At 31.3% G+C, this 62,910-nt stretch overlaps 1 pseudogene; it reads left to right on the plus strand.

Moving 5' to 3' along the window:
* The first annotated feature begins 29,828 nt into the window (after nt 1-29,828).
* Nucleotides 29,829-59,720, plus strand: LOC148579460 (xyloglucan 6-xylosyltransferase 2 pseudogene; annotated as a pseudogene).
* Nucleotides 59,721-62,910: the final 3,190 nt, after the last annotated feature.

A 62,910-nucleotide genomic window follows, 5' to 3' on the forward strand; every position in this document is an offset into this window, starting at 1 on the left:
TTTAATCGCAATCAGAAAAGGCTAGTCCGGTCTCGTGCTTTCAACTTTTTGAGTGCCTTAGGAATCGGATCTTTAGGAAATTCCGAACGAGAATCCCATTGGTGTGTAAATTAAACTTTTGTGTTATAAAAATAATTTCGGAAAATGAGAGCAAACTTTATCTTTTATATCCACGGAGATGGTGATGTTACACTTTCCCATGTGCTCTTCTAGCTCTCTTTAGTTTTAAGACTTGCTGCATGCTTCAAAGGCAAGTTATAATAGGAAATTTATTGTTCTATTTTTGTTATACCTGATTCTTATGCAGTAACACTTAGTAAAGAACTAACGGAGGAGGGATTTAAAATAAAACTATAAAGGAACTGGTTTGGGTGCCCAAAAGGATCACTTTCAGGTACTCAGAAATTAAGAAGAAAGATAAGAAAATCAATGGGGGCACGGTTTGTTGTCGGCTTGTACAAAACGCGTGATGACAATTGACAATTTGACACAGCTAATTGAAAGCTGGGGGGGTAAGGAGTCACGACTAAGGGTCTAAGGTCCACCTACTATCTACTCAGTCTTACTCTTTCGCGAATACACCAAACCTATCTTCTTCACTTCCATTCTGCCATTATTAGTACCTACAAATTGATAAGTACCTATGGAGATTTGCATTCCTTTTACGCCAAATATATTTAATTTGAAAACAAATAATTCTAAACAACCATTTATTTCTAATATTTTTTTAAAAATAGCATTTAATTTGCAAATATTTTTAAAAAGTATTTATTTTTAATGATTGTGATAGATAAATTCAGTGATGTTCCTAAAAATAATGCATCTCTTTATGTAGTAAGGATATCGAAACAATGACCTATATTAAATTATATTACATATATGGAAGGCCAAAAATCATTGAAAAAAAATATTATTATCCAAATACCATTTTTAAAATGCGTTAAAATGAAGACAAGGCCAATGCAATTTGAGATAGGTGTCCCAGTTTTGGACATATTCTAATATTAGCGTGTTAGTACTTAAATTTACTCAACTTCTTTAGTTAAAACTAAATCATTTTAACTTTTAATACTTAACAAAAAAGTTAAGAATACAAGAGAAATAAAATTTTAGTAGAAAGAATATTTTATTAATCAAGTATTTGTTATAAATGATTCAATCATTCACAATTCAAACTTTCATTTCTATTTATAGTCATTAATCTCCTCAATTGACGATTATAATTAAATCTAATTAATGATCTAGATCGAGTGTCCAGAACCTTCATTACAAATATCTAATTTACTGCATTTTTTTAAATACTTTTAGATTATTCTACACTACTCTTCATACTTCTACATATATCTACACTCTTCTAGCTTATTCTATAATCTTCTAGGATATTTCAAGATCTTTTAGAATCTTCTGAGACATTCTAGAATATTTTAGAACCATCTAAAATATTTTCAAACATTTTAGAATATTATATAGTTAAATATAATATCTTAAACTTTTCAGCGGTAACATAGAGATATTCAAATTTAAAACAATATAAATTAAACTACTCACCCAATTCAATACAAACCGATAACTGTAACATCTTATCACACAGAACTTTATATTTAAGTCGTAAATACAAAACTCAATCCTTACATCGGGTCAAAAATTGTAACATCACCTAGGAAAAAGGTAATAGTTAAGGTTGTCCCCTTTATTCTGTTACGCGGATAAGATATAAACATTGCAGTTTTAATTTTACTTTTGCTCTGTATTGTAGTGTTATAAGTTATATTTGAGCCAACTTAATTAAATTTAGTCGCTAAAAAAATTTAAATATATAGCAAGATTGTATTTTTTTTTTTTTACCAAAGATAGAAAACACGAACTCACAACCTCTTAAGTGAGTATGAAGAGACTATGCTATTTGAATTATAACTCATTGGCTAACAGGATCGTATTTTTTAATGGGTGAGATATCTTTTTTATACAACTCGAATTAAGTTATTTAGGTGTTCTAATTACAAGGATTTTGGGAATAAAAGTATCTTAAAAAAATTGCATGCATGAGACATGAATTACTCATTGCTTTATTTAAATTCGGGTAGAACAGCACGATCCCTACTGTTTCCGTTGGAATAATGCAGGTTCTGTTTGTCTGCTTCTCTTGTGTATTCAGTGGATTCCACAGTCCACACCACAAACTCCGAATAATAGAGATAAGAAAATACTTAATATATATGACAATAGTGGAAAATAATTGGTGACCGCAAATTCAACAACCAATGTACATGATTAAAAGATAAATGGAGAGGTTAGGAATAATCACATGGTGTTTGAAAACCCTTGAAATTCAATTTACACAGGAATTAAATTAAATTTTGGTGTTTAAAATAAAATAAATTAAATTAGTTTAAATATAATTCAATTCAATTTTATTATTTTTTTTTAAAATTAATTTTGACTAAAATAGATATGATTTAAAATTTCATTTCACTTAAATTTTACTAAAAATATAAAATATCTAAACTATTCTTATAATCTAATACTTTTTCTTAAAAAATTTCATCCTCTGACTCATCTTTATCTTCAGTTTTTTCATAGCTCTTTTTTAAAGTTGACAATTATTTCGATATATTTTTAAAATTAGAAGATAATTACTATCTTTCATGTATTATATATAGTATAACAAGTCCGTGTTGCACATTATTATTTCAGTACATAAATTAATTATATATTTAATCAATTAACATATAATTAAAGTTTAGAGATAACTAGAAACTTTTTGAAGGAAGATTAAATATACTCTAAAATTACACAACTATTGCTCAAGTTTTGTAGTTTTATAGGGAAAAAAATGATGTAATAAATTAATTATATAGACTTTAATTTAAGGGTAAAGTATACTTTTTGTCCCTAAAGTTTGACAAAAATTTTAAAAATATCCCTAAATTTTATTTTGTTTCAATTTTGTCCTAAAATTTTTTTATTTGCATCAAATATACCCATGACGGCTAACTTTTTAAAAAATTTAAGACCAATTCAATAACAATTTCATAAGAACAACCCTCAATACAAGTAAATCAAGCATAATTTTCATGCATTATTGTTAAATTAGTCTTAAATTTTTTTAAAATTTACCCGTTGAGGTTATATTTGATGCAAATCGAAACCTTTTGAAACAAAATTGAAACAAAATAAAATTTAGGAATATTTTTAAAATTTTTACAAATTAAAACTTCACGAACAAAAAATATGCTTTACCCTTAATTTAAATATAATGTTCTGTATTCAAATAAAGTATATGAAAATATTTGTATGTATTTTGAGAAAAAAAATTGTGTGTATGTATAATTCGACTTATTATGTAGTAGTATACAAAATATAATAATTTACTTTTTTGTTAATTCTTAAAGTGGATACCGGAGTAACTACAATTAAAGTTTATATTGAAGAAAGGAAAAGTCTAGAGGATCAGCAACTTTTGTATTTTCTGTCCAACATTTAACCATCAAAACAAAAGTGAGTGATCTCTCACCATTAGATGTAATCTCACACCATTAAAAATACTATTGATGGCCAATTGATGGTTACAAAACACCAAAATTGCTAGCCCCCTAACATTCCTCTTGAAGAAAAATGTTACAATTGACGGTTTCAATATCTTCAAATTTGTTGTGAAATAAATAAATAAAGAAGATAAAATAATAAATAGAAGACTCTAGTATTAATATTAGCCAATATAATTAACTCAATATAATAAAGATAATTTATATATATCTACTAATATAAGTAGTATGGTATGTAAAGAGAGAAGAGTATAAAAGAGAGAGAATATTGTTATTGATTGTTATTGCTGTATATCAATTCTCTCAAATCTCACTATTTGTAGAGGTAAAGTATTGACTATTCCAAACTTCATTTAATTTCAGTTTGGCTTGGGAGCTTCATTTTTTCATAGGAAAAATCAGCCGTTCATGTAATGAATGGGCATCCACATCCTTTGAACTTATCACAACACTCCCTCTTGGATGACCATTTAGGATTATTGCCTCGTTAAAACCTTACTAAAGAAAAACTCAGTGGAAAAAAATCTTAGTGAAGGAAAAAGAGTACAATATCCTTTGGTGATGGTACTGCCTCTTTAAAAACCTTGTCAAGAAAAATCCAATGGAAAAAAAATCTGACCAAGGAAAAAAGAGTACAGTCTCCCCCTCTTGTCGACATTATTTGATGTCTCGAAATCGGCGCATCCCAATCTCATGTACCAATCTTTCAAAGGAGGATTTTGTAAGTGACTTTGTAAATAAATCTGCCAGATTGTCCCTTGATTTTGAAGATCATGAGTGAAGAAGAATTTAGGAGAAATATGCTTTGTTCTATCACCTTTGATATATTCGCCTTTATGTTGAGCAATACATGCTGTATTATCTTCAAACAGAACAGTTGGAGCTATCTTATGATCAATCAGTCCACATAATGACAGAATATATTGGATCAAACTCCTGAGCTAAAAACACTCGCGACTAGCTTCATGTATCGCGAGTATTTCAACATGATTAGAGGAGTTTGCTGCTATCGTCTGTTTTGTGGACCTCGATGATATAGCTGTACCACCATATGTGAACAGATATCCTGTTTGAGATCTCCCTTTATGTGGATCAGACAAGTATCCAACATCTGCATAGCCAACTAATTTTGACTTGGATCTATAGGGATAAAACAATCTCATATCAACCGTTCCATGAAGATATCAAAAGATTTGTTTGACTCCACTCCAATGTCTTCTAGTTGGAGAGGAACTATATCTTGCTAGTAAATTCACAGCAAATGATATATCGGGTCGTGTATTATTAGCAAGATACATTAGCGCTCCAATGGCACTAAGATATGGTACTTCAGGACCAAGGATATCTTCATTCTCTTCTTTAGGACGGAATTGATCCTTCTCCACATCCAAAGATCTTACGATCATTGGGGTACTCAAGGGATGTGACTTATCCATATAAAATCTTTTCAAGATCTTCTCTGTGTATGTTGTTTGATGAATAAAGATCCTATTTTTTATATGCTCGATCTACAGGCCGAGACAAAATTTAGTCCTTCCAAGATCTTTCATCTCAAACTCTTCTTTTAGAGTTTTTATAATTATTGGAATCTCTTCAGGAGTCCCAATGATATTTAAATCATCAACGTACACAGCAATTATAATGAATCCAGATGCAATTTTCTTTATGATTATACCACATTCGTCTAGATTGCTTTAGACCATATAAAGAACTTTGCAATTTAACTGAGTATAACCCCTGTGAATATTCATTAGATGGTTTAGATTCAGTCCTTCAGGAACTTTCATATAGATATCACGATCTAATGAGCCGTATAAATAGGCTGTTACCACATCCATTAAATGCATATGCAGTTTATAATATGCAGATAAACTAACCAAATAACGCAATATTATCACATCCATTACAGGAGAATACATTTCTTCATAATCTATACCGGGCCTTTGTGAAAAACCTTGTGCTACAAGTCGAGCTTTGTAGCGTACAACTTCATTTTTCTCATTTCGTTTTCTCACAAATACCCATCGGTATCTAACAGGTTTTAAATCTTCTGGTGTACGGACTACAGGTCCAAAAACTTCACGTTTTGCAAGTGAGTCTAACTCAGCCTTCATGGCTTCTTTCCATTTTGGCCAATCATTCCTTTGTCAACATTCTTCGACTGATCTTGGCTCAAGATCCTTACTTTCATGCATGATATTTAATGCCACATTATATGAAAATATTTCATTGACAATTGTCTTATTTCGCTCCCATTTCTCTCCTGTAAAGACATAATTTATCGAGATCTCGTCATTTTCACAATTTTCAGGTACCTGAACATCTTCTGGCGTTAAAACTATATCAAAATTTTGGACAACTGCAGGTGTCTTTACAATGTCTTTTTCAACAGGAATAGTATTTACCTCTTTTCTCTTTCGAAAATTTTTGTCTTTGGAACCGACAGGCTTGCCATGCTTCTAGCGTGTATTTTCTTCGGTGGCAATTTGTCCAACTGGGACATCAATTCGAATTGGGGCATTTTCCACTGGTATATAAGACTTGATAATCCTCTTTGTATTGAAAAATGCATCAGGCAATTCATTTGCTATTCTTTGCAAATGTATAATCTTTTGAACTTCTAGTTCACATTGCCCTGATCGAGGATCTAAATGTATCAAGGATGATGCATTCTAATTAAGTTCCTTTTCAGGAAGCTTATTCTCTCCCCCTAATGTTGGAAATTTTGATTCATCAAAATGACAATCCACAAACCGGGATTTAAATACATCTCCAGTTTGTATCTCAAGATACCTCACTATAGAGGGAGAATCATATCCAACATATATCCCCAATTTTCTTTGGGGTCCATTTTGGTGCGATTAGGTGGTGCAATGGGAACATATATCGCACACCCAAATATTCTTAAATGGGAAACATTTGGCTGCTGGCTAAAGGCTAATTGCATATGAGAAAACTGATGGTAACTCGTTGGCCTCAAACGAATAAGTGCTGCGGCATGTAAAATAGCATGCCCCAAAACGAAGTTGGGAGATTTGTTTTCGTAAGTAAGGGTCTAGCAATTGATTGGAGGCATTTAATAAGTGATTCTGCTAACTCATTTTGTGTGTGAACATGAGCTACTGGGTGTTCAACACTTATTCCATTAGCCATACAATAAGCATCAAAGGCTTGGGAAGTAAATTCACCAGCATTATCAAGACGAATTGCTTTGATTGGATTTTCTGGAAATTGTGCTTTTAATCGAATAATTTGAGCCAGTAATCTCGCAAACGCCAGGTTGCGAGAAGACAATAAGCACACATGTGACCATCTCGAAGATGCGTCTATCAGGACCATCAAATATCTAAAAGATCCACATGGTGGATGAATAGGTTCACATATATCACTTTGAATCCTTTCTAGGAATTCAGGGGACTCAAATCCAATCTTTACTGGTGATGGCCTTAAAATTAACTTCCCTTGAGAACATGCAGCACAACAAAATTCACTAGATTTAAGAATCTTCTGGTTCTTTAGTGAATGTCCATGGGAGTTTTCAATAATTCTCCGCATCATGGTTACTCCCGGATGACTCAATCGGTTGTGCCAAGTTATGAATTCATTTGGATTAGTAAACTTCTGGTTTACAATGGCATGTGATTTAATTGCACTAATCTTGGTGTAATATAACCCAAATGAAAGTGAGGGTAACTTTTCTAATATAATATTTTTATTTAAATCATAAGTTGTGATACATAAATACTCATGATTTCTCTCATTCATTGTTTCAATATGATATCCATTTCGGCGAATATCTTTGAAACTCAACAAGTTTCTCAGAGACTTGGTAGATAATAGTGCATTATTTATTATAAATTTTGTTCCTCCAGGAAACAAAATTATAGCTCTTCCGGAGCCTTCTATCACATTGCCTGAGCCAATAATAGTATTAACACATTCTTCTTTTGGCACCAGATGGGTAAAATATATATCACTTTTGAGAATAGTGTTCGAACTTGCACTATCCGCAAGGCATACATCTTTATTATATATCCTTGCCATTTTCTTCAAAGACAAATAATCATAAAATGAGTAGTATGCATAGTTAAATTGAACACTTGATCGGAATTATTTTTTTAAGAAATACTGTACATAAAAATAATGTCATATACTAAAATTTTATTTTAAAACATGACACATTTAATGATTTCAAAATTCATAAACATTAATAATATACATCATATTTGAAACTTAAATACATAGAAAATAAAACTTAACAATAAGTTCTTTACATTATTTATTCACATGAACACTTAACAATCTCACACATTAAACTATTCCATCATTGATCAAATGACCAATATTTCCTTCAGGATCCTCAAAGAAACCAGATACATCATAATGAGTGGTGAAATTTTCAGCATCATTTAAAACAAAATTTGTTCCCTTTCTGTTGTCGTCCTTTTTCAAAGATGCTTGTTAAAGATCGACTAGGTGCCTTGGGGTATGACAGGTACGTGACCAATGGCCCTTTCCACCACAACAGAAACACTTATCCTCTGTTGATTTATTTTACCCAGAGTTTCTTTCTTTATCCCACTTCTGGTGAGATCTTCTCTTTTGAACATAATTCCTTTTCTTTCCATAATTTTTATTATTGCCAAAACCTTGCCATTTACCTCTTCTGAGGTAATTTGCCGCATTTACTTCAGAAAATGGGGCGGCGCTAAATGGGCATGCTTCATGATTTTTCAAGAGCAACTCATTGTTGCATTCAACAACAAGAAGGCAAGAAATTAACTCAGAATATTTTTTAAACCCTTTTTCTCGATACTGCTGCTCCAGGAGCACATTCGAGGCATGGAAGGTTGAGAAAATTTTCTCCAACATATCATTATCAGATATCTTTTTCTCACATAATTTTATTCATGAGGTGATTCGAAACATTGCAGAATTATATTCATTTATGGATTTAAAATCCTGTAGACGCAAGTGAGTCCATTCATATCGGGCTTGAGGAAGTATCACCGTCTTTTGATGATTATACCTTTCTTCGAGGTCTTTCCAAAGATCTGTAGGATCTTTTAATGTGAGATATTCATTTTTCAATCCTTCGTCAAGATGACAACGAAGAAAAATCATGGCTTTGGCTTTATCCTTCTGGGATGCATTATTTTCAGCCTTAATGGTATCTCCAGGATCCATTGAATCAAGATGGATTTTAGCATCTAATATCCATGATAAATAATTATTTCCAGATATATCAAGAGCATTGAATTCAAGATGAGAGAGCTTCGACATAATGAAAATTTGTTACCTGAGTCTTCCTAAAAATTTGATCAAAGTCTCGTGCTGATAACGTGTTGTGAAATAAACAAATAAAGAAGATAAAATAATAAATAGAAGACTCTAGTATTAATATTAGCCAATATAATTAACTCAATATAATAAAAATAATTTATATATATCTACTAATATAAGTAGTATCATATGTAAAGAGAGAAGAGTATAAAAGAGAGAGAATATTGTTATTGATTGTTATTGCTGTACATCAATTCTCTCAGACCTCACTATTTATAGAGGTAAAGTATTGACTATTCCAAACTTCATTTAATTTCAGTTTGGCTTGGGAGCTTCATTTTTTCATAGGGAAAATCAGCCGCCCATATAATAAATGGGCATCCACATCCTTTGAACTTATCACAACAAAATTGAATTAGTCATACATTAAAAGGTATTAGACTAGAATAATTAGACAACACTTGGAAGAAGAAAGGGTAGGCCAGGAGATACAACAGTCATTTTTTGTTTTTCTCTATTTTAATGTGACATCAAGTTTTTAAATAAAAGAGTATAATTTTTATGATTTGAATTGATTCTAAATAGGAGTGACACGAGTCGACCCACTAAATTCGTAAAAAAATTAAGACTCAAATTTAGATTTTGAGTTTGCTAAATTTAAAAAATTCGCTAAATTTTCATTGTCAAATTCATGAATTTTGGCGGTATGGGATAAGCAGTTGATCGGCTCTTTAGAAAAAAAATGAAAAAAAAGATGAAAATTATATATATTATTTTTTACTTTTTATTCTTTTTCTGTTAGCTAATCTTTATTTATTTTATTTTTCTATTTATTTATTTATTTTATTTTATTCGAGATTCTACGGAAGATTGGATCTCGCTACTCTGGAAGCATTTTCCCTGATCTATATCAGATGTAAATTATTTGCTGCTTGGAGGGGGTTGGTTTTAGCTTGGAATTGCAGTTTGAGAGATATTATATGTGAAATAGATTATTTTGACATTCTGCCCATCATGCATGGGCTTACAAGTGGGTATTCATCTGAAGTAACAGATTTGGTTCACAAGATTCAAGAGCTTTTATCTCGTCCTTGGCTTGTTCACGTTGAGTGGGTGTCCCGAGAAGCAAATAGAGCTGCGACTTGGATGGCTAGATATAGTACCAAGAGTAACTCTAATCATGTTATTTGGTCTGAGCCTTGTGTTGATCTAGCAAATCATCCGCTCGGATATAAGATAGTGTTTGATTTGTTTCTTTCCATGTTTAGACACCAAAAAAATATATATGTACAGGCAGTATAATTTAGCTTGTTTATTCAAAAAAAGATTTTTTTAATCACTAAATTTTGTTTCTATTTTTGTGCAATAGATTTTGTTTTGTTCTTAAATTGTTTGTTAATTAAAAAATAGGTAATTTAGGTTGATAAAATAAATAAAGTTTAAAATTATGCAGATATCTTAAATCAAAACTGATTATACGTCTTATGCTAAATGCTTTTATATAAATCGAATCAAATTGATTCGATTTATACTATTTACATATAAATCGAATCTATTTTATTTAATTTACTATGTATATTCTGAACAAGTAGTATATATTATACTAGTTCAGATTATTGATATATCGTCCTTTCTAGCAAAACATCATGCTTAAGTCATAGTATTTCTACTAGAAAAAATATTACATTAACTTTTCTATTATTACCATTTAATATACGCGCCTTTATGAAGTTAGCGTATTGATGATTATAAGAAAAACCAATATTTATTATTTATAGTACAAATATGTTCAAATTGTAAACCTCGTTAAAATCGGTAAATAATTAGTCAATAAATTAAATTTTAATTAGGAAAGCTAAAAATTCAAAACTAATATCAAAATAGGATAGAGCTCGTCGAAACGAGAATTTTGGCATCAATTTCCAAAATTTGGCCCAAAACCTGACCGGAAGGGCCGAACCGGGGCCCAAACCGAACCTGTGGGTCCAACCGGACCATGACTTAAAAGAGGGGCAGAAGCTCTTCTTCCCTATTTCAGCATCAACAGCGTTGAAAACAGATTGGGGTGAGGAGGAAAATTCCTAACCCTCATCCAAGATTCAAACCACCGTATCTTCCTCGTTTGAGCTCTGATCGCCGCACCGTTTGCGGCCACGCGTCCAGCGCGTCGAGCTCTACCTTTCTATTTGAGAAATTTCTCTGGTAAGCCTCTTATTAGGTTCAGAATCTCTATCCTCCTTTCTTTGGTAAACTTGAAAACCTATGGTGAATCTTGTCCAATTTTTGTGTTCTAGGTTCAAGTTAGCTTCCGGGACTTGTGGGCTCAAGCTATTGAGCATATGGGTATGGTAAGAGCACCCTAACCCTAGCTCAATCTTGTATTTGTAATAGAAAACTGAATTGGAACATATATATATGTATTAGGTGTAGGTTAAGTGGGTGTTTATACATTGGAATTAAATTGGGATTACTTGGAAGTTTGGTAGTGACCAAGACTTGTGTTGGGGCTGTTTGATTGCGCTTGGAGGGGCTGTAATTTTGCGTTGTGAGGCTGCCTTGGGTGAATTAAGTGATCGGCCAAGGTATGGTTTAAGTTTCGCACGTTTAATATTTACGGTGTTGCGAAAACTTATGTTAGAAGAACCATAGGATAAGTTGAATTTGTTAATGGCATTTAATGAGTAGATTTGTGTTGTTGTTGGTATAAATGTTGATGAACATAAATTAGGATGATGAGGTTATTAATTTCATGTTGTTGGACTTGTGTATAATGGGTTGTGTTGATGTTGATATTGATGAATTATGGTTGGTAATTGTTAATAAATAGTTATTATGTTAAGTTGATGAATTAATGTGTATGAAGGGTTGATTTATGTTAATGGTATTTTAATTGGTATATGTTGATGGGAGGTTGATAAATACATGATGAAAGTTGATATAGGTGAAGAATTGATATGAATAAGTGAAGGGTTAATGATGTATGAGGTAAATTATTGATGATCAAGGTTGGTTAAGTTGATTATAGGTTATATTGGCAATGGTTGTTGATGAATTGAGTTGATATGGCATTGTAAGGCATGTTTTAATAGTAAGAAACTTAAATTGATGAAAGTGTGATTTTGTTGGATATTTGTTAAAACCAAATTTTGATGAGATTTGGACGTCCATAATATTTTCCTCAAATTTTGGATTGAATTGTGGTTTGATGGAAATGAAAGATGGTTTTAAGAGCTTTTGATTGATATCAACTTTGTAGAAAACGGAATTTTGTAGAGAAAGTTATGGACGTTACAAGTTTGGTGTATAAAGCTGTTTTGCAGGGTGGCAAAATGCTTCGGGCATTCTGCCCATTTTTTTCAAAAAAAGTGCCATCCACGCGTACGCTTGGTGCACGCATATGCGTGGTGTGAAATTCTGGCGACGCATGCGCGAGGGGCATGCGTACGTGTGAAAGCATTTTCACGCCTACGCATGGCTCACGCGTACGCGTGACTTGATGTATACTCCACGCGTGCGCGTGGCTTACGCGTACGCGTAGATGCTGCCTACTGCAAAAACTGGGTTTGACTGTTTTAAACCAATTTTTCACTTATAAACCTCCATTTTCTTCCAATTTAGACGTAAGGTATAGTGTTAGGTCCAGTAGATAAAGAAGCTAGGAAAATAGGGTAACTTGGAGGTGAAGTAAAGTAAAAAAAATGTGATAATTTAGGTGTGAGAAGGTAGGTGGTACATATATATATATATAAGTGTCACAAAACTGGCTAATGAAAGGAAAAAATATCGTATCTGAGCACTCTTTCTTGAAAGTACGACCCCAGGAGTTGGTGGAAGGTGAGGATCCCCTTCTCTGTTCCTCCTGGTATTGTAAAATCGCCCCCAGCGAGATGGTGGGAGGTTAGGATCCCCTCTTTTGTTCCTCCTAGGCATATGAGAACGTACCTCCTGGGTAAACGCAAGAGCTGTGGTTTCGCCCCACTTGCTCCAGGCTGGTTAGTATAGAGGCTCCCCGGGTAGACGCAAGAATTGTGGTTTCGCCCCACTTGCTCCGGGATATGATGAGTTATGTATTAAGGTGCAATGACATGATGAGTAAGTAATGAATGATTATGAAATGTTAATGATGGTATTTGAGATACGAGTTTCTCTGGGTAAGAACCGTGGCTTCCCACCACGTGTTCCAGGTTGAATCTCGACACTCTGTTGACCCTACGTCGTAAGGGTGACCGGGCACGTACAAATTCCCGAGTATGGACAGCCCCATTGAATGATTATATGATGAATGAATATGAACTCTATGCATAGACTCTTGGGGATGCACGACGGGGAACAGTCTACGGTTTTTGGACTTGTCGGGTTGGCTGGATAACCGACAGATGGGCCCCATCAGCCATAGGACAGGCATGCATCATATGCATTTATTTGAATTGGTTTCTATGAATTTCTTGGGTATGCCTAACTGATATATATCACCTGCTATCTGTTATACTTGCTATTTGTATTATCTGCTCATTACTTGTGCATGAACTTGTTTGATTGCTTGTTTCTGTTATACTATGAGTAATGGAGGGATGGAGGAAACGGAGAAATGGTTTGGTGTTAGGTTAGGATTGAACTTGAGTAAGTTAGGTAGATTTAGAATACCTACCCCTGTTTATGGTTTCTGTTTAGTACTTAAGTTGGATAACTGAATAACGGAGCTCTAGGATTGCCTATGGCATTCTCAGGACCTTATTTATTATACGCGTGGCACTTTTACCATGTTGAGAACCTCCGGTTCTCATTCTATATTGTATTGTTGTTTTTTAGATGCAGGTCGAGAGGCTTCTCGCTAGACGTCTGGATCTTGGAAAGTGAAGTAGTCCTTGGGTGTATTTTGGTTTCTATTTGTATATATGTATATATATGTGTAGCTTACTCTCCAAGTAACTTATGTACGCTGCTTCTCTTAGAGGTTGAGGGAGAGATAGGAGTTTACTTGGGTATTTTGTTGTATTTTGGGAATACTCAAGTATGATTATATGTATATGTATATCCTCCGGCCAGCCTTCGCTTTGCAGGCTGTGTCGGGGGCTAGTTATACTGTTTCCTTGGCTTTTCTTTACATCTCGGTTTACCTTTATCTTTTCTGATGAGGTTTCTTAGTACGCAAGTAATCTTATTCCTCGAGCGTTGCGCTTTTCATTTTTGTGATTTTTGTTTACCCGTTTGTTTTTAAGGCTCCTAGTATACTATTTCTTTCATAAATATATGTATATTTTTACTGTTTAGAGGTTTGTAATACATTACTATCTCAGTCTTATGACTTAAGCATAAGATTTAGTATAGTAGGGTGTTACATTATGGTATCAGAGCAGTTCGTTCCTATAGAGCCTGAGAACGAACTGAATATGCTACTTTGCATTCTCTGTGTATGTGTCTATGTGTTAATAGGATATCTAACTGATATGTGTAGCATACATGTTTGCGAGCATGTGTTTGGGACTCTTAAGCACTAAACTTGAGATATTGAGACTGATCACCTTAATATCAATTGTTGGGTGTGAACAGGAACCAAATGGCGTCTCGTGGGTGCGGTCGTCGGCATAATCGAGGTCGAGGATGGAGAGGTAACGAGACAACTATACCGGCGAAAAATTTGACCAATTTTGTGACCGCAATGACGAGTGCTGCTGCTGCCATTGTTGCTGTTGCTGCTGCGACCAGTCGAGCGATGGAGAGGACGAGACCACAAGCTAGAATTGACAATGATGGTGGAAATGAACGTGAAGGCAAGAATAATACCCCAAGTGCAGTGGTACCAGTGGGGATAACGGGTTATCCAGAGTTAACTAACATAAGTGAAGCAATGGGAGAAAACTCAAGATGAACTGTGGTAGCAAGAAATAATCGCCGGGAGTATTTTACAGAGAAAAAGGAAAAGAAGACAAAGATTACACCTAGGAGCCAAAATTTCAAGAGGGATCGTTCTGTTACTTCACGCTCTCAACGCCGAAACAATGACTGAAAGAATAACAACCATTCGAATCCAAATTCAGAAGGGCAAACTAGTGCTCAACCGGATGACTTAAGGTGCCCAAGGTGCAAGAAGTACCATCCAAACAGACCATGCAGGGCCGGATTAGGCGAATGTTACAAGTGCGGGAAGCCGGGGCATATAGCTCGAGACTGTCAACACAAGGAACGCTGGGATGCAGTCGAATCCGATCTTCAGACCCGAGGTAACCATAAGCTAGTAATTAAGTTCTTAGCTACCTTGTGTATCCTTAATATATGTATGATCCAGTTGTGAAGCACGACAAGTTTTGATGATCGTGGAATCCGGGCCAATGATTAGTCGAAGCCTACTAGTTGTTGAGATGGAGCGATACTTAGCTAACTTAGGTGAGTGGTTAGGTTCTTGGAAGATAAGAATCAGAATGACGAAGTGGAAGTCGGGTGAATTATACATAAGGAATTGGAACCGTTGAGAGCTATGCGGAGTTACCGTTTGAAATCCAGTAACGTTAAGATTTCAAGGGAAAGAAATAGAGCAAGTACAACCTTTAGTTGTTAATTGACCGAGAGACAAGTAGAGGCGAGACCGAATTACTATACGAGAGAGTTTCCAAGACCGTTCTTGAAGATGTACCAGAATTTCCACCTTAGAGAGAGCGTGAGTTAGTCATAGATGTAGTGTCAAATATCGGATCAATGTTGATTGTACCACAAGTGACGACATTATTAGAATCAGTAGAGTTCAAGACCAAGTTAAAGAGAGTACTGGAAGAGAAGATCGTCTAACTAAGTGTTTCTTTGCGAGAGTGTGCCAACTAATCTTCATGACTTAATCTAACCTTTCTCTTATAGCTTACATTGAAAGTTCTATCTTGAATCTTCTCCTGTAAAAGCCCAACTTATTGTTCTTCCGATCTTGTTCCTTACTCGTACAAAGCTTGTCTCTTTTGAATTCAGCCTGAACTCATCCTAATATAATCATATAACTTTTGAATCATGGTGATTTGTGGTGCATGAAATTGCTCCCTTTTGGAAACTTGCATTTCTTTAAAGCCAACTAGAACCTATTCAATTCGACAACTCTTATTCTTTCCATTCAAGCTTGATCCAAACTTCTTCCCTGAGATGCAACTAGGTTTCTCTTCTTGTGCATCCCATTAGTTCTGTACAACTCCGGTTACCTGTATGTAAGACTTTCTTTGGAAATCGTGTGAACACCGTTCATGCTACTCATTCGTTCCTTTGAACATAACTTTTCTTTGAATAATAAACTCGTATTGGATTTTGAGTCACGCATGACTCTTAGATGAAATTATTAGAGTGTCAATCCTTTAGAGCAAGACTTTAGAACATGACAGTAAACCAGCGACATTACAAGAAAATTCAAAACCTTAATCCTAACCGATCGTAACGCTCATGACTAAATAGATGCAATGAGGTGCACCGTGTTAATGAAATACCCGGATACGCTGGAAGCCTTTGATCCATGGAAAGAAGATTGATCCTTATGCCAATGCTTGTATCACTTAAGCCTAATGGACCATTTAAGAAATTACTACCATGCATTATTGGGAGATTTAAGAAGCGTGCTGATGCGACATCATGAAGTTGTAGTAGACGCCCTAAGCAAGAAGTTTATTAGAGATTCTTGGATGTTAATTTCAAAGGAGGAAATGTTAGATGATTTGAAATTCTAAGTTGGAGAATGAGAGTATAGAGTGAAAATGACGAACTAAGTCCATTACCAGTTTACAACATGGTATCGACGAGATGCGGGACGCATAGCGAGACGATAAGGAGCCACTAGATATATCAAAGTTCGGTAAACAAAGGAGAATTAAAAAGAGATTTATATGCCTAACGCAAATGCCGAAACAGAGATCGTAGGGTTAAGGGCTTAGGGAGCGCAATAATAGTGATAAGGAACTGTTGTCCAAAACTTACAAGTGAGGGTTATCGAAATTACCTTGAGATTTCTAAACATACCACAAATCCAAGAAGATATTTTGAGCAGTTAGAAATGAAGAACGAAGTGGAAATCTAAGTGATTACAAGTTTGACGTATGAGAAAGAATGAAAGATCACCAGAAGCCGTTCAAAATGCCACCACCGTCGAAGGTTCTACATTAAAGGTAAAAGGGAATAGCTATCGATCTGGTAATAGATTGCCAAGGTCTAGGACAAAAAGTGACACTGTTAGGAACTCGTAGATCAAATGATCAAATCCGTTTGCCCATCGGAACAAACTACCTATTAGGAATATCAACGAGACTATACATCAGGGAGAAGGTGAAGCTCTACAGTATGCTAAACACCCTTGAATTAATTGGAAACTGGAACATCGAACGTCTTGATTCCTGAATTTTATAGCCGAGACAACAAAGGAAAACTTACGCAAATCTGAGTAAAGATTCTCATTGTGGAAGTCGACAAAAGAGATAGACAGATCTAAGAAGAAGACTTCTCAAGTTAGAAAGAAGAAGATACCTATCTCTGAATATTACTTCAACGAACTAGAAGCGGACGAGCATTAAAAAACAAAGAAGTTAAATCCCGCCAAGTTAGTCCATTTCAAATTTTAGAGAGTATTGATGGTCAGTGGCATGCCAAATAGTTTTGTCGTACCTTTCGGATCTATTTCAACATACTCCATATGTCGTAACTTCTGAAGCACGTCTCTAAAACAAATTCATGTCTTACAACCTAAGCCAGCTTAAATGAAAGGAGGTGAACGTTTCAAGTGATGAGGTCAGTTTCAAGAAACTCTGTATATGTCGAAGGACTACCCACACCTTTTTTCAGATAACTGAATCTGAATTTTGAGGAAAAAATTCCTAATTTGGTGGGTAGGATGTAAACCCCGCTAAAATCGGTAAATAATTAGCCAATAAATTGAATTTTAATTAGGAAAGCTAAAAATGCAAAACTAATATCAAAATAGGATAGAGCTCGTCGAAACGAGAATTTTGGTATCAATTTCAAAAATTTGGCCCAAAATCGGACCGGAAGGACCGAACCGGTTGAATCGGGCCCAAATTGGGCCCGTGGGTCCAACCGGACCATGACTTAAAAGAGGGGTAGAAGCTCTTCCCCATTTCAGCATCAACAGTGCTGAAAACAGATTGGGGAGAAGAGGAAAATCCCTAACCCTCATCCAAGCTTCAAACCACCGTATCTTTCTCGTTTGAGCTCCGATCGCCGCACCGTTTACAGCCATGCATCGAGCTCTACCTTTCTATCCGAGCAATTTCTTTAGTAAGTCTCCTATTAGGTTCATAATCTCTATCCCCCTTTCTTTGGTAAACTTGAAAACCTATGGTGAATCTTGTCCAATTTTTGTATTCTAGGTTCAAGTTAGCTTCCGAAACTTGTGGGCTCAAGCTATTGAGCATATGGGTATGGTAAGAGTACCCTAACCCTAGCTCAATCTTGTATTTGTAATAAAAAACTGAATTGGAACATATATATATATATATGTATTAGGTGTAGGTTAAGTGGGTGTTTATGCATTGGAATTAAATTGGGATTACTTGGAAGTTTGGTGGTGACCAAGGCTTGTGTTGGGGCTGTTTGATTGAGCTTGGAGGGGCTGTAATTTTGCATTGTGAGGCTACCTTGGGTGAATTAAGTGATCGGCCAAGGTATGGTTTAAGTTTCGCACGTTTAATATTTACGGTGTTGCGAAAACTTAGGTTAGAAGAACCATAGGATAAGTTGAATTTGTTAATGGCATTTAATGAGTAGCTTTGTGTTGTTGTTGGTATAAATGTTGATGAACATAAATTGGGATGATGAGGTTATTAATTTCATGTTGTTGGACTTGTGTATAATGGGTTGTGTTGATGTTGATATTGATGAATTATGGTTGATAATTGTTAATAAATAGTTATTATGTTAAGTTGATAGATTAATGTGTATGAAGGTTTGATTTATGTTAATGGTATTTTAATTGGTATATGTTGATGGGAGGTTGATAAATATATGATGAAAGTTGATATAGGTGAAGAATTGATATGAATAAGTGAAGGGTTAATGATATATGAGGTAAATGTGGACAATTATTGATGATCAAGATTGGTTAAGTTGATCATAGGTTATATTGGCAATGGTTGTTGATGAATTTAGTTGATATGGCATTGTAAGACAATTATTAATGGTAAGAAACTTAAATTGATGAAAGTGTGGTTTTGTTGGAAATTGGTTAAAACCAAATTTTGATGAACTTTGGACGTCCATAATATTCTCCTCAAATTTTGGATTGAATTGTGGTTTGTTGCAAATGAAAGATGGTTTTAAGAGCTTTTGATTGATATCAACTTTGTAGAAAACGAAATTTCGTAGAGAAAGTTATGGACGTTACAAGTTTGGTGTATAAAGTTGTGTTGCAGGGTAGCAAAGTTGGTTGCAGAATGCTTCTGGGCATTCTGTCCATTTTTTCAAAAAAAAAAACGCGCCATCCACGCGTAGGCGTGGTGCACACGTACGCGTGGTGTGAAATTCTGGCGACGCATGCGCGAGAGGCATGCGTACGCGTGAGAGCATTTTCACGCATACGCGTGACTTGATGTATACTCCACGCGTGTGGGTGGCTTACGCGTACGCATGGATGCTGCCTGCTGCAAAAACTGGGTTTGACTGTTTTAAACCAATTTTTCACTTCTAAACCTCCATTTTCTTCCAATTTAGACTTAAGGTATAGTGTTAAGTCCAGTAGATAAAAGAAGCTAGGAAAATAGGGTAACTTAGAGGTGAAGTAAAGTCGAAAAGGTGGTAATTTAGGTGTGAGAAGGCAGGTGGTACAAATATATATATATATATATATATATATATATATATATATGTAAGTGTCACAAAACTGGCTAATGAAAGGAATAAATATCGCATCTGAGCACTCTTTCTTGAAAGTGCGACCCCAGGAGTTGGTGGAAGGTGAGGATCCCCTTCTCTGTGCCTCCTAGTATTGTAAAATCGCACCCAGTGAGATAGTGGGAGGTTAGGATCCCCTCCTTTGTTCCTCCTGGGCATATGAGAACGTACCTCCTGGGTAAACGCAAGAGCTGTGGTTTCGCCCCACTTGCTCCAGGCTAGTTAGTATAGAGGCTCCCTGGATAGATGCAAGAATTGTGGTTTCGCCCCACTTGCTCCGGGATATGATGAGTTATGTATTAAGGTGCAATGACATTATGAGTAAGTAATGAATGATTATGAAATATTAATGATGGTATCTGAGATACGAGTTTTCCTGGGTAAGAACCGTGGCTTGCCACCACGTGTTCCAGGTTGAATCTCGACACTCTGTTGACCCTACATCGTAAGGGTGACCGAGCATGTATAAATTCCCGGGTATGGACAGCCCCCATTGAGTGATTATATGATGAATGAATATGAACTCTATGCATAGACTCTTGGGGATGCGCGACGGGGGACAGTCTAAGGTTTTCAGACTTGTCGGGTTGGCTGAATAACCGACAGATGGGCCGCATCAGCCATAGGACAGGCATGTTTCATATGCATTTATTTGAATTAGTTGCTATCATTTCTTGGATATGCCTAACTGATATATATCACCTGCTATCTGTTATACTTGCTATTTGTATTATCTGCTCATTACTTGTGCATGAACTTGTTTGGTTGCTTGTTTCTGTTGCACTATGAGTAATGGAGGGATGGAGGAAATGGAGAAATGGTTTGGTGTTAGGTTAGGATTGAACTTGAGTAAGTTAGGTAGATTTAGAATACCTACCCCTGTTTATGGTTTCTGTTTAGTACTTAAGTTGGATAACTGAATAACGGAGTTCTAGGATTGCCTATGGCATTCTCAGGACCTTATTTATTATACGCGTGGCACTTTTACCATGCTGAGAACCTCCGGTTCTCATTTCATATTGTATTGTTGTTTTTCAGATGCAGGTCGAGAGGCTCCTCGCTAGACGTCTGGATCCTGGAAAGCGAAGTAGTCCTTGGGTGTATTTTGGTTTCTATTTGTATATATGTATATATATGTGTAGCTTACTCTCCAAGTAACTTATGTACGCTGCTCCTCTTAGAGGTTGAGGGAGACATAGGAGTTTACTTGGGTATTTTGTTGTATTTTGGGAATACTTAAGTATGATTATATGTATATGTATATCCTCTGGCCAGCCTTCGCTTTGCAGGCTGTGTCGGGGGCTAATTATACTGTTTCCTTGGCTTTCCTTTACATCTCGGTTTACCTTTATCTTTTTCTGATGAGGTTTCTTAGTACGCAAGTAATCTTATTCCTCGAGCGTTGCGCTTTTCATTTTTGTGATTTTTGTTTACCCGTTTGTTTTCAAGGCTCCTAGTATACTATTTTTTTCATAAATATATGTATATTTTTACTGTTTAGAGGTTCGTAATACATTACTATCTCAGTCTTATGACTTAAGCATAAGATTTAGTAGAGTAGGGTGTTACACAAATAAATATATTCACATAACTGTTAATAATACATTATAGTTATTCAATTAAACTTAAATACAATTTAAACCCAAAATATCAATTATTCAAATTAAATTGCATATTTTTCATCATTTTTTAATTACCCAAATTTTAATTTCAATTAAGAAAAATATCCAATAATAATAAAAATAACATAAGAATCCTAATTAATTTAAACTCAACTTATCATAAAATCAATTTAATTATCTTTAATAAAATAATTTTTAAAAATAAGCCGCTCAAACTAACAAATAATTCTTAAATAATTCATAATAGAGTTTTTAAAAATACGGGATATTACACTCTACTCACTTTACAAAAATTTTTGTTCTAGATAATTGATATAAGATAAAAAATGATTTACATTTACTTTACTTTCGAACATATCAAGAAAAAAGGTAAAAAGGTTTGGCATGTTTAGTTTCAAACATATGAGAAATCATATCACATGAACATGAAAGAAAAAAGGTGTAATAAGATGCATAAGTGATATGAGATAGGTTTGATGCAAAATAAATCTTAGAACCGAGAAATTCAGAACTTAACAAATAAGCTCAGTGTCCGTTTAAAATCTTCATCGAAGCATGATCACCTTACCTCATTCTTACAACCAAGTTAGGATTCCCTGATATATTAACTTCACCAATATCGTTTTCTAGTCGATCACTGAGTTCATTAGTTCAGGGCGCGTCACCTTACTACATGCATGATGTAATTCCCAAACCTATCACCTTTTTAACCCACAATCATCTCACAAATCTATTAACAGCAACCATGCATAAACGTGACATTAACTAAACTTTTCTGCCTAATTGAAAGCTTCATAGCTTCTTATGATGCCGCATACTTACGGGTTTCACCTTTTATGTCCACAAATTATGTCCTAAAAAATTAATGTATTGCTTGCTATATCTAAAAATTTCACGTGTCACCAAATGAGCTCAAGCTTGATCAAAGCGATACAAAATTTAGACAGGAACCGAGAAACATACGGACGGTGCTTACAAGAATTTGAAAAGATGCTTAAAATCATAATTAAATAAAGATGTACATAAAAAATGAAGTGTGCCAGGGAAAAAAAAGTCAAAACGCATCATTTTAAGAAAAAAAATCTAAATTAAAGAAATTTGATAGGAACATTATAAGAAAAGATAGTATATTAGATCAAATAATTAAAGCAAGTTCCACTGGAATCAAAGAAGTGCAAACTTCATAAATGAAGGCCGTAAATGAAAATGTTTCCAAAGGCTTAAGGATTGTTTATTGTGCTAAAACAAGTTCAAGATCAAATCAAATAGTACCAGATTTACGAAAAAAATACAAGCAATTTCAAAGATGAATATTTTAAAAGATTTAAGCAAACATTTCAAGAACTAATCCCTGAAACGTAACTTCTAACATTTTCAAACCTCGTGATTCACATTACTAACCAATTTTACTTTATCTATGATAACCTATTAGTGTTTCTGTAAATATAAATGATCAGTATCAAGTTAGTCACAATTAATACCAAGAAATATGTAACGGTAGACTAACAAAGTTAATCTATAAATAATCATGCATATAAAATTCAAATTCTTGTCATTATTAGGACAAATTTTACTGCATAATAGATATCCAGAATATGTAGTGAAGCATAGTTAGTCCACTCCTAAGACTCTAATTAGAAAGGACCGCTCTGATACCATAATGTAACGTCCTTTCTAGCAAAATACCATACTTAAGTCATAGTATTTCTATTAGAAAGAACATTACATAGACTTTTCTATTATTATCTATTCAATATACGAGCCTTTTACGACGTTAACTGATAGATAATTTCCAAAACTCGGCAAGTGTACCGAATCGTATCAAGTAATACCACGGTGAGTGTATTATGTTCCCATGAGGATTAATGAATTAAGCAACAATGATTAATTGACTACTCTAATCAGACAAATTGAAACTTTAGTTTGAAAGGTATTTAGTATCAAAAATAGTGAATTAAATGAAAGCAGCTTGTAGATGATTGAGAAAGTAGTATGAATAAAAGCATTAAGGCTTCGGAGTTGTTTAGAATTAAGGGAAAATGCTTTTCACTATCTACTTTGATCATGCAAAGATGTATCTATGGCAAACTATAATTAATCAAACCTCAATCCCTTGGTAGTTCAATTTCTCTTAACCTAACAAACTGTCAATTCCTTGATTAATTAATTATGATAAGAGATGAGTCACGTTTACTGATTCAAAACCACCCAATTCTCAAGAACTAAACCTAGTTGATTTTATGTCACTTATCGAAACTAGTTTTAAAACTTTAAGAATTATGAGAAGAAGTTTTCAAGCTCAATTCCAATAACCAACTTTTCCAAGGTGATAACAGAATTCAATTTAGATTAGAATTATTTTTCAATACATTCCAATCCTTGTGATGAAGAACAAAAATTTGCTTCTTAAAAAAACATCAATGCATTAATCAAGAGTAGAAAAGCAATAACATTAGTCCATCGAAATCAATAGAGTTAACCTTAATAGAGGAGGTTAGTGACTCATGATATGCTTAAAAACAAAAACAATGAATTGAGACGACTGCCAGAAGAGCCAGCACGTGTGTGTCTCTCACTCCTTTTAAATGCTAACCCTAAACTTAGAATTCAAAATTCAAAACTCAATTAAAGAAAATAGAATCAAATCTAATCTAATCAAATTTTTTCATATATTTCTCCCTCTCAAGTTAAGCTATAGGTGATCTTCTTCATAATTGGTAATCAAAGCTTGATATCATGGACTTGTGCTTAATCTTAGATGATTAAAGTAAGTATTTAAAGTTTGGAGAGATTAGTGAAGGATTGGGAGGCCCTAAGAAATGGCCCATGAGGTGCGTTAGATGCAAGGTAGGTGCGTTGAACGCAGGGCCCAAATTTGGGATCCTTGAAGCCTATGTCCGCGTTGCGTTGGACGCATGGTGGGCTGCGTTGAACGCATCTAGAGTGGACAGCTACTAGAGGTGCTTATGGAGGTTGCGTTGGATGCATGGTTGGCTGCGTTGAACACATGGGATGGTGCATTGAACGCAGGGGCTTGGTGGGTTGAACACACGGCTAAGCTTGGAGGATGCGTTAGACGCATAGTGATGGTGCATTGAATGCATGTGACGGTGTGTTGAACGTAGTTGTTGCTTGGTCATCCAGGTGCTCTCTGTTTGGCTGCGTTGAACGCAAGACAATAGCGTTGGACCTTGGACGCAGGGCTGGTTGTGTTGTCCAGGAGCTCTCCAACTTAGATATGTTGAACACAAGATGGGCTGTGCTGGATGCAGCTTTTACTTAGAATGTCCAAGAGTCCTCTGACTTGCCTTTCTTCAGCTTTGTTATTGCTAAATTTCTTTCACAATCTCCTGCAATTAAAGAATTCAAAGCAACTCAAAGTAGTATTCACTAAACTATGAAACAATTTGTTATTAAAAAAGAATCACTAACTTATTGAATGAAATTCTAAGAAAAAAAACTAAAGATGCAGACGCATTATTAACATATTAATGATTATAAAAAAAAACCAATATTTTTTTTATTCATAGTACAAGCATGTTCAAACAAATATATTCACATAACTATTAATAATACATTATAGTTATTCAATTAAACTCAAATTCAATTTAAACCCAAAATATCAATTATCACTCAAATTAAATTGCATATTTTTCATCATTTTGAAGTTACTCAAATTTTAGTTTCAATTACGCAAAATATTCAATAATAATAAAAATTTTATAAAAAATTTTAATTAATTTAAACTCAAATTATCATAATAAAATTAATTTAATTATCTTTAATAAAATAGTTTCTAAAAATAAGCAGTTGAAACTAATAAAATAAATCCTAAATAATTCATAATAGAGCTTTCAACTAGTCAATCGAATCAAGTTTATTCGATTTATTATAGGTACAATATAGACATGGAAAATCGAATCAAATTTATTCGATTTAATACTCAGTACAAAATATACATAGTAAATCAAATCAAACTAATTCGATTTACATGTAAATAACATAATTAAAGTCAATTTGGTTCGATTTATATAGAGGTGTAAAACAAGATATGTAATCAGTTTTAATTTAAAATATTTGCATAATTTTAAATTCTATTTATTTTGTTAATGTAAATTATCTTAAAAAGATAAATTAAAAATGTTATTTTTTATTCTTTACAATCATTTGAAAATAGATATTGTGATGAACAACTCTTGATGTTGAAAGCTTAGAAGAAAAATTTTAAGAAAAAATTGTGTTGTATTTTGATTTTCTTCTGTTTGTATTGAATTACTATTAGATTTTTAGTTTTTTTTTTTATTAATTTTAATTAATTTTAGTTGAAGAAAAATGCTAAATGAGTTCATTTGCTGGCCCGCCAATTTTCTATAAAACAAACTAGTATTTTAGATTCATGTTATTTTAACGGATCGATTTTAAATAATTCTATTTTAAATAGAACAGATAATAACTCGCTTTATCATTCCTAATTTGAAAGCATGAATAAATTTCAGCCATACTACTATGATAGTCTAAAAATTTATAAGTAATTTTTTTTAATTTATAAAAATATATAACATTAATGTTTAATATCATTTTTAAAATTAAATTATAATATTTTAAAAAATTATTTAAATATTTATGAAAAAGTTAAAAAATAATTTTTTTTATAATAAAATTTTTTTTATTATTCTTCTTTTAAAATAAATATTTTAAGACTAAAAAATTAAATACAAAATAATTTATTTTTAAACCACTTTTAATATAAATATTTATTATTTAAATTTTTAAAAAAAAATTAATTAAATTATTTATTCAAACTAAACCAATATTTATAATTTTATATATGTAATATTTATAGTTACATACTTACATACATATCACATATAATCTCAATATTTATTCTAATAATAATTAATAAATATAAATATAAGTAAAAAGATAAATTATGGCTAATTATGACTCCCAAATTTTGGCCACAAACATTTTTGTAACTAGTTTTACTATGGAGGTGGTCAATTTTTCTCATTAAATATTAATTCACTTTTAGTTTTCCAAAATAGATAGATCAATCACGTCTAATATAATTAACATCAGAAAGTTTGCGTGTCAACCTGGTGGTACTTAATTAGTTTTTCATTTTTTTGTCGCTTAAAATGTTTGAACTTGATTATAAATGTTCAATTTTATGTTTTCAAGTTATGTAGAATTTGAATCTTCTCTCAATTTCTAGTGGTGAATATTATAGTGTTTATGATATTTAGTTTAACTTACTAAAAAAAATAAATAATAAGATTTAATAAATTTTAAATATTTTATTTTTATTTTATATATTTTATTTTTTATTTATAAAAATAAATTAGATAATTTAGACACCATAATAAAAAGACACTATAAAAGTGACCATTTCTAGTTATATGAAAAAATGTTGGTCAATGTGAATTCCCTAAGGCCTAAGCTAAGTAATACGGCCTTTAAGGTAATTATTGGTTAAGCTAGTTTCTGTTCATTTGATTTTGTGTCTAAAGTTAGAATATCATTCTAAAATCTAACATAACCTAAACATTTCGATTAATAAGATAGTTGGTTGAAATATAACGTTTTATTAAAATTATTTTAATTTTATATTTAGATTTAAGTTGATAAAATTTTTTGAAAGAGTATTTGTACTTTTAAAAATATAAGTATTTTATTTTATATTTAGTAAATTAAAAAATTTATGTGCTTATATTTATAATTTTTAAAAGTTAAGAATGCTTTTAAAAATATTTAAAAGAGTATTTTTTTAAAATTTACTTATACTTATCAAAATTAAAAAATTTAATATAATTTTGTATATTAATTAATAATATTTATTATAATAATTTAAATTTTAAAATTATTATACCAAATATACTTGTGTTGCTTATACTTATTAAAAATTATTTTTATTTTAGTTTACTAAATACAGATATTATAACTTTTAAAAAACTAATTTTTAAAAGTTAATTTTTATAAAATATTTTTAAAAAATAAAAATTTTATCAAACTAAGTCTTAAAGCGGTAATAAATCTTCAATACTTATTGAATAATTAAAGAAAAATAAAATTAATCATTTGCACTCAACCACGCTTCTATATATTTTTTATTTCCATTTCCATGAGGCCATGAGACTAAATTTTTAAAGTGATATTTTTTAGAGTAAAGTACTATTTTAGTCTTTAATGTTTGGGATAGATTTTATTTTAGTTAACTCTAATGTTTTAATCGTCATATTTTTTTCGCAAAACGTTTAAGTAGCATCAATATTATTCCACTGTCAAATCTCTCACTAATACTTATAAAATTGATGTACTATTAATAATGCTTTTATTAAAGTTACGTTTGTTTATCAATTCTCCTCTTTCACCTTTATCCTCTTAATAAGTCCAAATTTTATTTTCTTACTTCTTTTTATACTATTAGTTCTCTAAGAAGAATTTGAAGAAGAAACAAAAAAAATAGAAGAATGGAATTTACACTTGTTAAGAGATTGAACAATCATAACTTTAACAAAAGCATTGTTAATAATATATTAATTTTGTTAAATATTAATGAGCGAGAGATTTAACTGTAATAATATTGATACTATTTTATTTAAATATTTTAGAATAAAAATAAAATGATTAAAACGTGAAGGATCAAAATAGAATTTATTATTAAAACCAATTTAAATAAATACAAGAAATAAACCCTAGCAGAGAAAGAGTACGTACTCCGTACTCAGAAAGAATGAGAGAAGGAGAGAGCGGGAACGAGTGTTTGAGGGTGAAACACAGTGAGCATGGCGGCCATGCCGTCGGAAGAGATAAGGGGGAGAGTGTGGGTGGGGGTGCATCCGGTGTCAAGGAGGGTTTTTCAAATCCTACAAAGATCTCCTTTAGAGATAAAGTCATTGGTCCAGAGAAATCGAAGGCGTTTGCACTTGCAGGATCTCTATCTGGGGATAGTATAGCCACGGTGGTGGGCAAGCAGGGCGATTCCCAACCTCCATGTGTAAACTTCACTGAAGAAGCCAAGCTTTGTTTGGCAGAGCCTTATCGAGAAGCTTTAGTGATTAAGGTTCTTGATAAAAATTATAGTTACACAGCTCTTTCACACAAGCTTCGGATGGTTTGGCGCATCAAAGGTGGCTTTGATCTGCTTGATGTGGGGTTTGGGTACTTCATGGTAAAATTCGATGCATGTGAAGATCGTGAGAAGGTCATGCTTGGTGGTCCGTGGTTGATTGAGGGGCACTATGTTGCTGTAAAACCGTGGGATATAGATTTTCGGCCATGTGAGCAATCTTTCGGGTCTACGCTTGTATGGGTTCGGATTTCGGGGCTCCCAATCTGGTGCTATCAGGAACAGGCCATGATGCGTATTGCTTCTGCAATAGGAGTTCCCATCAAAGTGGACTTAGCCACTAAATTAGCTGAGAGAGGACGATATGCCCGAGTATGTGTTCAAATAAATTTAGGACTGCCAGTGATCAAGCATATCATTGTGGAAGGCGTAACTCATGTAGTGGAGTATGAAAGTTTAAATTTAATTTGTAACTCTTGTGCACGTTATGGTCACGATATGGCACAGTGCTTGGGTAGAGACTCTAGGGAAGGAAAGAGTGTTGATTCCGATGCCACCAAGCCACGGGACGGTACAAAGGCAGTGCCACATCCTGAGACCAAAAGTCACAATTCAAATGAAGTAGAACCTAATGTGGTAGGTGGCATTACTGGCGAGAATCCTGCATCGAATTTGCAAGAAGATTTGGAGGCTAATAATTTGGAAGGAAATAATGTTGAAGAGGCTTGCATGCATGATGAACCAGGCTGGGAGCAAGTTGTGAGGAAAGGTAAAACCAAGCTGGGTCAGAAGCAATCTAACAAGGTCCAAAGAGGCATTCAATCCAGAATCGATTCGGGTAGAGTAATCAGGCCCACCATTCACTATTCTCACACGAATGGATCAAGCTCCTATCGTGCTAGGGTCGGGTCACGAGTCAAGGTCGGACACAGCGCTTCCCGTGTTGGTGAGACGTCGATCTCCTCAACCCGACACACCCCAGTGCCTTGCGGGTCCTCTCTCCGGAAACGACCAAGGCCGGGGTCCCTACAGAGCTCGCCAGTTGAGAAGAATGGAGGCACGGTGATGGAAGCATCGTCATGTCTTCCTGCAACCGTGAAGGAGGGTGTTACCGTGGCGGTTCCATTGGAGAAGGAAGGCGCATTGCCGGCTGTTACTGCGTCGGTAGGCGGGATTAAGGAGATATTCCAGGGAGATCCGGCAAACCTGAAGGTCACGGGAGTCACTTCCGCTGGGCAAGCCTCGGTTTGAGGTTGGTGAAGCACTTTGATTTCCTTGTTTTATATTTTTATATTTTATATTATGGATAGTTTAAATATAATAGCTTGGAATATTAGGGGTGCTTCTAATAAGTTAGCTCGGGTGAATTGTAAAGAGCTGGTTAGGAAATTTAAACCTGTAATTTTTATTGTGGTTGAAACTCACTGTCCTTTTCAACACTTGAAAATGTTCTGGGAAAGACTTGGTTATCACCCTATTGGTATAGTGGAGGCGTCAGGACACAAGGGGGGTATTTGGTTCCTTTCTGCAATACAGGGTGTTCACTGCAAATGGGTTGATGCTTTCGATCAGTGTGTTACAGTTGAGGTTCAGGTAAATAATGTGATTTGGAGGTGCAGTGGTATCTATGGTAGTCCTCAATTTAATACCAGAGTTTTGCTATGGGATTATCTTGTTACTCAGTCTTCGTCTTTCTGCGGGCCATGGATTGTTCTTGGTGATTTTAATGAAGTACTATTCTCTCATGAATCTAAGGGTTGCCTCTTCTCGAGTCATCATGCAGATCGGCTTGCTGCCTCTCTAGGGGATAGTAATCTGTTTGACTTGAAGACTATTGGAAGACAATTTTCTTGGTACTGAAGGGTTAAAAATGGTGTTGAGGTGGCGAAAAAACTTGACCGGGTTTGTATCAATAGTGGCTGGCTATCTCTATTTCCAGAGGCTTACGCAGAAATTTTAAATAGGCTTCAATCTGATCATTGTCCTATCCTAGTACGCTGTATAGGTCGTCCCCAACCGAAAAAGAATAGACCTTTTCGGTTTATTGCAGCTTGGGCAACTCATCCGGGGTACAGAAATATTGTGAACCAGTCATGGCAGGCTGGCTACAGAGAGATGCACGGCAAGCTTTCAGAAGTGCAGAAGAACTCTTTGGAGTTTAATTCTAAAGTGTTCGGCAATATTTTCGTTAGGAAATGCAAATTGGAGAGACAGATTAATTTCCTTCAGAAGCGACTTGAAGTAATGGAAGATTTGTCTATGCGGCAAAAAGAAAAACAGCTGATTGAGGAATTTAATAACACGCTTGTGCAGGAGGAATTTCTATGGTTTCAAAAATCCAGAGAGCAGTGGGTAAAATTTGGGGATAGAAATACCAAGTTCTTTCATGTCCAGACTCTTGTGCGGAGAAAGCATAATAAGATTCATGGTCTCTTTCTTCAAGATGGGGTGTGGGAAACGGACCCGGATGTCCTTAGAATGGAAGCTGAATCCTTCTATAAACGCCTATTCTGCCAGTCGGAGGATGTAGACTTAGGTTGTCTTGGTGATGTGCCACTGCCTTCCCTGAATGATGAAGCCTGTTGTAGCCTCACAGCGCCAGTTACTCTGGAAGAAGTTAAGTCGGCTGTTTTCAGTATGCATTCTTTTAAGGCGCCAGGCCCTGATGGGTTTCAGGCTTTCTTCTTTAAAGAATACTGGAAGATTGTTGGTTTTGATGTTTGGACTATGGTTCGTCATGCGTTCTCTGGTTTGGATATGGATCCAAGGATGATGGAAACTCTTGTGGTTCTTATTCCGAAGGTAGAAAACCCGGTTTCCATGAAGGATTTCCGACCAATTAGTCTCTGTAATGTGGTTTACAAAGTTATAACGAAGGTCCTGGTCAATAGACTTCGTCCCCATCTCAAAGAGATTATTGGGCCCTTCAAGGAGGGTTTATCCCGGGGAGAGGAACCCCTGACAACATCATTGTAGCACAAGAGGTTCTCCATTTCATGAAGAAGACAAAGTCAAAGAAAGGCACCCTGGCCTTTAAGATTGATTTGGAAAAAGCGTACGATAGAGTGGATTGGGGATTTCTGAAACAAACCCTGGTGAGTTTTGGCTTTCCTCCTCCGACAGTCAATCTGATTATGCGTTGTGTCACTGCTTCCTCACTGTCTATCCTCTGGAATGGGGATAGATTAAATAGCTTTACTCCGAGCAGGGGTCTTAGGCAAGGAGATCCTATATCACCGTATCTGTTTGTGTTGTGTATGGAGAGATTGTCCTGTTCTATTAATCAGCAAGTTGATAAGGGCGTGTGGAAGCCAGTTGCGGTTTCTAGAGGGGGTCCAAGAATTTCTCATTTGATGTTTGCCGATGATTTGCTTCTTTTCTGTAAAGCTGAAAAACAGCAAGTTCAAACTGTAATGGTAGCTTTGGAAAATTTCTGCAGAGCCTCTGGGATGAAGGTTAATGTGGAAAAATCTAAAGCGCTATGCTCCAAGAATGTTTCAGCGACAAGAAAAGAGATTTTCACTAGAGTCTCCTCCATCAGATTCGTTCAGAACTTGGGCAAGTATTTAGGGGTGAACCTTAATCACTCTCGGGTGACACGCGCAACTTTCAACGATGTTTTGGACAAGATTCGGGGAAGGCTAGCCAGCTGGAAAGGAAGATTGCTTAATAAAGCAGGCAGACTCTGTTTGCTCAACTCGGTAGTGACTGCGATTCCTACTTATCGCATGCAAGTATCTCTCTTCCCTAAAGGGGTAACTAATAAGATAGAATCCATGATGCGAAACTTTCTATGGAAGGGTCAAGCTGATGGTAGAGGCCTGAATCTAGTTAACTGGAAAGTGTTGGTCACTCCTAAGAAGTTTGGAGGTCTGGGAATTAGAGATCCCTTTTGTGCCAATATTGCTCTTCTTGGAAAACTAGTTTGGCAACTTTTTCACCATCCCAACAAGCTATGGGTTCAACTGTTGACGGAGAAATACCATTCTTCTAAGGATGATTGTTTTAGTCGGTCTCGAGGAAGTGGATCTTATGTTTGGAAGAGTATATGTCGAGCTTGGGATATCCTAAAGGAAGGTTTTAGTTGGTGCATTGGGGATTTGGAACAGAACTTTTGGTTTTCTAAATGGAGAAGAGAGGGGCGACTGTGTCAGGAGATGGATTATGTTCACATTTCTGATTCGGATCTCAGGATCTTGGACCTTTGGTCATCTGGACAGTGGAACCTTGAGAATATCTATTCTCCTCTGAATCAGTCTCTGCAGAGCAACATTAATTCTTACAACCCAGATGTTCAAGCTGGTTCAGAGGTCGGTTGGTGTTGGACTGGTGCGGCCTCAAAGGTTTATGATGCTCATAGTGGTTATTTATGGCTCAGTAAGAAGATGTTTAGTTGGGAGGATAGGGGTAATTGGCTTTGGCTTTGGCGTCAACATGTTCCGGAAAAGCACAAAATTTTGGCCTGGCTATGTCTTCGGGAGGCTCTTCCTACTGCTGCATTTCGTTTTAGAAGGGGCATTTCGCACACGGATAGCTGTCCACGATGTTTCTCAAGTCAGGAGTCGGTTTTACATTGTATTCGGGATTGTCCAAAAGCCCAACTTGTTTGGCAAGCTTTAGGGATCTCCGATCAACCAGTGGATTTGATGAGTTGGTTCTTACATAATAGCAAACAACGCCCCTTTAGATTCTTTTCTGGTCTCTGGTGGATTTGGTGTTCGAGAAACAACGAGATCTTTCATCCTCACGAGCATTGGACCACAGACAAGGTGATTGGTATGGCTTTGTCCTTAGAAAAGGAGCTCCGAAATATTTTTGAGTTGCAACGACTATCTATCCCCTCAACCATTAGTGTCTCTTGGATTCCCCCCTCAGTGGGTACCTTTAAGATTAATTGTGATGCTAGCTATCCTGGCAGTGGTGCTCGAGTTGGTTTTGCTTGTGTTAGCAGAGATTGGAAGGGAAGGTGGCAACGAGGCTGTCTGGGAACAATTGAGAGTCGTAGCATTTTGCAAGGAGAGTTGTTTGCTATTTGGAGAGGCTTTCTTTTAGCATGGGACTCGGGACAAAGAGACATTATATGTGAGACAGACTGTGTGGAGGCTTTTACTATTGTCAATAATTTACAAGATTGCTCTGGGTTTACTGATCCTTTGGTGTTAAAAATCCGAGATATCATGTCTTGGAAATGGCGTGCTGATCTTCGGTTGATCTTGAGAGATGCAAATACAGTAGCAGACATCATGGCAAAGACTGCAATGAGGACTATTTCTCCCCAAGTGGAGCTTCCATTGCCTTGGAAGGAGTTTGAGAGTAGTATTCAGCGGGACTGCCTTTCTTAAGCAGTTTCTTGTTTTTTTTCTTTTTTAGTTTTTGTTTATTTTTCTTTTAAGTCACCAAAAAAAATAGAATTTATTCCAAATATTAAAAACTAAATCAGTATTTTAGCGTATTTTTATTTTTTAATACTGGACGAGGAAGAGAGATTTTATTTTTGATAGAACATAGAAAGGAGGATGATCTTATCACGTTATGTTGGGGATAAGATCTTTAATAAACACAAATACGTCATCTTCGTTTTCAATATGCTACTTTTCTTAATTTCTTTATCTTGCTTTTTCATGACTGATTTGTTTTCTTTTGTTGTAGTTTTCAACTACATTAAATCCAATACGAATAGAATAACAGGACATGCTGTTGGAGTTGTGTGTTGATTACACAGGAATGGCATCTTGGAGAATAATCTTGCATACTCACAAATTCTCTTTACGAAAGTTCGTTGAACTTGCATTATTAACAATAACCACAGAACCCACGTTTTATTTCCTTTAAATAATGATGATAATAACAATAATAAGTAATATAAAAGTATAAGTAGACAATGAAAATACTAAATAATATAAACAATGAATATATCGGATATTTATTTTATTAAGTGTACGAATTATTATTCTAATATTAAAATTTAAATAAATAATTTAAAAATATAATATATTTTTATTTAATTTATAGTTATTCATATTATTCTAAAAAATCATTAATTACCTACCATAATCCCTAACTTTATTATTATGTTCCGATCCCCTGAAAGGGTTGTGTTGTGAAATCTGGCCAGACTGGCACTATTGTCCAAGGAATATTCATCTAATTAAGGCATTTTTCTAACATACATAAAGATCTTAATTAATTAATTATCAAATTTAAAAAAAAAAATAACAATATAAATTAGTATTTATTAATTATTATGCTAGTGAATTCACACATCTAATCAACTTACATTTTAAATATATATTTTTAATCAATATCACAATAGGATAGGAAGGACATGTTTGAATAGGTTTATAAATTTTTTTTTTAATTTTTAATTTATAAAAAAGTATAGTATTAATATTTGGTATAATTTTTAAAATTAAATTATAATTTTTTAAAAAAATATTCAAGTGTTTATGAAAAAATAAAAAAAAATTATTTTTTTCATAATAAATTTTTTTATCATATTTCTTTTAAAATAATTATTTTTAAAATTAAAAAACTAAATATAAAATAATTTATTTATAATAAACTACTTTTAATATAAATATTTATTATTTAAATTATTTTTTAAAAAAAATTTACTTAACCTTGTTTATCCAAACTAAACCTAAATCAATAACTTATCGAATCGATTCGTCTAACACATAAAAAAACGAGTCAAACAAAAAAATTGAATCTGCAAAACATAAGAATCCCACCAAACTCACATTACTTATAAGTTGCGGACTTTGGCAGGGTAGAATACCTTGTTCAATGACTTGTTTTTCTTTTTAAAGTATAAAAGCCAACATTTCAGCTCATCTACATATTATTCGTGCTCTCGCAATTTTTCATTTCATGAATAGAGATCCGCCAAGTCTCTTTGAGAGTGAGAATTCATCTCTATCAATAAATTAGAACAGAAGTGAGGAAAGAAGTTTTCATCCCATAAAGACTCAGTAAATCTCCATAAAATTAAAATATATCATTTTGTTTATATAAAAATTTAAATTTAAAATTAAGAATAATTTACATATTTAAATAAAATAGAATTTAAAATTATACATTTGCAACATTTACAAAATGATTATATTTTAGTCTTAATAAATGTACTCTATGTAAATCGCTATAAAATGTGAAGGTTTTAAAATTTGAACGTAAATTGCAATAGAATACAGTAATTTACGTACATATTTTAGGAGATCAAAACTGCTTTAATGTGTTGCAATTTAAGAATAAAATGAAGACATCTTAATCCGCTAAAAGACATAACAGTTTACACACATTAAAAAAGAAATATGAAAACCGTGATAACCTATAATAATTTATGCACAATAATTTTTTAACCTTTTTTATTTTTTATTTTTTTTGTGTTTTGCACATGCATTTTACTAACAAAGTAATACTTATTATTTGAGACTAAATAGCTATCAACTAATATAATTAAGGTTCTGAAAATCGGTCAGTCAAACCAGTCAAATTTTGAACCGTTGTCAAATATAGTTTGGACAAAAGTTAAAATCAGAGGATTAAAAAACCGATATTGGACCGTCAAACTGGCTGGGAACCAAAAAACTGAATCAAATCGTGATCTGGCCGGTTTTTGAAAATTTTCCAAAAACAGTAGCGTTTTCCTTTTCCAACCCTAACTTTCTTAACCATTACCCCTCTACTCTCCAGTTACACAACGAGCAGAAACAGAACGTGAAGCAGTATTCCTCTCTTCTCCAGTTCTCCTTTGTCTCACCGTCATCGAAACCACCAACGCAACTTTCGTCCACCCACCGCCACCGTCGCAACTTCGACCTTCGAAGCCATCGACGCAATTTCTGTCTAGCCAACATCCAACCACCGCTATTTAAGTTTCGAAAATCGAAACCACCGTCGCTGGTCTTGCCGGTTGCCTAGCTCCATCGTGCAACCACTTCCCGCCGGCGCCACCAGTTCTATACCACTGCATCAGCCACTGTCCTCGCCAGCTTCGCTCTGTTCTAGCTTCTAGTCTTATGTATTAATTTTTTTTGTAATAATAATTGTTGAATAATTGTTATTACTTAACCTTGCTATTGTTACTGATTTATTGGATTGAATAATTATTAAAATCTGTTAAAGACGTGAATAAAGATGCCTCAACTGCATATATGTAATGGACATGGACAATTTTTGACCGCTTTGAATAACAAAATTCCTAGTAAGCTTCTAACTTTAGGGTGTTGATGAAGGTATGTTGGGTTAGGGAGAATTGCAGAAGCAAAATTTTGATACATCTATAGACTCGTAGGAGCATTTCTAATAACAAATTGGGAAACATTATTTTTCTTTTGTTCCTTTTTCATTTTATCTTCCAGTTTTTGTTGGTCAAAGTAAGCAAATGACTTGCCTTAGGCATGTAAATATTTCCATTTAGTTGCTCAAGACATTGGGTCTTGCTTTTTTTTTTTTGTTGTTGTTCTTGTATTTAAATACTTTTGTTTGTGTTTTTATATTTTTCATATTATGTTTTGCATATCCTGCGGTCTGTACAATAACAATAGTAACTTGATTAATAGACAGTGATAAACTAACTAATAAGTGATTATGGGACTCTCTAGTGTCATTTTTTTGGACGGTTTCATTTGTTATTCTGCAAGAAGCCAAAACTTTTTTGTTAATATAAAACACAGTTGTTTAAGAATTGTTTATCAACATATGCATACTTAATGGTTCTCAGAGAAGAGATTTACTAGGATTAGATACTCAATAGAGGTTAATATGGTAATTCACATATAGTACTAATATATCGTTTTAATGTATAATTTAATTTTACTCGTAAGTCAGAATATAAGTTTAACTACATTTAAGTTTGGTCAAGCTAAATAACTCTTGACCTCGTCAATGTTTGAAGAGTCCTTTTAGTGCAAGAATTCCATATTGTAATAGCATTATTGTCCTATCCTTAAGTTATTTTGTTCATATGTTTAGAATTGAGTTTTCTTGTTTGTTCAATATACCAGGTTATATAATTTATAAGAGAATGCAAACAATGAATTTAGCTATCAATAACATTTTTTTGATATATATATAAATAAATTATAATTATATTTTGATGTATTTATTTATATTTTATTTATTATTTTATTATAAAACGGTTATTTTGATTGAACCACATTCGAATTGATCGAACTAATTAACAAACTAGTAAACTAATAACTAAAGCAATTCTATGATCGATTCGATTTTCAGAACCTTTTATATATATATATATATATATATTGGTAAGGATGTTTTGAATTATGTTATGATAAGATAAACAAATGCTAAAAGTTAAAATTAAATTCCAGGATGTTTATACTAATTAATTCTTAAAATTAAAATGTTCAAAAGTATGTTATAAACATAATTATTTAAATTTATTATGATTAATTTTTTCATTTATCTTGAAGATGGAAAATTTCGTTTATTTCTTCATTAATCCCTGTCACAAGCAATTGACAAATTAATTATTGAGAAACTACCAAAATATATAAATTATTGTTTTTATAATTTTTTGTTATTTTTTTGGTTTGATATGGTATAATTTTATAATTGTTGTTTTTATATATTATATTTATTATTATTGTTATCTTTTTATAATATGAATATTGATCTCATTAGGTAGAGCAAATTAAATAAAGAAAACTAACCTTAATAGTGAAAAAATATAATGCATTAAAAAGTATTAAGAGTACTAAAAAAAAGACTATATAAAAAAATAAAAAAATTAAACATACTTAAAAAGATAATATATTTGATGAAATGTATATAACCCTAAAATTTATATATATTTTTTAATACAAATAATAGTACCCTTATATGATGATTTTGTATAGAGCTTATATATTTTATTAGAGTTTTATCATTTAATTTAATACTCATTTATGTTAATATGTTAAACTATTAGTTTATTTTATATTATTTTCTATTTTTGATATACAATATATACATATTAGATCTTTAATTAAAGTACTATATTTTTTAATGTTAAATGATAAATAACTAAGTTGCTCATTAAAATAAAGAGAATTCATCTTAGAAATTGACATCACTAATAAGAAAAAAGGATAGAAAGAGTTAAAAAATTATTGTGCATAAACTGTTGTATGTATTTGTGATTTTCATATTAACTTTTTTACGTATGTAAATTGCTATACGCTCTAGTAGATTATTGGCGTCTTCTTTTTATTTGTAAACCGTGACAATATATACAGTAGTTTTAATCCACTGAAATATGTATGTAAGGGAGTCATTTAAATAAAGATGTCTAAAATATTTTTTTTTAAAATATTTTTTATTAATTAAAATTTAATACATATAATCTATTAAATCATATTATTTTTATCAAAATTAAACCAAAAAAATTAATTTGACTAAAAAAATAGTGAATCAAATATTGAACCGATCTAAACTAATATTTTTTTTTATAAAAAATGACTACAATACCCTTAATAAAAAAAACTAAAATACTTCTATTATATATATTAATTTTAAAAATTCTAAATACTAGTTATTTACTTTTCTATCGTTATAAGATTAGGATTTAAAGTTTTTAATATATATATATATATATATATATTGTAGTTATTTTTTATAAAAAATATTAATTTAGACCGATTCAAAATTTAATTTATTAATTTTTTGGCTAAACTGATTTGTTCGGTCAAATTTTAATAAAACTAATATAATTTAATTGATTATATATGTTAAATTTTAATTATTAAAAAATATTTAAAAAAAAAGACGTTTTTGATATCTTTATGTGAGTAATTCTCTTAAACTGTTCTATTCTATAACGGTTTACAGTTAAATTTTAAAACCTTCACAACTTCATATTATTTAAATATATAAATTGTCGTAAATTAATTATTATTGATTTTGTTAATCTGAAGATCTTGATAATATTATCATAAAAATGTGATTGATTTAAGGGAATCTATTTTTCTGTGACGCCATAGTACTAAGCCTATAGTGGAATATATATGTCAATGGGAGTCGGTGAAGAAATCAACTTCAACATTTCTCAACTACGAAATTAGGATATGAAAAAAGAGGTGGAGTCAAATCACCTATCCGCTATCACTAGAGTAACTAGCTAATTAGTAAAGAGAGAATAATCCACATTTAAAAAAAAAATTTCGAAGAATATCGTAGAACAGTTGGAATGTGAGCATATTCGCTATATTATGGGTAGTGGAAGCTTAAAGTTTTTTCGTATAATGGCCTAAAGTGGATATTGTTTTAGTTGTATGGTTATATGGTTCGAGAAAAAGTTCTAAAATAAACTAAAATATTTAATTAACTCTAACTAAATTATTATTAAAGATTTTAAATATATGGGTGTATTTTTTTCATTCATGTTATTGCTATACTTTTTTTTCTCATGTTATTGTTGTTTTTTTTTTGTCTCCTCTTTTTTTTTTTTCGTTATTATTATCGCAGTCACCACTATTACCACCACCTCCACTTGTAACACCCTAATATTCAAATCCTTATGCTCGAGTCATAAGTCAATGATATTACGGTGGTACGACTCTCAGGTGGATTTTTAATAAATAAATATAGGTAATTTCGAAAGGAGTATTAATCGAGAAGCTTGAAAAGAGTAGAAATAAAATCGCGAAGACGTATCTCTCACGTTTCGACAACAAAAGATAAACCGTGAAGCTGAAAACGATATATGGACAAGGCGTAGAGGAGATTAAGAGATAGATAACAAATAGATATATATAACATAAGTAAATAGCTACTAGTCGCGACCCGCGAAGTTTAGGTCGGCTAGAGTACATTATGAAATTAGTTGACAACAGTATATCCTAATCTCTCCCGAAGGAAACATGAGAGCCTCTATAGGCAAATTCAAAGAGTTCAATACATAATATAAACTTTCCAAAACAAAGGTGGAGAGATTCTAATCAAAACACAAAGTAGAGGAAATAAAGATCTTCGCCGTCTCTCAGACGACCCACAACTCACTTCTGAGCACCTGGACCTGTATCTGAAAAACAAGAGATATATACGGAATGAGAACCCCGGGCCCATGGGTTCCCAGTACGGTAAAAGTGCCAAATAAATTCAATGTACTGCAACAAAAACTCACTAAGCATCCTAAACTTCTTCACCAATTATTCATCATAGGTTCTCGCTAATCCATGAATAGGCAACTGTCATAAGGGAGTGCTAAATTCAATTCATGTTTCACATGTTTCCCAACTCGCTGACTCTTCCACGAATCAGACTCAGAATCATAAGCAAAACCATCACCAGTTGTTCTGCCTCAGCAGTTCTATATCAATACATCATCATGCAATCGCATCATCCATTCATCCCATCAAGAACAGCCTTCACACCCACCGACACCAGCATGAGGGGCCTCTCAGTTGTACAAACACAAGCAATACAGGCAAGTAATACACAAACATGATACAAGTAGAACAAATAGCATATAGTCAGGTAACATGGCATATATGATGTAGAAATCCAAGACAAATGGCAAACCCAAACAATTCAAACATATGCAAATGATGAATGCCTGCCCTATGGCTGATGATATCATCTGTCGGTTATATAGCCAACCCGACATGTCCTGGTAGCTAACCATTGGACAGAAACACCCCTTGCGGAGCAAGTAGGTTTGAGCTACAACCCCCTTGCTACTGCCCGCTCAACCCAGAGCCAGTGAAATAATCGCTACTGCGGCTACTACCCAGGCGGGTGTCTAAAAGCTCAACCTGGAGCGAGTGGATTCACCACTACTGCCGCTACTACCCAGGCGTCGCAATCTCTGACCTGGAGCAAGTGGGACGAACCACAACCCTTGCTACTACCCAGGTATCTCAAGCATTGGCCCGGAGCAAGTGGGACGAACCACAACCCTTGCTAATGCCCAGGCATCTCAAACATATATTCATTCAATCTCAATTCATATTATCAACATTCATTGTTACCAAATCTCAAACATTAACTTGGAGCAAGTGGGACGAACCACAACCCTTGCTACTACCCAAGTATCACAAATAAACATTTATTCATAATCACCCTTCATTATTATCAATCCTCAGACAATGACCCGGAGCAAGCGGGACGAACCACGACCCTTGCTACTACCCAGGTATCACAAATACACATTTATTCAAAACCCCACGATTAAACTCGTTTATCATAATCCTCCTTTTCCGTCTCATACCCGGAGCAAGTGGACAACGCCACTGCCTACTACCCGGGGTCGCACATCACATTTCAATATTTTTTTTCATTATTATCCATTTAACATATTCATTCATTAATCATATATGCATTTATACTCAGCCATAAACAATAATGGCTTTGCCGTAACCCGGCAATAACTCAGCCATCCGGCTCATGGTCCAATCAAGAACGGGCCATTTATCAATAAATATAGCCCTCCGGCTCATGGCATACACGGTACTTCCACCGTCATCCTCCATATCTCATATAATCATCTTTGATCATCATTGATCATAACTTTTTTCCTTGCTTCACTCGCAAGTTACCACATCCCCTAGCTCATTGCTAGGCATATCAGAATGATTTAATACATAAGAGGTGAGATCGGAGGCTTAGAAGTATGAGATTTGGCTTTTAAAACTCAAAAATCAACTTTGGCATGAAAACAGGACCACGCGTACGCGCACGCGTGGATGGCCACAAAACTCATCGACGCGCAAGCGTCATACGCGCGGACGCGCGGGTTGAAAAATAGCCAAACGACGCGCAAGCGTTAGCCACGCGTACGCGTGGGTGCTCTTGCGCCCCAGGCACAAAACTGGCACAACTCTGGCACAACTCTCGGGAAAATAGCTGGGCATTTGGTGCAGCGCATCGACGCGCCCGCGCACACCACGCGCACGCGTGGATAGTGCCTTCTTGAAGAACGACGCGTACGCGCGAAGTGCACCTACGCGTGGAGGGTCATTCTGCTAAAAATTTTCTAAGTTAAAAGCTGCATAATTTACAGATTCAACCCCCAATCTTCCGACGGACATAACTTTCTCATTTTAAATCATTTTTCACCCGTTCTTCAAATGGCATGGACATCCCGGATCCAATTTCATTTCTAAATAGATTTGGCACAAAACAGAGATCCGTAGTCCAAGTTATGTCCCGTCAAAGTATGCCCAAAAACCATGTTTTCATACAAAACCACTAGGTGCCATTTTCAAAACAAGCCATTTTCAACTCTTTTCAAAATCAACCAAAACATGCCAATTTCAACCCTTTTTGAAATCAATCAAAATGTACTAAAATCCACATCAAGCCATCCTCAACTCACACATTGACACTTTACCAAAAAATTCCCAAAACCACATCTAACCATTTTAACACTTCTCAATCAAATGGCTAAAGGACAAACACAATATCATGTCATACATCCTTCCTCATCCCAATTTCCAATAATACCATTTCCAATCAACCATCATTATACGTAATCAATATCATACTCACTATCACGTGATTTCACCCACAAATCAACCTTAATCATTCCCCAAGCATATATCACAACATACATATCTCTAATGCATCATCATACCATCAAGGCATCAATAATCATAATCACATATATGATCACATAATATATCTCAACCAAACCAAACATACCTCGTCTACATAATTTCACCCAAAATTACCAAATTCCACACTTCAACTTCTCAAACCTTATTATTCAATAACCAACCTAATCATTCATATATTCATTATCTGAAATTCATCCAATCACTTGTGCCATCATACAATGCACACATCGACTTACCTTTCTTACCTCTTTCTGGCCTCCGGCCCAAAATTCACGGCCTCCGGCCCAATTTTCACAATTTAAATGCATAAACCACAAATTAATACTCATTACCCAGTACATCAAATTCTTAATACACCAAGCATACAAGGTCACACAATTCTCAACCCAATCATTAATTCACATTACATATCAACTATGCATATTAGCACCAACCATTTACACAATCCAAACTTAATCCTAGGGGCATCTAGCCTTGGAATTCTCATCACAACACATAGTACTTAAATGAAACTTAAACCGTACCTCTTGTAGCCAAACCAATTGAGCCTCTTCTTTGGAATTCTTCACCAACCTTAGCTCCAAGCCTTACCAAAGCTCCTCAAGCAATACCAATCTCCCAATTGTGCCCAACATCACCAAATACACTAACATAACCAATGTCACATACATACATCAACCTAGGGCTCATAAAAATGACAAATCACAAGGGTTTGAGCACTTCTTACCTCAGCCCATATGAAGTAGGGATAGAACCCACTTAGAATCTATGTTAGAGTATTCCTAAACACCCAAAATCACAAGATTTCAACACTAACTACCCAAAAACGTGTAACAGTGGAGAATTTCGAAAACTGGGCAGAGATGAATGAAATACTCACCACCAAACTTAGATAGAATTGTAGAGGATGAGAAGAGAAACGCGTGGCCGTAAACGGCTCGTCAATCGGAGCTTCGTAGCTCAAGTTATGGTGGTTTGAAGATCAAAGAGAGTTAGGTTTTCTCTCTTCTCTTCTCTCTTCTCAAATCAGCGCCCCAACCCTTCTTTTTAGGGTAAAATGAGCTGAAATGCTCACAACTAATATTTATATATGTTGGGTCTTGGGCCCACTTAGGCCCGGTTCACTTATTTTTGCCCATTGGCCCAATTTTGGGCCAAAACCTTTAAGATTAGCGCTCTAAATCGCACTTTAAATATTTTTACCTTCCCTAATTATAATTCCTCATTTCTTAATCTTATTTACCCATAATCAATTTCCTCAGTTGTAGTACCAGACAGATCTCAGCCGGTACTGCCGGTCAAAATTCCACTGCGCACTTTTACGCAGAAAACTATATTTTCCGACTCGGAAAAATTCACTGAATCCAAATATCATATTTAAATTATCAAATTCCAATTGCCAAATCTTCCAACCATATTCACTCCTATTTAACTTATTATTTACTAAATTTCGGTTAGACCGGGTATTACACCACTTCTTTCTCTTCTTTCTTTTTTTCTTTTATTTAAATTTCTTTTTTTTCTTCTGTTTCCTCCTCCTTCTCTTTCATCGTTATCATCATTGTTATTGTTATTGTCTTCATAGTCGTATTCTTCTCCTTCTTTTTTCTCATATTTCTCTTTTATTATCGTCGTTATTACCACCACCACGTCATCTCCTCCTCCTCCTCTTCTTTCTTTTTACATTTGAATTTCTTTGATCTCCTCCTTCTATTTTCTGTTCCTCTTCCGTCATCATTATTATCATCATTATCGTTTTCTTCTTCTTCTTATATGTATAACAATTCAAATGTAGAATGTATTGAAATTTTTTAATGATGGCAAAACACAAACAAACTTAGTTTAAAACAAGTTCAGACAAAAAATGCACCTTATTTAAATCCAGAATGCATCGAAATTACTTAATGATGCGATACATGAACAAACTCGGCTCAAAATAAGTACAGACCAAGTGTACCTTATTTAAATTCAAAATACATCGAAATTATTTAATGATAACAACATACAAACGAATTCAATTCAAAACAAGCAATGACCAAAAGTGCACTTTATTTCTTCCTTCTTGTTTTACCTTATTATGATTCTTCTTGTTTTACTCTCTTAATAATAATAAAAATAAGAAAAAATCAAATAAAGAAGTAGAAGAAACACATAATACTGCAAATTTACTAAGAGAAGCAATATTTATTCAACTAAATAAGATTGCAATACATTACAAATATGTTCATTTAAGAGAAGCAATACTCCTAAAAAAAGAAATAAGAGCAACGAAAAAAAAAAGAAAGAAAGAAGGAAAAAGAAAAAGAAGAAAAAAATGTAGTATTAAAGAAGACATTTTTTTGTGCTTTTGTAGTAAAATTTCAGTGTAAAAACTAAGAAATTTATGTATTATTAATAATAAATTTTGGTGTTATTTATTCTGATAAATTATGTATAATTCAAAACTCTTTTTTTATCTCCTCTTCATCTTCTGCTGATTCTTCATCTTTTTTCTTTTCATCTTTTTCTTTGTCATCTTCTTCTTCTTCATCTTTTTCTTTTTCATCTTCTTTTTCTTCTTTCATTTTCTCATAATTATTTTTTTTACTCTTTTAAGAGGAATTAAAAAAAAAATCAATGCTGCAAAATTATTAAAAAAAAGAAAAAAAAATGCAACAGCAACAACAACAACAATAAAAGAAGGACAATTGGAAGAAAACACGTGAAGAAGAAGTAGGAATGCAAAAAAGAATAATAATAAAAAAAGGAAAAACGCGAAAAAAAAGAAGGATATAAACGTTCGCGTTCACGTTAATTACGAGAGAGTTGAATCGTGTATTCACACTCTCAATAATAAAATTAATTTTTGTTAAATTTAGACCAACTTAATTAGATTTAGTTGTTAAAAAAATTTAAACGTGTAACAAAATTCATATAGTTTAATTTTCTGTAAGAGCTGCATTTAACACCCTATAATTAAAAATAAATATTTACTTCAATAATAATATCTTCGCATTAAAATATAATTGTATAATTATGCCTCGTTATATAAGCAAAGACATAAAGAATCATCTATGATATAAACTATAAAGAGATACATTTGGAGTTCATGAAAAAAATATTATATTTATTCTATTATATAAAAATCAAATTTTTACATTTAATGATAAAACTGACGTGGCATGATTCTGAGAGTGTTTCCCGATTTATTTATTTTAATTATGTAAAGTAAATCAATTATAACTAATGAATAATATCAATTAATTAATTTGATTAGACATTCAAATCTCACCATTTATTATAATTTATATAAATTAATTATTTATAATTAATTATATCAATTAATTAATTTAGTTAATTATATTAATTATTTGATTTGATTTGGTTGGATTAAATATCAAATTATTTTAATAAATAATAAATATGATAACGAAATATATGAATTAATTTAGGAGAGAGGCTGAAATTTAAAAAAATAAATTTAAATTAAATTTTTATATTATGTTTAAAATAAGATATACAAAATTCAGTTATAATTTAAAATATTTTTTTAGAATTTGTCTTATTTAACATTTATTTCTATAAGAATTACTTTTTGAAAGAATATAATTTATAACATTTATTTTTTTACTATTTATTTCAAAAAAATCTTAATTTTTTTAAATTCACTATATATATATATGCAATTTTACTTTTTTTTTTGATAAAATTCTACTTGTGATGCTAATTCTTCTAATAATGTAAATGTGGATAATTATATTTTTATTTTTTGATATAATCGATGTAAGGTCCCACATTGGTTGGAGAGAGGAACGAAGCATGCCTTATAAGGGTGTGGATACCTCTCCCTAGCATGACGCATTTTGACGAGTGAGTGTGGGGGGTTTCGGCTAGCATCCTTATCGTCAAAGACAAAACCGTGAGGCCTTGTGTGCCAAAGCGGACAATATCGTGCTAGCGGGTGGTCTGGACTGTTACAGATAGTATCAGAGTCAGAACCCGGATCGATGTGCCAGCGAGGGCGCTGGGCTCCCTTAGGGGGTGGATTGTAAGGTCCCACATCGGTTGGAGAGGGGAACGAAGCATACCTTATAAGGGTGTGGATACCTCTCCCTAGCATGACGCGTTTTGACGAGTGAGTGTGGGGGGTTTCGGCTAGTAGCATCCCTATCGTCAAAGGCAAAACCGTGAGGCCTTGTGTGCCAAAGCGGACAATATCGTGCTAGCGGGTGGTCTAGACTGTTACAATCGATATATTATTAATAATAAATAGTAATTAACCCCTCATATTTTTAATCAAAACATTTTGACGATAGTTTCTATTTATTAATGTTAATGATTGATTGTTTCTTTAAAATAAAATGCATTATAATTTTAGGTTATTTCATAATTAACAATAATATTCGATTATTTCTTTAAAAATAAATTACATTATGATTTTAGGTTATTTCACAACACATAATTAATGTCCATAATACTAAATTACTCTAAATATTTTATTTTCTATGGTTAGTAGTTAATCCCAAATTGAAAAGATTTTGTTGAATAGTCCAAGTATAATTGAGGTAGTTAATTTAGTTTATTTGTTTATTAATATATTTGATCGAAAGCATGAATGATAAATAAGACAAAAAAAAATAATTAAAAAAATAAAATATTAGTAATTACTTAAAATAAATAAAAAAATAAGTTATACGATATTATTTTAGTTAAATTATTAATAATTAGAAGAATAGAAGGTCGATAATAATTATTTTAAATAGACATTGAATTTAGTTTTATGGTACTAATTTATTTGAATTGTTAATAAAATTTTATAATTTTCATATTTATATCTATTCAATTTATGTATTTTATTTTATTTTACTTTAATAGAAAATTAAAACGTGTCTTTTTAATTATTTTTTTAGAAAGTATAGTGAAATGAGTCATATTAATTATAATTAATTATCTATAATTAAACTAATTGATTGTGTTAATTTGTAAGATGAATGACACATAATACATGGTGTAAAATTAATTATAATAAGTTAATAATTAATAAATAAAAAAACTAAAAAAGACTTTTTTTATTATTTTTTGATAGCTATTCACTTTTTTTTATCTCTTCCTTTCACATTTGTTTCTTTTAATTTATTGAACCAAATCAAGTATACTAATTATTTGTATTGACTAATTAAGTATTTTTTTAATGGATTATGCTAATTGTGCCCTAAAGTATAGACTAAAAATATTATAAAAAAAACTATTTTATAAAAATTATTTAAAAATAAATATTTTTAAAATGTATTCTTATAAAATAAATATAAATTATAACTAAATAATCATATTTGATTTTATTTTATTAGAATAAATAATATTCTATCATTTAATATTTTATTTGATTCAATTAAATTACATCAATCATAACTAATCCAATATTTAATTTAATTAGAATAGATAATAAATGATTTAAAATTTTGTTCGATTCATAAACCACATAAATATTAAATGATTTAATAAATAATATATAAGACAATGAAATAAATGAATTCATTTAATTTAATTTATTATTATATATATATATATATAAAACGAGTATTAATTAATTGATACTTAAATAAATTATTTAAACTGGTCACATATATTTTTCAATTGCTCTCTTATTAATACGGTCTAATAAATAAAATGGGTATTAATCATTGTAGTAAATGAATATTTATTATTTTTAAATAAATTCATTTAATTCATTTAAAAATATTAAAAGATTCTAATTCTATATACTACGATTTTATTTTGTTATTAATGTATATATATTTTTATATTATATATTCTATGATTCCTATATTCTCAGATAATATTTTTAAATTTTCTTTAGTTTACTTTATTATTTTTAGTCATCAGAATTTATTATATTTAGTCATTATTTTTAGTCATCAATTCAATTTCTTGAATTTAATAACTCAACATATTTTAATTATATATAATTAGAATGTACTTTCTATCCATTTTTCCTCTCTATTTTGTGCTTCGGGTATAATATTTGTAATTTTTTTATTTTTGTTTTTTCTATTTTAATTTTGCTAAATTTTTTTATAATTTTGTTTTATATCAATTATTTTTTTATGTATTTTGATTAATAGAATTATTTTATTTAAAGGTATTTTAAATTTTTTATAATATTTTTATAAAAGTTAATTAATAGATTCTTCTTCAAAATTTTTTTCTTGAAATTTGTTTAATGAGATCGTATTTTAATTTTTCTCTTTTATCTTTTATATTTATTGATTATATTAATCTTCTATTATAATACATTTTTTATTTATTCCACACATTATTTGTTTTACCTTTTTTTTACTTCTTTTAATTGTTCTCTTTTTTTTATTTTTTATTTTTTATTTTATTTTTAATCCTCATATATAAATTTATTATAATTCATCACATGCAAACTTGAATTTAAGTGATTGTTTTAGGTTATATTTTACCATTGATGCTATATGTTGTTTAGTGTGTTTATTTTTAATTTTTTAGTTATCTGTAAATATATTTATAAAAATATAATTTCATTTTGTCCAATATTTACTACTACGTTTAGTAGATAAATAACAAAATCTTTGTTTATTGTTATATTAATTGAGTTTGAAGATTTTATTTTTACTTTTATACATTTGTTTATATTGTATGATTGTGTTTGTGTTGTACTAGAACAGAGACTGAGAGACTGAAACTCAATATCATGTTTGTTGGCCCAAAGACTGGTATTAAAATTTCAGTCTATGTTCCCAAAATTTCAATATTTCAGTACTTTCAAAAAGTGGGGACAGAGGACTGAAATTTTTTAGAATGAAAATTGAATTTAATAACATTTTATATCTAAAATATCTTCATTTCAATTAATTAATTCCAACTTTACTCTTTATGCAAATTAAATTAGAGTTCATTCTTATTTCAGTCTCTGTCTCTCACTTTACACCAAAGATAATACTGAAACTTATTTCAGTCTTAGTCTCAGTCTCTCAGTCTCAGTTTTTCAGTCTCTGTCTCTCTTCCAAACGCTACCTTAGCGACATCACGGTTCATACATTTTAATATTTGTATAACAAATCTTATAAATTGCTTTTACAAGTTAGTTTATTTTTGTTTTATTTGGATATTCAATTTTTAATAATAATTTTTATTTATTTATAAATATATTATTTCCTATTTTTATCTAAACAAATTATAAGATAGTAAATATAAATTTTTTAATTTTATCCTTAATATTTAGTTTTAGTTTTATTCTTGATATTTCAACCTGTTTCGGTTATACTACTAGATAAATAACATTAAGTATAAATAATTAATTATACTAATTATTTAATTTGATCAAAATAAATATTAAATTATTTAATAAATAATAAATAAAAAATAAAATAAATGAATTTAATTTAAAAATTTCACATATATATATATAATTAAAATGTACTTTATACTTTTTTTTTACTTCTATTATAATCTTTGTAATTTCTTTATTTTGCCAAAATTTTTTATGATTTTGTTTTATATATTTTTTTATGTATTTTAATTAATAATTTTTAAGGATGTTATTATTTTGTTTATTAATATTTCAAATTTTCTGTAATATATTTTTAGAACTTTATTAATAAGTTCTTCTTCATAATATTTTTTTTAAAATTTTTTAATAGAAACATATCTTGATTTTTGTCTTTCATATTTTATATTCATTGATTTATACTAAATTTTTCTTGCACTGTATTTTTTATGGACTACATGTATAGTCTTTGCTGCCCATTTTTACTTCTTTTAGTTGCTTTTTTTTTATCTTATTTTTAATTATTTATTTAACTTTTACTCCCAATGTGTTTATTATATTTCACTTCGTCTTAAATTTAATTTCATGGTTATCTTTCAATTGTGTAAAATTAAATTGTTTCTTTCAAAAATACTTAAATATATTATCTATTACAAATAATTATTATAATAAACAAACAAATATAAATTGAATATATAATTTAATTTTAATTTTAATTAAAAATTAAACGAATTATCAAAAAATATCAACAAATTGTTTTTAATTTCTCTATAGTTTTATTTAATGGTAAAAATCTCTCTATAGTCACTAACATCGTCTCGATCCAAAAAAAATGTATAAATTTCTATCAAGTAAAATAAAATACATAATGTTATTTCATTATTAATCATAGACTATAGACAAATTTCTAAAAACAAAATCTTATAAATCAAACAGTAATTTTTTAATATTTTTTAAATTGTTCAAACTTATTAATATTTTATAATATAATATAACAAGTTATAATATGTGATATTAGCCATTGTTATATATATAAAAAATGTAACTCATTTAGTGTTTAACTACTTATTTTCGATTAATATTGTTATAACAAGGATACATGTGATTTTATGAGAATGATATAGTTATCTAGGAATTTACTAAGTGGCTAGAGTAGTTTTACGTCACGAACCAATAAATGCTAGCAATTAGAATAATAAAAAAACCAACCAAATGGATATTCGCTCAATTACTTGCAATTTGGGATTAAATGGGATCTGTGAAATTTTTACGGGTGGAAGCCTGTCCACGTAAAATAGATTGGGATGGGGACATAAGTACTCTCTTCAAGGGACCCGTTATATATATATATATATATATATATATATATATATATATATATATATATATATATCTTAAATTTCGTAATCCTAATTTTTATCTCTAATTTAAACTCTTTTTTTTCTTCTAAACTACTCATCCTTAGTCTTGATTTTGTATCTACTCTTTTTTTAACTCACTTTTTTTTACCTCTTAAGTTCGTCATTCTGTCGATTAGTCTCGCCCTAAAATATATTATGTTGAAAAATATTTTTATTTTTTTTTGAAATATTATTTTTTATAATGAATATATTATGAGTTGAGTTGAATTATATTGAATTGATTATTTTATGATTCTTATATTATAGTTGTTTTGTTATTTTTTTAAAAAGTTTTCAAAGGATATCATAGATAATCGTGGATAGACATTCGCTAAGGGGATAATTAAATAGGGAGACTTGCGACGAAGATAGAGAGAGGATAAGGGATATATTTTTTTAAATAGGAGTGAATGACGGAAAAAGGGGTCCGCTGTACCCACACGAGTATCTATTACTATATCTAACTAACAATGAAAATTCAATTTGAGCCGATTTGAGATAGGACACATAAACTTTATCTGCATTGGATTTTAAGACAACGAACCTAATTCGGATTTAGGATCCTAACAATAGGCCTAAGTTGATCTTACTCACTTGAGTTAATATTTTGGGTCATTGCTGTAATAAATACTATACTTTTAAATATGATTATATTTAGTATATATAAAAGTTAAGTATACTTACAATAGATTTTATAATCAAACTAAAAAAGTTCTAATTATCTTTTTTTTTTAATTTTAAATTTTATTTAAAATCTTAATAAAAAAGTGAATAATAATACTTACTCACATAATTAAAATAGATCATCCTAATATATACATGACACTACATATATCAAGGATTATTATATGTGATAAATTATTTCTTTGTTTTTCTAAAGATAATTTATATGTAAATCAACTAATCTTTATAACAAACGATCTATTGCATAATTTTTTTGCTTTTAATATGGATAAATGATGAATTTAATATATAAAATATAATTTATATTATTTAACATACGAAATAAGTAACTTAAACCATTTTCTAAGACAATAAATATAATAGTACAAATAACTATATATTTATTAGTATTAAAAAATATACAAATAATATAAACATGATTTTTTTGGTAGAAAAGTAATAATAAAGGTTATTAATTAAGTTAATTACATATTAAAAAATTATGAATAATTTTTTAAATAATAAAAAATAAGATCATTATTTTCACATACCGCAAAGTTTATAAAAAAATTTAGACAATAAATCAATTATTAATAAATTGTACATCAGCTCTGTTAAAAAAAATTATATGTTAGATATTATTATTATTATTATTATTATTATTTTATATATATATATATATCGATTATTAAGTTATAATTAATTTCTAACTCAATTTTTGATAATTAAAATTTAAATGCTGAATATTTTACACCTAACTAATTTTGTTTTTGCTATTAATTAACATTTTAAAAAATGTGAGTTATTAATCAATTTTGAATTTTTTTTACTAACCAGAATTATTTTTAAAATAAAAAATTATTTTGTACATTATATTATAAGATATTGTAATCATTCATTTTTTTAATGGCAATTATTGCCAAATAAAATGATATAAAAATAGAAAAAAATATATTTACCAATCTAGGAATAATAATTCATTTTTCAATAGAATAAATTATATATCGAATAACAAAAGTTATTATAGTTTCTTTTTATATAAACTAATACTCAACGACGGTATTTTGGTAATATTATTAAGAACTATTAATAAATCTAATAGCTTTTGCAATGACATAAGTTTATAAGTTTAGAAGCTTGAAAGTCATGTCATAAAATATAAAATTTTAATCGGTAACAATGTTGATCATATTGTTTGATATCATATGAATGAATACGATACTAATAAATAAAATTGTCACAGTTAAATTTTAACAAAGACAAATCTCCATAAGTATGCTATCATCAATGAGAATTGTTCTAATTTCAAGACAAAAAATACTATTTTCTTTCACTGTATTTTCCAACTCGGCAGGTCGAGAACTAATCTTTCACGGATTGAAACTTCATTTATTAACGGTCTGCCGCTAGCCAATGAGTTGTTAAGTACACAAGATGGATTCGAAACTCTAATACTTTAGACGAGTGAGATAACCACTCAACTAATCTAAATCAGTTAAGACAAATACTAATTATTTTTAATATTTTTAACATTAAAAATAATTAAACTTTAATTTTAATTATAATTTTGTAAAATATTTATATTAATAATTATTATATATATTTTTTGTTTAATCTCTTTTAATAAAAAAATTTATATATTTTTATTAATTATCCCGTACAGTGTACGAAAACATATACTAGTTATTAATAATAACTTGATTATATAATTAATTATTCAGGTCGTTGGTTATTTTATTAGAAAATATAAGAGAAAATTTCACTCTCTTCCCTTGCGAGATGCTAAAATAACACCCTCATTCCCTTTATTTTATAAATGTACATTCTCCACCCTTCTAACTTTTAAAAAACCTCCTCTTTAATCCATTTTAAATTTTGTGTTAACTAATATTAACTTTATCCATTTTTTAAGAAAAAATAAGTTATTTTTTGAAAAAATACCCATTAACAAAAATTTTATTTTTTATTATTAAATTTTATTTACCAAAATACCCCTTAATAAAATATTTTTTTATTGATTAAATTATATTTTTATTAAAATACTTTTAAAAAATTAATAATTAAATTATTTTTTCTAAGATACCTATCCTTCAATAATTTTTTAATTATTAAATTATGATTTTATCAAAATTTTTGTTAACAATGATTTTTATATTTTATTATTAATTTTTTAATATCAATATATATTATTTTAACATTAAATAAAAAATCTTACCACTGTTAATATATATAACAATTAATATATATTGATATTAAAAACTAATCTTACTAAAGTTTTTTATTTAATATTAAAATAATATATATAGATATCGAAAAATTAATAGTAAAATATAAAAAAATTGTTAATAAAAATTTTGGTAAAATTATAATTTAATAATTAAAAAATTATTGAAAGGTATTTTAGAAAAAATTAACATAATTATTAAATTTTTAAAAAAATACAATTTAATCAATAAAAGAATAATTTATTAAAATATATTTTGGTAAGCAAAATTTAATGATAAAAAATAAAATTTTTGCTAATGGATATTTTTTTAAAAAAAGGATAAAGTTAACATTAGTTAACACAAAAAATTTAAAATTAATTAAAGAGGGGGTTTTTAAAAATTAAAATGGAGAAAAATATACATTTATAAAATAGAGGGGAGGAGAGTGTCATTTTAACATCTTATAGAAGAGGGAAGTGAAATTTTCACAAAATATAAAACATGTATAAATAATTTAAAAATACATGATAACTTAGTGATGAATAATTTTTGTATCCATAAAATATTGTTTTTTTTTTCTTTTTTATACAAGCAAAGTTTGTTAAGTCTGCAAGTTAATAGACTTGGTGGCAAAAGAAATAATTAAGGAAATACGTTAGAATTGAATTTTACAATGAAGTTGAGCCAGTACTAGCTTTAACTTAGCAACAACTTTTATAGGGTTCTTTTCAAAAGCAATAATTTCTGTTTCTTTCCTTAATGAATAAATAAAATTATATGCCTAAACCGGATTTGAGTAGATTAAGTGCTTAACCTCGTTCATGTAATTTTGACGATTCTTTCTTCTATAAAGCACCTAGTCTAGTCAGCAGGGGTGTGCTGTTATTTTCATCCTGTCATTTTTTTTGGATATTTTATTTAAATAAAAAACTTTTTATTAATCAAATTGTGTAAAAAATTGAAAAATTTATACTTGTATGCATTGTGAGGGTATTTAACGGGTTAGCGTGCAAAATTAAAATTCACCTATATTTTGCAAGTAAGATTGCCAAATATATATAGTTTATATTAACAAAAATTTGAACCTATTTTACACACTAAGTAGCAAATTGCATGGTAAATATCCTAAATGGTGATTATGCACTCACTCTGTAGTGTCTGAAAAGCTAAGGTATTAATCTTAGACTGCTATCTCTCTATCAAAATTCAGAACTAACAATAATGTTCAATCAAAGTGAAACTCTTTTACTTATGTGAGAAACCTGTCTTTTACTTATGCGAGAAACTTATCTTTTCACTGCTTTATCGGTTTTTGGGGATTTGCTATTGTGTAGAAGGGGAATTTTTTCAATACATGTAAAAATTACGTGTCGATCAATGATATAAATAACGGAAATAGTATACCAATACATGAGAGAACAACAACGTTAGTATAGGACTCATAAAATTGAAGTTCTGTCATCAATAGACCTCACATATTTTTTACTTTGTTTTTAATAATGTTTGTTAAATATTTAAATTTATTGGTGACTACAATTAAAAAGAGAATTTATATATGAAAAAAAATACAAAAAGACTTTTAGAAAAGTTATAAAGTTTTAAATAAATTCTACTATTTTATTTATTGATAATAAAAAAGCTACAAATAGAAATTAATAATTTTTTATTCCTGCTAATGATAACGAAATGTAAGTTCTTTAAAATAATTATATTCTACATAAACGATATACTTATTATCAAATTCTTAATATATATATATATATATATATATATATATATATATACTAAGAAATTTATTTTGGAGAAATAAGAATATACAAGAAATAAAAATATATTTATTATCATATTTTATAAATAAAAATATATAGCTTTTTAATTAAAGTTGATAATATATACTCTATTTCTAAGTATATAATCCTATCCAATTTGATTGAGTAGAGTTATCTATCTAATTTTATTATTTTTAATTTTAATTTAAACTTAATTTTTTATTTTCTATTTTATTAATATGTATGAAATATGGGATGATTGAATTTTATATTTGTTTAAAAAAATTTTATTTTTCTGCAGGTAGGATTAGGTAAGGTAGGGTTGAAAACTTTAGGATGCGAGTAAGATTAAAGTTGAGTTTTTAAAAAGTTTTCAACTTGTAGATAGGGTTAGGGTAGAGTTTGGATAGGATTAGGGTAGAGTCCAAATCCTATAGGATTGACAAAGGATAAGATAGAGTAGAGTTTGGACTCTACCCTAATCCTATCCAAGCTCTACCCCAACCCTATCCGCGAGTTAAAAAATTTTTAAAACTCAACTTTAACTTTACCCGCATCCTAAAGTTTTCAATTCAAACCTTACTTAACCCTACTTGTAGGAAAATAAAAAAATTTTAAGTAAATATAAAATTCAATCATTCTATATTTCATACATATTAATAAAATAGAAAATAAAAAATTAAGTTTAAATTAAAATTAAAAATAATAAAATTTAAAAAAAATTAAAATAAAATTACAAATAACATGATCATCAAATTCTTAATAAAATTAAAATAACATAAATAAAGATAAATATCTAATCACTTTTCTTCTAATTCTAAGTTCTTACAATATTACTCTTTAAATAACAACTATATTAAATTAATAATTTAAATTATTAACTTAGTGATTATCTTGAGTTTTTACAAGAAAAAAGTTGTGGCTTTAATATTTATTCACTATATATATAATTTATAAACTTTAAATATATGTTATATAATATATTAAGAATGCTGGTAGAATAAGATAGGGTATATTCTGAATTTGCATTCGATCATATCCACGAGCAAACTCTATTCGTACTCTATCCTATTCGCAGCAAATCGGATAGACAACTCTATCCGATCAAATTGGGTAAGGCCGCAAATAGAATACATATTATTAGTCTTAATTAAAAAGTTATATATTTTTATTTATAAAATATGATAATAAGTATATTTTTATTTCTCCAAAATAAAATATTTAGTATATATATATATATATATATATATATATATATATATTTTAAGAATTTGATAATAAGTATATCGTTTATATAGAATATAATTGTTTTAAAAAAAACTTATATTTCGTTATCATTAGTAGGGATAAAAAATGATTAATTTTTATTTGTAACTTTTTATTAGCAATAAATAAAATAGTGGAATTTATTTAAAATTTTATAACTTTTTAAAAGTCTTTTTGTATTTTTATGCGTATATAATTTTTTTTTAATTGTACTCACTGGTATTAATATTATTAAACATAAAGTAAAAAATATGTGAGTCCCATACTGATGTTGCTGCTCTATCATGCATTAGTATGTTATTTTCGTTACCTATGTCATTGATTGACACATAGTTTCTACATGTGTTGAAAGAATCTCCTTTCTATACAGTAGTAAAACCCCAATTTTTGACTAGTTTTCTGTTCAAAATTGATTTTTTGTCTGAACGATTTTGATAAGGTAAACGAAATTAGACGTTGGTTTATGGTTTTTTTAGTTGAACCAGCAAATTCGACACGATTGTTAGAACATTGGTCATGGTATGGTTGCTCAAGTGAATCTCGATTCAAGTAAAATAAATTTGTTAATAACGACAGAAATGTTTGATAACAAAAAAAGATTAGCAAAAAATAGTTAGAACTTGTCTTATTTAACATTTAGAGTAAAAGACAAATAGATCTCTGACTTTTTTAACTGTTGACATTTTGATCCCTCAAGATTGAAAAATATATTTAAATCCCTCATCTTTAATAACGCATGACAATTATACCCCTCCATAGACTTGGGGTTAAAAAGTGTTAATGGAAAATGCTGAAGTAGAGAAAAGAGTATTATTGTATCACGGAGTCATGCAGGAGAATCGCGGCGAAACAAGGAGAAACTAAGTTGGAGCCACGCGGGAGAAATGCTGAACAGGACAGCAACTTCATCAATTATGAGCCAGTGACACTGTCACACTGGCAGAGACGCAGAGTGGCAGGATGGCGACAGACAACAGTAACTCTGGACTCTGAAGCCTGAAGGCGAAGGCTGCAGCAGATGAAGAAAATTGGAAAAGGGGAGAAGAAGAAGAGTTAGGAATTTGTGGTGGAGGCAAAATTAATTATATAGTGGGAGAAACTATCGTATTTCACTAACAACTACTCATAATTTTTTTTTTTAAATTTCACTGGGGGTAGTGGGGGCAACTGCCTTGTGAATGCATCCATCCCTGATTGTATCCGTTACGATGATAATGCGATGAGTTGGCAAAATATAAAGGGACAAATAGGTCCCTCCGCCAGATCAAGCGTGCCTGTTGCTGCAGCAGCCTCAACTTCTTCTACCTCTTCCTTATTGTCGTCATCCTCCGTGGCACAATTAGTGCCAGATATTTTGGCACTCCCGAACAAGACCTCAACGAGATCCACCATCTCTATGCCTATCGCTCCCGCCGCGTCGAGCCCCATCGCGTCCTCGAGGAAGCTCAACCCGAAACCACCACAAACGACACCAACAACTACGCCACCTTTGACATCTCCAAGATTCTCGTCGACGAGGCCGCCTATGCCAACAAACCAAAGCGCGAGCCAAATGCCCCTTACACTCTCGGCTCCAAGATCTTCGATTGGGACAAGCAACGTGGCCAGTGACTTGAAAACAACCCCGATTACCCGAACTTCATTGGTCCCAATAAGCCTCGAATTTTTCTGGTAACCAGGCCTTTTCCCAAACCGTGTGAAAACCTATTAAGAACAAGATTGATTATTCAGGCTCTATGGGATCGAGATTTCCTATAACATGGCTCTTCTTGATGCCGAAATGGTTAGGTTTTGGGCTAAGTTGCCTTTGATTTGGAAGCTTTTGTTGTCACACCTCAAAGTTGAATTTCTATGGTGGATGGACAGTGATGACATGTTCACTGATATAGCCTTTAAAGTGCCTTGAAAGAGGTACAAGGATTCTAACTTTGTGATGTACGGTTGGAACAAGATGGTGTATGATGAGAAGAACTGGATTGTCAGAGGTACAAGGATTCTGTTCTTAGGAATTGTCAGTGATCTCTTGATATTCTTGATGCTTGGATTCCAATGGTGTCTAAAGAAAAGATTAGGGATGAAACTTGCAAGATCATCACCAGGGACCTATTTGTTCCTTTATTTTTAGTTAGCCTTCAACATGGTTATCATAACGGACATGTGAGCACTCTTTCCTCCACATCAACATTATCCATTACCATTTTTTAACCCCAACTCTATGGAAGGGTATAATTGTCATGCGCTATTAAAGATGAAGAAGTTAAATGTATTTTTTAATCCTGAAGAGTCAAAATATCCGCGGTTAAAAACATTAGGGACCTATTTATCTTTTATTCTAACATTAATTAATTTTAGTAATAATTAATAAATATTAAATAAGACAAATTCTGACTGTATTTTTTTTTTTGTCTTCCTAATATTATCGATATTAACAATAATAAACTCTATCTACGTACACTGGCATAAACTTTTTAAGCACACTAATATATTTTTAAGAGGACTATAATAAATTTTAACACTTAAAGTAATAACTAAAATTTCTAAATAAACTATACCTTATACTAACAAAAATAAATTCTTTTATGGGAACAAAATAAATTCTAACAATAACCTCAACCAAACTTAAGATAACTAACTAAACTAAACATTCATATAAATTGTATAAATTATAACTAAATTATAATCTATCTATACAAATGAATTCTGTTGCTAGAGTAAAACAAACTCAGAATATCAATAATCTCAACCAAACTTAAGATAACTTAACTAATCGTGCCTATAAATTAAATACATACTTAAATAAACTCTATCCCTAGTAACAAGAATAAATCCTTTATTGGAGAAAAATAATTTATAATAACAACAATTTGAACCAAACTTAAGATAAACAAGTTAGACATGCATATAAACTGTATATAAATTATAACCAAATTATACATTTTATAACTATCCTAATAAGAAGCACATTTGATTTATAACTAATTTTCACTATAAAAAAATTCGTTGAATATCGTCGAATTTATTAGCGGAATGACGAAAAAAATTTGCCAATAAATTTCTTATCGTCAGACTGGATAATAAAGTCCTCACCGGTAACTAAATTATCATCGATTATAAAATTGACAAAAATATGGGGGTGGGTAGCATCAGATAATTTCCGATAGAAACTTTGGCGCTATGCGTTATGGTTTCGCACCAAATTATCGTCGGATTTATTTCCTGGTAAATTTGATGGTTATATATTATTTTATGTTCATCCCCTTGGTCTTGATAGTCATCATCATTGTCATCCCCCGACTTGCGACACTTCTGTCTATCATCATGTCTACCTGAAACAAGAATGAAAATAGTTATGTGGCTAGCTAAAATGCAATGTAATTATATAACAATCTAATTAAAGTTTACAAAAGAAATACATAAGATAAAACTAAGGCTAGCGTGCAGGGTAATTATATAACAATCTAATTAAAGTTTAAACATATAATAAGCTAGTTAAAGTATACTCAGGTTACCCATATTCGGAAATATCATCATCTTCTTCTGGTTCATCCTCCTCTTCTGAGGTAACCTCCTGATGTCATCATCCATATCAGTTGACCTAAAGGTGATCGGGTCACTAGTATCAACTACCATTTTCGAATGAGTTGGGTCATCAATTTGGTAATATTCTTGACCCTCTGTCCTCGCAGAGACTTGATGCGACCTCTTGGCTTAGTCTTAACCACCCAACTAGACTTGCATGACCCTGGATAAGACAAATAGTATACTTATCGTGCATTTTAAGGTAGAATAAAAGGATCATATATAATGCCTATATTTTCCGGTCACATTTACTTCAATGATATTGTAGTCTTTGTGCTTTCGTGTTCCTAGTCGCAAACTTGGATCAAACCATTCACATTTAAACACATAAACACACACACACATTGAATTATATTGTACAACACACTATACCAATTAGAATGACCACTTCTTGTATCCTCACGAACCTAGTCTCCCATGTTATCTATTTTGTTTCTCATTGACCACTGCAAAGATTAAAACCTATATCCATTAATGCTGTAGATTGGGAAGTTTGTGTCATTATTCATTAGGTCCCAACTGCAACTAGTTCTCATTCTATTATATCAATTAGATTCACTCAAACGTATTCTCTAAACCAGTATGAAAACTCATTGAGTGATGATCATGATTTGTTTCTTAGAATAACTTAGAATGCAATAGCATAAATAGAAAAATTTCATATTACTCATGTTTTGATTAGATGAAGAAGTTATCTTACTATTTGAAATATTGATGAAAACTTAAAATACTTAGGTCACATAGGGTGAAACCTAGTTATAGTTAAGCAAGACATGCAGATGTGTATCAATTTTCTTCTTTTCTAATATTCACTACCCGCACCTAGTGCAACTTCTTCCAGAACAAAGATTAGATAGGTTAATCCATTTGACGAGAATTTTCCTCCCTCATTATTTCTTCCAACTCTTGCTCTCTGTGGCTCAACATATGGCTCAAAATAGGAGGAGCAAAATGTGAATGTCTTTTTAGTTAGGAATGTTTCGTAGATACTACCCTCCATTTGAGCTTTATTCTTCATGGTTCGCTTGAATCACCCAATCAATTTCTTAAAAAGGTATATCCACCTAAATTGGACTGGCCCACACACTCTTGCTTCATATGGCAGGTGGATTGCTAAGTGTTCCATCAAAGTATGATGAGAATGTTCTTCTCCATGATAGTAAGACCATCAATCGTAAACCTTGTAGCACATAACTCCCTAAAGAACTCACTTATTTCTGTGAGAGATTTTCAGATATTGGTGGAAGTTCTCTAAATGTAATAGGAAGCAATGACTCCATAAATATATGACAATCCTGACTTTTTCAACCTAGCAAGCTTACCCTGTGAGACGTTTGTACATCTACTCAAGTTAGAGGCATAACTATCAAGAAACCTCAATTCCTTAATCTACCTACAAATATTTTGTCTTTGATCTTTGTTGGAGAAAACACAACATTTGGTTTAGCCTACCGATCATTTTCAAGTCTCTTTAAGTTCATATCTGGCTGCCTACAAATATCCACCAAGTCTAACCTAGCTTTATCGTTATCCTTAGTTCGCTCATCGTCCATTACCGTAGCATGATATTTTCAAAAACGTTTTTTTCAATATGAATTATGTCAAGTTAATGACAAACCAAGTTGTCTTTTGAATAAAGCAACTCCTAAAATATACTTTGTTTTGTCCAATTATGCTCCTTACTATATTCCGAAAATCTCAACTAAGCCTCGTTATTGACGATCCTAGGAATATTACTGACTCGATGCTACATTTTTAAACTACTCAATCTGGCGGATGCCTCTTCTTATTCAGTTTTATTCTTCCTAAACGAGTC

Source organism: Arachis ipaensis, chromosome B10, assembly GCF_059453495.1.
Source record: "Arachis ipaensis isolate K30076 ecotype BB chromosome B10, ASM5945349v1, whole genome shotgun sequence".
In the NCBI taxonomy this organism is placed as follows: domain Eukaryota; kingdom Viridiplantae; phylum Streptophyta; class Magnoliopsida; order Fabales; family Fabaceae; genus Arachis; species Arachis ipaensis.